General features: G+C 33.6%; 1 long non-coding RNA gene across 1 annotated transcript; it reads right to left on the bottom strand.

Annotated features, from left to right (window-relative positions):
• Positions 1–6343: 6343 nt before the first annotated feature.
• On the bottom strand, positions 6344–9306 carry LOC147410676 (uncharacterized). Its single transcript, XR_015179037.1, has 3 exons — positions 9201–9306; positions 8179–8281; positions 6344–7001 (listed from the first exon to the last, which is right to left on the bottom strand). It is a non-coding gene; the product is annotated as an uncharacterized LOC147410676 (long non-coding RNA).
• Positions 9307–72089: the final 62783 nt, after the last annotated feature.

Raw genomic sequence — 72089 nt, forward strand, 5'->3', positions numbered from 1 at the left:
AAGTGTTTAATGAGGCCAAATAAAGTAGTTATAGTAGGATGAAAGCCGTTAATAGTAAAAACGTGAGTAAGCTAGAATATCACAGATAAAATCCCTTAAAGGTATTAAAGTAAACAACCATACCTCTCACAATTCCAGATAGGATGCTTAGTTTCGAGTTAGAACTTAGGTAGAACCGACCATTCTTCACAGTAAGGAGGTGAAATCTTGTTCCTAAAAAATTGTTGCTTTTAAAAGAAAAATCAGAAAAATTGCACAAACACTTAACTTACTCTTGAAATTTTCTAAACAAAGGAGTGGAAATTAGAGTTTTGCTTAAACATATAGACCTTTAATTGATTTATGAAATATCGTTATGTTTGCCTTACATCCATTGAGTTTGATATTTATAGTTTTGTAAAGTGTTTGAATTTTATGGGTATATTCATTGCAAACCTTCACCAGTTAAACTCGTCCATTAAGGGTAACCTAAGGGTTTAAAGGCTTGCTACATCCGCTAAATGCAGTCATATAACCTACGAAAATAGTTTGTAACTTAGTTTTTATTTTATTTTTGCTCAGGACTAGCAAAATCTAGGTTTGGTGGTGTGATAAGGATCTAGAAAGTCATTTTTAGAACCATAATTACATAGACTTTATCCATAAATTAAATACTAAATCCCCTAATTAGACACAATGCATATTTAGTTCATATTTATCATCATTTTCAATTTAATTATGTAATTCAAAACTAATTACTGTTATTTACGTGTAATAGAAATTATTCGCAAAGTTCCAAGGCGAATAAAAAAATTTCGAAGTTACCACATTGATTCAGGATCTACAATAAAACCGTGGATTAAAATTCATGTGAATTGACCAAAACTTTACAGTGGTGCCATTGTCAATGGCAGTGGCGTGGTCAACGAAGAAAGTCAAGTCTCGAAATTCATATTGAAGCTTGACGGCTAAAAGACATTCGTATTGAAATAAGACTTTGGTATTTTTGTAATCACAAAATGCTTCCGAAATCCTAATTATCTAAGAAATCCTAATCTGGTCTCTTTATAAATAGGAGATTTGACTAAAGGGCATATCATCTAGGAGATCTCCAATTTCCCCTGGAGGTCAACTTCTTTTTCTCTTATTTTAATTTAGGTTTTTATATTTTTTTTTCTTAGTGTTACGAAAATTGTAAGAAGCCTCTACCGGTTTCAAGTCAAGAAGTAATAAAGATAATTTATTTCTCTCATATCTTTTCCTTTTCTTGCTTTCTTTACTCTATTTTTTCTTTATTGTTCTTGAGATGACTATTGGCTAAATCTTTGTTTGATCAATTGAGGAAGCCTAAGCAAGATTTGTTAATGTTTGACTGTTCTCGAAATTGCTTCATAACTTTATTGTGATAATGTTAGGTTTGTATTATTAAGTTAACCATTGAATGTTTCTCAAGAAAAATCATGCTCTACAGATAATAGTTAATGTTTACCTAATAATCTCGGCCTAAACTATTGCATGCTTTTGATCTTGTTTATATTCTAACTGTTTGATTTTTCGATCCTAAAACATTAGCTTTGTTTAGTGGATCAAGATAATTAGAGAACCAAAATTCATTAATAAAGTTTGTGAAGGTGGATCCAATTCATATTTTTATTTTTATTTTATTTTATTTTAGTAGTTTATTTTAGATAAATCATCTCTTACAAATTATTTTTAAATCGGTTATGTAAACTTGAAATGGATTGGAAGTAAAAATAAATTGGATTAACATTGTCTTTGTGGTTTGACCCTTGCTTGCTAAGGTTTTCTTTTGTTATTTATTTTATCATCATTTATAGCTTGAATAGCTAGTACCCTGAAAAGGCACCCTACCAGGAGTAGAACCTGGATCCATTTAACGTCAGTCAGTAACACGAAAATCCAATTAAGGGTCAACCTTCTAATCATGGATGGACAACAACTAGTAATTATGTTGCATGATCGCAAATCAGTTTTGGCTATGATTCCCATGCTTTCCATAACAAGAAATCCAATCACTTAAGATTAAACGTCAAGGCTAGGCTATTGTAAGACAGGGAAAATGTGTGGAAGAAGATTGATATAAAGCTTATGGAAGAAGATAGGTCATGTTTTCTAAGAAAAAACATCTTCCAAATGGAAGTAGTGGAAAATATATTTTCTATGAAAAACTTAGAGGAAAATTAAATTTCTTACAAAGGATGAGTACGAGGGTTGCCTCCCGAAAGTTCTAAGTTTTACTTATTCAGTTAAACTGGGCTATGTTAAACCTATAAGGGCTTGAAAATCTTAGTTTCATGGGTTTCCTTCTAAGAAGCACTAAGTTTTATGTTTTTAATCAGACAAATTCTGAAATAATTGACACTGGGTAAATTGGGTTGATGAGTAAAATTCTTTCTTTATTTGGAATGGGTAATTTGAGGAAAGGCTTTAGGCGTTGACCATTAACTTGAAAGGTGTTGCCACCTTTGAGATTTTAGACTTCAATAGCAACATGATGGTGGACTATTTGAATAAACGTAGAGCCCTTTCCATCGAGACTTAAGCTTCCCAAGAAAGAGGTCAAGCTGAGTGTTGTAGAACAACTTTTTCTGGTCAGGGAAAAACATTTTCCTAGAGATGTGCCCTATCATATAGGGCTTTGGTACATTCCATTTACCTCTTTGTTGTGTTATAAGAATCATTTCTGAGTTCTTCTAACTCGTCCAGTTGTAATTTTCTCTAAATTAACTTGTCAAGATCAAAATTTAAACCTCTAAATTTCCCAATAAACAGAATGTTCTAACTCTACAGGAAGATGAAAAGTCTTCCCAAAAATTAGTCAATAAGACGACATGCCTATTGGAGTTATTGAAAGTTGTTTAGTACGCTCACAGAACATCATTCAAATGGGGCGACCAATCCTTTCTTGATGGATTCACGATTTTTTCCATAATGATTTTAGTTTCTTTCGTGGAAATTTCTACCTGCCCATTGGCTTGTCAGTGGTATGGTGTGGTGTCCTTACATGTTATAAGGAATTTCCTTATTAAAGCATCAAAAAGCCCATTGCAAAGTGGGAGCCTCCATCACTTATAGTGGCACCAGAAGTATTAAATCTTGAAAAGATGGTATTTTTTAGGAAATTGACCACAACTCTATGGTCATTAGAGTTACATGCAGCCCTTCTCTACCCATTTAGTTACATAATCCACAACAACTAGAATGAATTTGTAACCTTGAAAAGCTGGGAATGGTCCCATTAATTGATGTTACAAACGTCGAAGTTTTCAATGGCTAGGATGGGTTGTTGAGGCATCTCATTTTCTTTGAAAATTTTGCCAAGCCTTTAACAGTTGTCACAATCTTTGCAAAAATTACATGAATAACGGACAATGATAGACTAATAAAATTTACTTTACAAATTTTTGCAACAATCTTTTTACCATTGAAGTGATCACCACATGCATGATTGTGGTAAAAGGATATGATACTCGGTTGGTCTGACTCAGGAATGCAATGTTTTATTATCTGATCAACACAGTATTTAAAAAAGTAAGGATCAATGCTAAAAAACGGAGTTTCTTTTGCTTTTTCCAAGAATTGGATACTTGTTCTACGACAAGGTAGTTGACATTGTTAGTATGACGTCAAGTTCTAGAAACTGACACAACCATGAGTTGTTCATCAGGAAATGTTTCAAGAATTAGTAAAGAATTATTAAGAGACTCTACAATTAGCTTAGAAAGATGATCGGCAACCACATTTTCTACCCCCTTCTTGTATCAAATTTTGAGATCAAATTCTTGTCGCAAAAAAATCCATCGGATTAGTCGAGCCATTGCATCCTTCTTTGTGAGAGGGTATTTAAATGCAGCATGATTTGGGAAGACTACAACCTTGAATCCTTTGAGGTAAGGACGAAATTTGTCTAAAGTGTGGACAGTAGCCAACAACTCACTATCTGTGGTAAAGTAATTGAGTTGGGGGAACTTTGAGAGTCTTACTCACATAATGAATAGCATGAGGCAATTTGTTGACTCGTTTTCCTACAACAGTGCCTATACCATAGTTAGATGCATCCTATATGACTTCAAAGGAGACATTCAAATCAGGCAGTCGAATGGTAGGTGTGAAAGTGAGTTCATCCTTAAGCTTTCCAAAAGCATTTACACATTCAAAAGTGCACTTAAAAGAGACATATTTGGCCAAAAGGTTAAAAAGAGGTATCGAGATTTTCCCAAAATCTCTGATGAATTGTCAGTAAAATCCAATGTGTCCCAGGAATGAGAGCACTTCTTTGACGATTGTGGGAGGTGGAAGATTGGCAATTAAGCCAAAACATTTTTCCTGGGAACAAGGCTAATTTGTTCGTCGGTATTTTCGATGATTCTTTTGATAGAATAAATAAATATGTCCTTAATTATTTGGGTAAGTAAAAGGTCGAATTTATATAGAAAATGAGGGTTATCAATTTTTAACAAAAATAAACAAGTTTAAAATTAATTTTTTTCTTTTAAAATATTCACAACTAGGAATTTAATTGTAGAATTTAAAGACAGAATTATAAATAAAGCAATTAAAGGAAGAAAGTAAGTAAGTAGTAAATGAAAGCAAGTAAATAAAAGAAAACATAAAGGGAGTTGAATTCGCCATGAAATGAGTGCAAAGTTAGTGTTAGTAATTAAGTTATGTCCCTTGAATTACTCGGGTTAAGACTCCAGTAATGATTCTAAACCCCAAAGACAGAAATTTAAATTCCAATAGTCCAAGTCCAAAGATTCCTTCCCTTCCCGAGTCATAATTCCTAATGATTTAAAATAAGTTTCGAGCATCGATCATAAAGGGATTTAAATTAAGGATAATCAATAAAGAAAGGTGTTAAAAAAATTACAATTTAGAATTTAATTGTGAAATGAACCATATTATTCTTTAAAACATTTTGGGACATAATTTAAATTGCTAAACTAAGCTTACACTTAATCAAGGATTCATCGCTTTCCTAAATGGGAAGATTTAGCCGATCATCGCAAGTTCAATGTTGCAAATTAAAATATAAGAGAAATAGAAAAGAAAAAAAGAGATAGAGAAAATTGAGGTTTCGATTAATCTTGATCTTTACATTACAACGGCATCGAGATTTTCAATCTTTTTGATGTGTAAGGTGTAAAGTATGTAATTGAGTGGTTTTTATAGGAAATATGAATGAATTATTTAATTAGAGTGGAGAAAGCATGAGTGAGAAATTTGGATTTTTTTATTATTGTTGAAACATAGAGGAGGGAATAAAGAATAATTGAGGAGCTTGGGATGGGTTGATGGGTTTTGGGTGGGGTTGGATGACGAGTTTTGGGTGAATTGGGTTTGATGATGGGTTTGGGCTTTAATGTCCATTGGGTACAATTAAGTGAAAAAGTCCAAGGCTTTATAAATTGAACTGGAGAAACCCAAATTGATGGGTTTGGGCTTTAATGTCTCTTTGACTTCAGTCTGCCTTTTTTGACCATTGTATTTCTTCCGTTATGGTAGTCTCTTCTTCTCCTTAAACAATAAATGCATATCTAATTAATTTTTGAAACGAAATCAAACAAGAACTAACCTTGAAATGGAGTAAGTTTGGGCTTGGCCAATAAAATTATACATTTCCAAAGAAGGCCTAAGTTATGTGGATGTGTAAACATCAATGAGGACTATTGGAATGTTGAGCAAAACAGTTCACTCTACTCTTTTGAAACCAAGGGAGCAATAAATGTATATATATATTTGACAAACTCGAAAAGTGAAAAAGGGTGGGGAATCTAATTCTAACATTTAAACTACAGATCATGCCCCCTGTGTAGCATGCTGAAAACACAATTCATTATAGCGAGATGGTGTTTTCCCATTCTAAATATTAGTTCTTGTCTGGCTTCTTTTCAATAATGAATTAGGCATGCACTATATTGTTTGATGGAAAGAAATGACTTACTTAATAGGGAAGTGTTTGCAGGCCCTGAAGAGAGCCAAACATTGTGCCAAACATTTTTCAAAATAGGGATTAGATGTTTCAGAATGGGCTGATTTTTCGTAAGGATGATCTCTTCCAAAAATCAGCTCATTCCAAAACTTCTATCCCTACTTTGCAAGTTGAAGAATTGTGGACCGTTCGATTTTGTAATCCACTTTTGGTGGTGTTAGATGTAGAGATCATCCTTACCAAAAAACACCCAATCTGAAACTTCTAACCCATACATTGAAATTTTTTTTGGCACAATGTTTGGCTCTCTTCAGGGCGCTTCCGAATGCCACCCTTTTTAATATGTATAATGCTTATTTTTATTTTTTTTTGGTCAAACACTGTTCAACTCTTGTATGTTAAATACCCTAAATGAATGAAATTTTATTGAATGAAATGAAAATATTTACATCATGGTTCATAATTTAATTATATCCATCCAATAGTACACAAAAGAAGAAACAAAAAAAAAAATTGTTTGGTATTTTACAATCAATCCCCTCAATCATTTTGGAGAAAAGCAAAAATTGATCAATTGATCTAATTTTTAAAGAACGGAGAATAACTATCGCATAATCACTACTATCAATACTGCTGCCGTTACCTATTTTGTATGATTTGCCCAAGTTATCTTAAAGATTATAGGTGATAATCTTTTTTCCCTTTTCAGTATGTGGTTTGAACTGAGCTTCGTTTCCTGTAGGTACGGGTTTCTGCATGAAAGGAATCAAATGGGATTCGGAGTTTTTGTATATTTGATCCAACATGAAGAGAAAGTGAATGCTTGACAAAGTCCATGAAAGTTTCCCTTTTCAGTTCCATTCTTGTAAATAGCCCAAATGTATCTCCATCTTTTAGATAAAACACTAGTTACGACAATGTCCTTGTGTGATAGAAAGGAGATAATGTGACCGCATATTTCATCTGGTAAGCAACTAATTCTATCATCATCTCCTAAAATCGGAAAATTTGGACAACATATTCTCTCCAATCGGAAAATCCAATACCACAAGTAAAGAGCCCAAAAACCCTGTTCAAAACAATATTCTAATACATTTAGTTAAGATTTCATGCCATAATTGGTTCTTATAGGCATATTATCAAACAGGTTGTAACAAAATGATAAATCACCAAAAAAAAAAAAAAAATCCAAATGAATAAAATGAAATAAAAGAGATTTGAATTAGCAAAAATATTGAATCAATTATATGCTTTGCTTTAAAAATCTACGCTTGGGCCTTGTTTTAGGGCTTCCAAGTTGATTTTTTTTTTGTCCCAGTTTTGACCAATATAAGTTACTATCTTTTTTTCTTGGGATCCACCTGTATGTGAGTTATTCTCATTTTTCACCATTATGTTTATTATCAAAGAAAATAAAACATGTTTATCATATAGTAAAAAAAATTATTTATCTTATAATACTTATTAAAAAGGGTAAACCTAGAGTAAATGTTGAATACACTTTAAATCAATTTTTCGGAAGATATGTTATAGAGAAATTGAATTTTTGTGAGGATGATTTCTAAGGTATAGAGGATTCATTGTTTAGTTAGATCATCTAATAGGATATCTATATTGGCCCTACCAGAGGGAATAATTACAAGGCGTAAGCATATAAAACCTCAAATATGAGTAGGTTGACTAGAATTCTAGGGCTTGAGAATTACAAGTTGATCTATTGTTACGTTTGGCTTAGATCAAAACCATAGCCCTTGTTTGATGAACTTTGTTAGTTGATCAATCCTCTTGACTCACAACCCTAGTTACCCTAATTAAGATTGTTTATTGATCGGATTGTTTTCTAGATGGTTAGACTATGGCTATGTCTGGTAATACTTCTGAAGTTTTAAGTCTAAAGTTTAGAGAGTAGATAGCAAACTTCAAAAGTTTCATCCAACATCCCCTATCGCTAGTTCAACAACTTCTGAATTTTGATTCTAAAGGCTGAAATCTAAAACGAAACGAACGGAAGTAAAACTTCTAAAGCATGAATTTTAAAGGTGGATCACCTCCATTCAGACGTCAAAAGTGTTACCAAAACACACTATGATAACGATAGAAGGAAAAAAGAAAAATTACAACGTAAAAACTTTCTATGTAAAAATTACAAAAACTGACATAAGGACGGTGTCGTAACTAGTGTTTTCCATTTTTGTCTCTACATCCAAATAAACAGAACTTAAATGAAAGGAACAGTAACAACTGACCTTCAGTTTTCGAATATGGTGGGATCGAACCAGTGACCTCATGGTTGCAATTAACCTCTTTCATCTTGCGAAAATTTTAGGAGATTCTTCAATTGAACTACAACTACAAGCACAAAATTTAATAAAGATAAAACTTTCAACAATGAAAAAGTAAATAAGATGGCAAAATTTTTTTTAATTCTGAAGTAAGTCCAAGGGCACCTCACACCAGCAAAATTGTTTTATCTTATATGAGTTGAATGATTTGGAATGATGGTTAGGAAATCATCCTCCTAAAAAATCAGCCCATTCTGAAACTTCTAATCCCATCGAAACAAGTTGAAGAATTGTAAATCAGCAATTTTTGATGGGGTTTGAAGTTTCAGAATGAGCTGATTTTTAGAAAGCATGATCTCCTCGCCAAATAGATCATCTTGACCAAAAATCAGCCTATTCCAAAACTTCTAATCCAATAATACAAAAAAAAAAAAAAAAAAAAAAAAAAGAACATTGGCTATGGTGTGGGGGTGCCCTTGGTAATTGGGGTGCCTTTAACCCTACCCAAAAACTAGAGAGACTAAGCAATACTAAAAGACGTCTTGGATAGATATTTCCACATATAATTTTTTTTCTTTTAAAAAAAAAATTAAAATTAACAACTATGAATACCATCAAAAGACCATTTAACGAGCTTGCTTTTTTTTTTTTTTTAGTTTTTTGCCAATCACCTAGATTTTCCAATTGAGATCCCCCTAGGTTTCTTAAATAATAGATTTTATTATTAAAGATAGAGGTTATCTGAATAAAAAATATATTTTCTTTTCATAAAAGTATATTTTCACAATCTACAAACTCTACTTTGTTGGATCTAATTTTAACACTTGATAGACTAAATCGAGTTGAGAAATTATGACCTAAATTAAATAAAAGTGAACGAAATACAACCATTTATATATTTAGACTAGAAAAGATCAGTACAAGAAGCTTTCCATAACACAAACCAACAACCAGCAGATTTAGAGCAGAGCGAAACAACATCTCACCATGGATGGAAAAATAACTCGTTCGTTGACCGCGAGCCTTCAAAGGAGAATGAAAAACTTTTGTTTTTTACTAACCAAAGCGATTAAGACAGAAAAAAGAAATGAGATAGGGTTTAGGGTTAAAATAGGAGATATTTATAGGAAATGAGTTAGGGTTTTGATGGATCCCAAAACTTCCTATATTTTGGTAGGGTGAGATTTTGTTCGAGAGAAAATTTACAATAAATGTGACACGTCATATAAAGGAAAGGGCAGATTTCGGTGGTGAAAAAAAAAAAAAAACTTCCTTATATGAGGAGGCCGCATGAGATTTTGGTGGGATTTTGTATAAGTGGCCAAATTATTACTATAACTGCGACACATCAAATCATATAAAAGTAAAAAAAAGGAAGATTTCGGTGGGATTTTGTTTCAACAAACCAAGAATTAAGGGGTATTTTGGGTATTTAACTTTTCAAAGTTTTCTCCAACTTTTCTTCAAATTTTTTGTGTTCTTTTCTTATTTTTTACACAATGATTATAAAATACGACCACTATCTCGTGTCTTGAACATAACTTCATCAATTATATTTTATAAAATAAATTATAATTTTAGGATTATAAATGAATTTATTAATTATTTAATATTAACTTTAAGGATTTATCTCATTTGGGATGACTTGGCCAAGTCAACTCAGTAGTGAGGGACTAGATGTCTTCCATAGTAGAAATACAAGGAGTAGGGAAAATTGAAATGGATTTGGTGAAAGTATAAAATTTTGAATATCCAAGATAACCTTGACTTCTTGTTTAAGGTGAATTGGAAACAAAGTTCCATCAAAATCATCTTTCTTTCCTCTTTACATTGTGTCACATTGTGAGTTATCTTGGTTTTGAACGTTTTTTTAAGCAATTCTTTGTAAGGTGTCAATAGGTACCCATTTAACCGAACTGGAACCTAATAGTTCTATCCAACGAGTAGCTGTGGGGTACTTGGACCCCATTTATTTTGCCATTTCTTTTAAAATAAAGATTTACGGTATTCTTTTAGTTCGAAATTAATGCATGTTATGTAAAGTTCTTCAATTTTCATATAAATTGTTGATTGGAGCTTAAAATGAGTTACAACTTCTATAAAATTATTCCTTTTCAATAGGATAAATTTTTACTTTTTTGAAAAACTCATTAACTTATATATTTAGTATAACTAAAGTTATTAATTTTGGAGATCATATGTTAATTTTTTGAAAGAACAAAAGTTTTATAATGATTCAAAATAATTTTTTACTCATTTGATCTTGAGAATCTGACATGGGTACTTGTGTCTTTTGGTGGTACTGATTCTGATTCCATTAATTTTGGAATCGAACCTGGATCCGAAAAGAACCAGAACGGAATTAAATATAATAATTTTAGTTCTAAGTTTGCTAAGGAAATGTTTGATGGACTAGTTATGCATGCTGCACTGGTTAGATTTGTTCTTAACTTTTTATTTAATTAGAAATTTAGTTCTCTATTTTGGTTAGTTTGTATTTTGTTTCCATGTGAAAGAGAGAAAAACATTTAATTTGCTTTCAAAACTTCATGAGATGCACATTTCATGATCGGTATGTGATGCAATCTTGTGAATTTGTTCATGCTGATATTATATATATCTTCCATGCTAATTTATAAGTATGTTGAAGTTCCACAATCAAGATTGTTTCCTGTTGACATTTTGTCTCTTCTCCAGTTGTCAGAACTATGTAATCTTATCCGGGAGTTAAAGGTTATTATTTATGGCAATAGCGAATTAGAGCCAGTTTTAGAAGCTTTTGCACAATTGACGAATGAATTTTTTTGAGAGAACACACTATGTCTTCCTATTATTTGTCTTCCAAAGCTGAACTTGGAGGTAAGCATAAACCAGTTCATCCTGGGAATGATTGCAAAGGGCCAAGGAGGGGGTTTGGAACTGTGTGTTCGGGTGGAAGTATGTCTAGCAATGAGATTGTGGGTTAGGGGGAAGATATCCGTAACTTGAGTTAGCAATTGGTTCAATAGATGGAAATTGGAGGAAGCACTTGGGAGTCTCTTGAGATATACTAGTGCATGGTTTCATACCGTTGACAACATTTGATACCAATGCTAATACAAATAAGGAATGTGGATACTTGTATGATTTTTTCTATTATGATCTTTCTTATTATTAATATTAAGTTCATCCTACTTTTCAAAGAAATAAGATTTACAAGTAGCATTGTATAAATAGAAACTAAAAATATTAGTTTGCTTTCCATCAAAAGTTACTAAGACCAAGGAAGACTTAAAACTTGGGAGTAGTAAAATGAAGCTAATTTTTTTTTATAGGTGCTCTGTAGTCTGTACACAACTATGGATTTACTGCATTTGGAGAGAGTCCTACTGATCTTTCAGATGATAAATTGAAGTTTTTATTTGTGGCTTTGATGATGGTTGTCTATCTTTGCATAGCCACCATAGTTAACCTGCTACTAGTGCCAAAGTACTTGCTTGCATAGGTATTGCTGGTTGAAAGGTGGTTACTATGGTACATAGGCAATCTTTTTGCACTATAATGTACTCTTACTGCTTTCATGTTTTGGTGACTGTCTATTAGAATATATTTTATATTTTCTTACAGTTTATCTTGGGTGTATTTTTGTTCAATTTGTGCAGCTAACTACTTCATATATGCATTGATATTTTCTTGTCATTGAATTGTATTCTTTGTTCTAAGCGATGATTTAATATTTTTTAACTTTCACATATTTTCCAGATATTAAGAGAGCATTAAAGCACTATATTTTTAATTTTCAAATGTTACTTCAAGCACAAATTATGCTTGCAATCATGCGTGCGGGCTCTACAAGCCTCAATCATGTTAAATAGCTTGTATTTAGGTGAAAGTAAAAAACTTAAGATTTTAAGGTAAATGGTTTAGGATTCTAAGTTGAAGTGGCACTAATAATTGTTTTTTTGCTGGATGTTATTTCTTTTATATGCTTTTATTGTGAAAACTCAAACGTTCGTCTTTTTGAAATAGTGTGGTTATTTAAAATTAGTTAGTGAAATTGGTTTAACAGAATGTGATAATGTTTTGTAATGTGAATGCTATGTTTTATTTTAATTATGGTGTGATAATTAATTGAAGAAATTGAAGTGTAATAAGTAAAATGTGAGGTGCCAATAACATTTCTTAAGATAATTGAAGTGTGATAATTGAAATTTGGGGTGGTGCCAATAGTAGTTCTCTTTCTTTATATATGTGTAGGTTTTATTTTGAAACGAAAATTTAATATAAAAAATTAAAACATTAGAGGCGGTTTTAAACCGCCTAAAATAAGATTTATTTAAAAATAAATAAAATGAGATTAAGGCTAATTTTCAACCGTCGGGTATTCTTTATCTTTTTAATTTTAAAAACACAATTGGAGGCGGCTATAAGCCACATCTAAAAATATTACAATCATCTTGTAAACAATAGTCATTAATGGTAGAAAACCGTCTTTAAATCACATACATTAGAACAGCTTTAAAAAATCTGTTAAATTATTAGAATTAGAGGTGGTTTTGTTACCGTCATTACTTGGTTGCTAAAAGTAATTGGCGACACCACTATAATAGGCATTTGACTAAACCACCCTTGTATTTAATTTTCTTGATTTTGGAGGCAGTTTAAAACTGCCTCTAATAACTTCATATTTTGTAGTGAGAGCTAGGGTTAGGGTTTTGGTGGATCCCAAAGCTTCCTTATATAAAAAGGTAGGATGAAATTTTGGTGGGATTTGTTTCTAGAGGAAATTTATTATAAATGTGACACTTCATATAAAGGAGAGAGAAGATTTCCATGGTGAGACAAAAAAATAAAAATAGAGATTTATCAGGCAGACTAATCTATTGCAATTTTATTAGCAAAAATTTCCTTACTTTATCAATTTTGTTACTTCAATAAACCTTGCTCTATAAAGCATGTTAGCATGACTGACTTAGTGAGCTTTAAAATCTTACTAAGGCTCATTGTGAGCTATATAGATTATTAAATTGGCAATCCAACACCACAGTCTTCTATATTTTGTGAAAAAACTCGAATCCAATATAAAAATATTCCAGAAAAATTATTTTTTTTTGGAAGTTGATCCAAGGTGTTGAAAATGGATGACTACCGAAATCCCAAATTTAAAACTAACATTCAATGGTAAAAGTCAACTTTTTTTTTTTCTATTTTTTTCCAAAGTTCATAGAATTCTTATACATTGTATTAGTCTTCAATAATTTCTCATTTATTTTGCCATTTATTTTTATAATATAGATTTAAGTATTCTTTTAGTTCAAAATTAATGCATGTTATGTAAAGTTCTTCAATTTTCATATAAATTGTTGGTTGGAGTTTAAAATGAGTTATATCTTCTAAAAAATTATTCCTTTTAAATAAGACAAATTTTTACTATTTTGAAGAACTCATTAACTTATATGTTTAGTATAACTAAAGTTATTACTTTTGGAGATCATATGTTAATTTTTTGAATGGAAAAAAGTTTTAGAATGATTCAAAATAATTTTTTACTCATTTGATCTTGAGAATTAGACATGGGTACTTGTGTTTTTTGGTGGTACTAATTCCGATTCCATTAATTTTGGAATCGAACCTGGAACCAAAAAGATCCAGAATTGAATTAAATATAATAATTATGGTTCTAAGTTTCCTAAGGAACTGTTTGATGGACTAGTTATGCATACGGCACTGGTTAGATTGGTTCTTAACTTTTTATTTAATTAGGAATTTAGTTCTCTATTCTGGTTAGTTTGTCTTTTGTTTCCATGTGAAAGAGAGAAAAACATTTAATATCCTTTCAAAAGTTCATGAGATGCACATTTCATGATCGGTACATGGTGCAATCTCATGAATTTGTTCATGCTGATATTATATATATCTTCCATGCTAATTTATAAGTATGTTGAAGTTCCGCAATCAAGATTGTTTCCTGTTGACATTCTGACTCTTCTCCTGTCAAAACTATGTAAACTTATCTAGGAGTTAAAGGTTATTCTTTATGGCAATAGAGAATTCGAGCCTGTTTTAGAAGCTAGTGCACAACTGACGTAGGAATTTTTTTGAGAGAACACACTATGTCTTCTTATTATTTGTCTTCAAAAGCTGAACTTGGAGGTAAGCATGAACCAATTCATCCTGGGAATGATTGCCAAGGGACAAGGAGGGGGTTTGGAACCACGTGTTTGGGTGAAAGTATGTATAGAGTAAAGAATCTTAAGAAAATGAGATTGAGGGTTACGGGGAAGATATCAGTAACTGGAGTTAGCAATGGGTTCAATAGATGGAAATTGGAGGAAGCACTTGGGAGTCTCTTGTGGTATATTAGTACATAGTTTCATACCTCTGACAACACATGATACCAATGCTAATACAAATAAGGAATGTGGATACTTGTATGATTTTTTCTATTATGATCTTTCTTATTAGTAATATTAAGTTCATCCTACTTTTCAAAGAAATAAAATTTACAAGTAGCATTGTATAGACAGAAACTAAAAATATTAGTTTGCTTACCTTCAAAAGTTACTAAGACCAAGGAAGACTTAAAACTTAGGAGTAGTAGAATGAAGCTAAAAATTTTATAGGTGCTCTGTAGTTTGTATACAACTATGGACCTACTGCATTTGGAGAGAGTCCTACTGATGTTTAATATGATATATTGAATTTTTTATTGGCTTGAATGATCTCAGAGCCTTTGTGGCTTTGATGATAGTTGTCTGTCTTTGCATAGCTACCATAGCTAACCTGCTACTAGTGCCAATGTACTCGTTTGCATGGTTATTGATGGTTGAAAGGTGGCTACTATGGTACATAGGCAATCTTTTTGCACTATAATGTATTCTTACTGCTTTCATGATTTGGTGACTGTCTATTAGAGTATATTTTCTATTTTCTTATAGTTTATCTTAGGTGTATTTTTGTTCAATTTGTGTAGCTAGCATTTACTGCTTTGCTTATGTCAAATGAAGCACATGGTGTTCTCTATTTTGAGAGGTTCTAAACTACTTCATATATGCGTTGATATTTTTTTGTCATTCAATTGTATTCTTTGTTCTAAGCGACGATTCAATCTTTTTTAGTTTTCACATATTTTCCTGATGTTAAGAGAGCATTAAAGCACTATTTTTTTAACGAGTAGTTGTGGGGTACTTGGAACCCATTTATTTTATAATATAAATTTCGGAGAATCAGCTACTCGTTAATAATATAACTAAGTAAATAATTTTGGAGATAATATGTTAATTTTTTGAAGGGAAAAAAGTTTTACAATGATTCAAAATAATTTTTGCCCATTTGATCTTTGAGAATCAGAACCGATGGGTACCTATGTTTTTTGGTGGTTCCGATTCCAGTTGCATTAATTTTGGAATCGAACCCGAAACCAAAAAGAACCATAACCAAATTAATTAATTAATGATTATGGCCTAAGTTCCCTAGGAACCAAACCATTGACACCCCTGTTTCTTTTAATTAAAAAAAAAAAAGAATTGAAGAAGAAGAAAGTAAATCCTTATTTTGGAATCACATCTCATTCATGACTTCGGGATTATGAATCAAAATGACTATTACAATATTAATTTAAAAAATTTATGACGAGTAGTGCAACAAAGACAACAATTAAAAACCCTTGGGTATGTTAAGGAACATGAAAAATAATCGTTTTGAGTGTAAAAATATACTTTTCGAGTTTAATGTGAGAGAGGTTTGGGTCTTAACTCTACTCCTAGGGTATATATGATCTAGATTCTTTGGAAAATTCTATTTTAATGCATTTGATTTATCTTCGTCATTAAGTATTATAAGTTTAGAGATATCTTAGAAAGTTATGATATTTTGAATAAGTTTATAATTTTCAATAAGTGCACTTATAGTATGAAGTGGGGCAATAGTTTTGTTTTTTTTTGTTATTTTTAGTGAATCATTTCTCTTATTTTTCTTTTGATAGCAAAAGTTCTAGGTGACTAAAATTAAGAAAAGATGAATGGTGATCGAAGATAATGATAATGATGGTGTGTAGCAAGATTTCATATGGGAAGGATTTATTAAAAGAAACGATAAAGGGGATGATTGATGTTGAAATAGGCATTTTAATATATATTTCAATTTTTCAAACATTTGAGACTGGGATCCCTTGAGAATATTCCTTATCCGAAAAAGCAAAGCCTATGATTAATGACCATGCATGTGTCCAATAAAGTTCTGACAATTAAAACATATCTATATATATAAGAGACACAAAGGTTCGCATCCAAACATGCACTTTTATTAAATGTTTGGATAATTTGTTAACTTTCAAAAGGTTAAATTATTCTTTTCAAGTTTTATATATAACTTTGATATTGGTCACCCAAAAGACCTATCATAGAATGATCAAAATGCCCTTTTCTTCAATCTCAAGCTAGTCAAAACCTCTACTGATCCAGAACCACTAGGGTACGAATTTTGACCTTCAAACCTCAATAATTAATGAGATACGGTTTTCTGGAAGTTGAAATCATAGATTTTTTTATAGAAATTAAATGATCTTCGTTCTACAAATGGTTGAAGAAGATAAATTGAATGAGTTAAAAATAATTTTATCCTTGTGGTTGAACAACTTGAATAGGAGGGAATTTTGGAAGAAAAATCAAATAATTTTGGCTTAAGATTGAAAATGAGGGTTCACACATCAGTTTTGTTCAATCTTCTAGAAAAGATAAATGTTAAGGGGTACATAATCAATTAATTAAGGAACACGGGAGAGATTTTTATATATGGGTCCACTAAAGATTTCACTAATCAAATGTTTTTATACGAGTCCACAAAAGATCTTTCTGTATCGTAAGATTGATGAACTAAGAAAATTTTTCACAAAACATTTTGATGACAAAGAATAAAAGAAAACTCATTCCCTCATGTTCCAAGCCTTAACAAAAAATCTGCCACTCTATTGGTATGCCCCCAATGGAAAAGAAAACAACTATCTTGAAACGATCGTGCCAAAACAACTGTCATACCTTCAAGATGGGATCATCGTCTTCTTAAAACAACTAATGGAGTACATTTTTTTTTCTTTTTAGATTGGTAAACTGAGGATAAAGGGACCTCTCCCTAAAGAAAACACTACTACCGAGTGTAAATACAAAATATATCTTCTTCAACATTTCTTAGAAGATCTTGAGGAACATTAGAACTATCATGGAATATAAAAAAATCATTCGAAACAACTCCCAATTTCGCTAAATAATCTGCTGCTCTGTTTGATTCTCGCCATTGAAATTTGAATTCACACTCATCAAAGAGATGAGCTTGGTCTGTAATCTCCAACAATGTTTCTACATACTTCCATGAAGGTATGAATTCTCCCATAATGCACTTGATCGAGTACAACGAATCTGATGAAATCAGAATTCGTTTGAATTCACTCAGTCTTGCAAAACGCATTGCTTTCAAGATAACTTAGATTTTGATCTTGATAATGTCCTCTTCTTCGCTATTGCAATAGCCAGCAAACTGAATTAATCCATCGTTGTCACTCCCAATAAAACCAAAATCGCACCTTGCATTTATAATGATCCATCCGTATTGACCTTCAACACATTAGTGGCTGGGCGTTCCCACGATAGGCGTTGAATTGCAGCTGGAACCAATGAAAACACACAATTCCAATTCTTCAAAACTTCTACCGTTACCTCTGTTTTCTTGTTCACAACTATCATCCCCTCAAACCGAAGCCTCACTACCTCTTCCTCTTATTTCAAGATTACTTCCTTCTGAACAAACACCTCAGCAAACAACCATTGATTTCTTTCTCTTCAACATAGGTAAATCACTGCACAAAATGTTGTATACGACATCTGATGGAGTTGATTTTCCTGATACAAAACGTTATTTATTACCTGCACTTCCTCCTCAATCGTCTCCCCACCAATTCTGATAATTCCAAACTTCTTCAAACACTGTTTCCAAACCCATCGGTGTACATGCATTGAAAGAAAACATGATCATTTAATTTGTCTCTTGACTGCTATAGCACAAGACAGGATACTCAATGACAATGATATTATTTTCATTCAAAGATGACCAACCTGCAAACAAAATCATTCGTTCATGGTTTCTACCAATGAATCCCTTACCCGCCCCCATAGTCGACATCGAACCTTCCCTGTTAATCTTCACAACAGCTTCTTGTAGACAAGACGAAAACATACTCTTCCAAACATTTTCCATACATTTAGCCAAGCAATTCTAACTCTTCAACAATGGCCAAATCCCTTCATTAGGATCATTTTATTTGCACTCCCCCAAAAACGCCCCTAACATCTTCTCCAATTCTTCGAAGGATATAGAATTTATCCTTTTCTATACCCTAAAAAATACACTTATTTCTCGCTCTCCAAAAGCAATAAACTAGAGCAACAAAAGCTCAAGTTCAACATATTGTGCACCTCCTTGCTTGGAAACCGAACACTTGTCATTACCAAAACTTCTTCTCAAGATGCACTAGTGAAAAAAGCCCATATTTGACGGTCTTAACCCATCAAATATTTTGTTGTAGATTTTTTTTTTCGACGGCCCTAGACTATCAAATTATTGGATAATGAGCTTCAAAAAAAAGAAAAAAAAAATTCCATAAAATATGATCGTCGAATTTAGAGGTTTAACAAACAATAACACTATCCTCTAATTCACCAATCATAATAAAAGAAATAATAAAAAAAAAATCAGAAAAAATAAAAATAAAAATCATAAAACAAACTCCAAATTAAGCTAAACAACTCAAAATTCATATTATATATTGAAATTTCATTACTAAACAAGCTCTAATAGAAGCACTGGGACACTAACAAATGAAATTAAGTCACATAATTGCTTAAAAATAAAACACAGTCAGAAGCAAATGGTCGTGATGCTTTTCATCTCTTCTGGCTCTCTCCGCTTTATCGTGTCCACTTATTTTTCTCAAGGTTTGGATTTCCCCTACATTGCCATTGTTTCTTAGATCAGATACTCCTTATTGGTTTGATTTTGAGATGGTTGAAGACTTCACCACCGTGTCAAAAGTTTCTTTATTTAAAATTACTTTCGAGCATCGATCATAAAGGGATTTAACCCGAGGATAATTGATAAGGAAATGGGATAATTAAATAATAAAACTTTTATTTAGAATTTAGAATTTAGTTGTGAAATGGACAATATTATTCTGTAAAATATTTTAGGACAAAGTTTAAATTACTAAGCTAAGCTTACACTTGCTCAAGGCTTCATTGATTCCCTAAACGAAAAGATTTAGCCTATTATCATAAGTTCAAGATGGAAAATTAAAATTTAAAAGAATAGAAAAAAAAAAAACAAAACAAAATAAAGAGATAGAGAAAATTGAGACTTCAAATAATCTTGAATTTTGTGTTACAAAGGCGTCTAGACCTTCATTTTTCTTAGTTGCAATATCTACAAGAGAGCAATATCTCAAAATAAAAATAAAAAGAGAAGAAGTTGAGGGAGAAGACAAATGAAAATGGATTAAGAAATTTTTTGGTGTATAACGTGTAAGGAGTGTAACTGAGGGGTTTTATAGGAAAAATGAATTGATTATTTAATTATAATAGAGAAAGTATGAGTAAAAAATATGAGTTATTATTATTATTGTTAAAACATAGAGGAGGCAATCAAGGAGTAATTATAGGAAATATATTTGTAGAGAATGATTAATGAGTTTGGGTTGCGTTTGGTGAGTTTTAGATTGGATTGGATGATAAGTTTTGGGTGAATTGGATTTGATGATGGGTTTGAGCTTTAAGTGTCCATTGGATACAATTAAGTGAAAAAGCCCAAGACTTCACAAATTGAATTGGAGAAGCTCAAATACTTAATTTTGGTTTCACAAGCCCTATTGACTTCGATATTGTTTATTTGACCATAGTATTTCTCTTGTCAAATTCATGAATTTCTTTCGTCTTTTTATACCATCTCTCCTCATTTCGATTCCTATTTTTTCAAAAATAATAAATATCACCAAATATATCACAAAAATTATAATTTAACAATATTTATAATAATTATGCACGGGATGATATTTATACGTAATTCTCAGGATTCAATTAGGAAATTTATCAAATACATGATTATTTGGGACCTCGAAAGATACATTTCCCGGCCTTGATCACACTCCCAAATCTAAGTTTTTCTATTCCTGACTTTCAGAAGCCACTCGATTGCATTTAATGTATATAGCAAGCCTTTAAACCCTTAGTAAACAACTTTCACTCGTTAGGGTTTGTAGTGAATATAACCCAAAAATTCAGGTATTATTGAGTATTTTAAATCAAAATCATACATATTAGCAAACACAAAAAATTACTAACTCGGCCACCAGGTTTAGTATCACTATAGAGTCCTAAATATTATTCATTTCTAAGCAAAAATTATTCTTCAATGCACGTGTACTTTTGACTTACAATTTCCAATCTTAATCTCCTAGAGTAAGAAAAAAAAAACTCTCTTTTTAGTATGGTTGGGTTACCTCAAATCTAACTCACAACTAAGCATCTTGTCTGGGTTAGCGAGTTTGTGGATATTCAGTTTAATACCTCTAAAGGGCTTATATGTGATTTTTCAGTTTACTTGCATTTTTACCATTGATGGTTTTCACCCTACTTAAACATTTTTTCTTCTGTGTTAATGCGTCTTTTGGGTTTTTTTTTCAATCTAGTTTTTATGCTATCTCCTCTTTATTTTGAAATTTTTTTCTTTTGTTGAAATTTCTTCCAGGTAGTCTTTTTAAAGGCACCCAGTCTAATTCATAGGCTGTTACTGTTTAAGTTGTAGTTGAAACCCAGATCTATTTTCTTCTAATTAGACAACTATATGAACAACGAGATCAAAGTTCATTAGACCCGACTTTCCTGCTATTCTAAGAACGAAGAAAATTATAAAATAACTCTATTTAATCTAGACTGTATTGCTATGTCAGAAGTGAAGTCAAATTTTACAATGAATATTTTCTGAGAATTTTCTTAGAAAGGAACATCAAACATGGTTGTAGATAAAAATTTATAACCCAATGTCTATTTTGAAAAAGTGGTTAAAAATATAAACATTATTTCGAAATAAAATATGAAAAATGCCAAGTATATTTTTATTTTTTTTAGGGAAGTATTCAACCTATACTACCCACACCCCCAAACCTAAATTGAATTTAGTCCTCAAAATTCATAAAGTATATGCATGTAGGACAGTAAAAAGTAAAAATAATGGATAATACCTTAAATGTATTTTGTATTCCACTAAAATGTGAATTTTTTACTGTAGTGGGGTTAAATACAAAATCACTAACAAAAATAAACAATAAGAAAAGAAACACACAAAATAACTTATACAAAACAAGACAACACTAAATGAGATGGTTTTTTATTTGTGCGGACCTAGTCACTACCCATCTCAATCCATCTAGTGGACTTACTCAGCTGTAGTGTTCACATCTGCATTCGTCTGTTACATTTATTTTAATACTCTTCAAAAGTAGTGTTAAGTGGGAATCGAGACTAGAGAAACTTTTCGCAATAGAACTATCAAAACTGAAATGATGAAATCTAACCTAAAAATATAGAAAATGTGTCTCCCTTATCTATTGGAAGAATAATTAGGTAGTTTCCGTCACGATATACCTAGGTTGGTAAATGCAGAACATTAGAAAACAACTAATGGAGTACATTTTTTTCTTTAAGCTAATTTGCACATGAAGGTGACTCGTATTCAGCTGCTGCACAAACTTTTCGATACTATTTCTCTCATGAACAATAATAAACTCTAAAATGTGTGCAACTATGTTCGACTAGTCCAAGGAAGCTTTCCTTTTCATATGTAACACACATAACTTCAAAGGAGATATTATAATCAACAATCGAATAATAGATATGAAAATGAATTCAACCTTAAACTTCTTAAAAGCATTAAAACACTTAGAAGTGAGCTGAAAAGAGAAATTTGTGGCCAAAAGGTTACAAAAAGGTTTTAATATTTTCCCCAAAACTTTGATGAGTCGATAGTAAAGTCCAATGTATCCTAGGAATGAGCACACTTCTTTCATAGTTTTGGGAGGTGGAAGATTGGAAATTAAGTTGACTTTGGCTTTATTGACTTCTATTCCTTTTTCAGAAATGATGTGACATAGAACTATATCGCGCTTCACCATAAGGTGGGATTTTTCCCAATTAAGCATGATATTTTTTCCTTTCAACAAACTAGTAATAAGTATAAGTGCTGAAAATATTTATCGAAACTAGACCCAAAAGCTGAGAAATCATACATAAAGATTTTTAGGAAAAACACTTCCATATTAGTGAAGAAACTTAACATATACATTTGAAAGATAACAGGTGCATTGCATAGCCCAAAGGGCATGTGATGGTAGGCAAAGGTTTCATAGGAACATTTACATCTTGTCTTTTCGTGATTTTCATGGACTATTAGAATCTGATTTTATCCCAAATATCCTTCAAGAAATTGATAACATGTGTGACCTAATAATCGCTTGATCATTTGATCAATGAAATGCAAAGGAAAATGGTCATTTCAAGTCATTGTATTCAACTTCTGATAGTCGATATAAACACGTCGCCCAATTTGGATGTGCGTGAGGACTAGTTCGTTATCCTTGTTGGTTAGAGCTGTGATACCAGATTTGTTTGGAACTACTTAGACTTGACTGAGCCATTGATTGTCGGATATGGGGTATATGATACCTGCATCAAGCAATTTGATGAATTATGTTTGATCTACCTCTTTGATTGCTGGGTTAAGCCTCTTTTGTGGTTCTTTTGATGGTTTTGTATTTTATTTAAAGTGGATTTGACGCATTACCACACATAGCTTCTCGATGTTCTCTTAAGACTTCTAAGAGTTGTTCTTCTTGGAATGAGTGTAACTTGGATGAGATGATAACTAGTAAGATTTCCTCCTCACCAATGAAAGTGAACTTGAGAGTACTTGGTAGAGGTTTGAGATCCAACTTGGTTGGCTCAATGACAGATGAAATAGGACTAGTTGAGGTATTCATGAGACTTTCAATTTTAACATTCCAAAGTGTAGTGTCCATTGGAAGGGCAATGTAAAAATGCATTGACTTCTCTCATTGTCTTATTGACTTCAAAATCCCAATCAAAATTTGTCAGACTTCTTTCAAGAGGATCAAGGTAACTTGATTCATGATACACTTGGTTAACCAAAGTGTCAATCATGTTAATTTTGTTGACATCGTTGATTTGTCGGATCTGATATCGATTGTGAAAGGCATTTAATTTGACTTTCATGTCTCCGAATGATAATGTCATCATGTTGTTTAGACAATGAATCATTGCATCTAATGTTGTTAGGAAAAGTCGTTCTAAAATGATTGGAACATGACTCGTGGGATTGATAACGGGCTTTGTATCGAGAACAGTGAAATCTATTGGAAAGTAGAATTATTTTATCCTAAGAATAACATCTCCTATAATCCACTTGGAAACTTTGACTGACCTATCAGCTCAACTCAATGTCATGTTTGTGGGTTTTAACTCTCCCAATTACAATTATTTGTAAATAAAAAAAAGCAATAAGTTCACACTGGTTCCTAGATCTAGAAAACAGTTCCTAATTATTTGATATCCTATATTAATAGGAATCGTTGGACAACAAGGATCTTTGAATTTGGGTGCATGTTTTGTTGAATTATCGAAGATACTTAGGCTGCCATTATGGTTTCCCGAGGAAAAAAATTTCCTCTTCTTAGTTTTCAAATGTTTCAGGAATTTGGCATAAAATAGAATATGTTTGATGGCATCTAGAAAATGAAGGTTAATTTGTACATCTTGAAAAATCTCCAGAATGTTTTCATATTGAGTCAACGTATTATTCTCCATAAGATGTTGTGCAAATGGTGCTTTTATAATGAATGAAGTGAATGGGATATTTTTTAATTGAATTTTCTTCCCAAGGAATATCGATTCTAACTTTTTGGCTTGTGAAAACGCCCTCGATCCGCGGGGTGCGCGGATCCGCTTTTGACCCTTGAGGTTTGGGAGTCGCCACCTAGTTATTAAGGTCTAGGAACCAAACTGACTCTAAGAAAGGCAAACATTATTAATCTACGAAAGAGAAAAAAAAAGGTTCGGGGATCAAGTTACGGGGTTGGAAGGTGTTAGGCACCAACCCCGCCCGGCCAAAGCCGGTCTCTACTAACTTCCCAAATAAATTACATTGCTAACAAAACTTAGATAATAAAAAAAAAATAAGAATTTATACCTTTCCGATAGCAAAGACCTTGTTCCCTCAAATTCGACAAAAATTGCTCATTGTACCGTACTCCTTGCTTTGTTCTGTCTCCGGATTTGATTTCTGATCTCCAAGGCAAGGTATCTTTTTTTCTTTATCTGGATTCTTCGAGTTTGTTATGGATTTTGAGGTGTTTTTGAAGGGATTTTAGGTGTTTTTTAGCCTAAAATCGAAGAAGGGATGTTAGGTAAGGAGTTGGGACTCTAAAACTCGGGTTTATGAGAGGCTAGGGGGGCTTTTAGACCTCTTTTTCTTAGGGTTTTTGATTTGATACGAAAATAGGGTGTGAGGACCCCTATTTATAGATTTTTTTAAAGGTTGATTTAGATAGAATTAGTGTTTAATTAGAATTCTTTTAGTTAGAGTTGTATTTTAGTTAGAATTATTTTAGGTAGAATTGTATTTTAATTATAATTGTTTTAGGTAGAGTTGTGTTTTAGTTAGAACTTTATTAAATATAGTTATTATTTAATTAGAACTCTATTAGGATTTTGAATTTTGGTCTTATTTGATTGACTTTAATTTTTTGACTTTAGTCTTAATTGATTGACTTTTAATATCTTGACTTTAGTCTTGCTTAATTGACTTTAATTTTGACTTTAGTCTCACTTGATTGACTTTAATACCTTGACCTTAGTCTTTCTTGATTGACTTTAATTTTTTGGAGAACCCTCCTCTATTATATCTTTAATTCTTTGGACCCCCAAATGGAGGGATCTTTAAAGAAATATCTCACGAACCCTCAACAATTTTACTTGAGAGCCCGATTGATCGATTTTTTTAATTTAAAATTTTAATTTAATTTCATTAATGTTTCACTTTAATTATTGAATATTTTATTTATTAATTTCAAAATTTTTAATTATGAAAATTGTGAAATTACCATTTTACCCCCAAAGAGGACTTTTTGTGTTTTAAGTCGGTTTTTGATGTTTTAGGATGTTTTAGAATCAGTTTTTCGTAAGGAATTCAATGTGAATGTTGGTTTGTGTCATTTATGAAAATTTTTGTGTGAAATGATTGTGAACTTTATGAGGGGCATTTTCGTAATTTTATCAAATTCTGTGAAAATTGGCGAAATGATTTATTTAGTTCCGATTTGTTATTTTATGTGTTTGAAAGGATTTTTCTAAGCGTAATGTAGGCTCTAGGGTTGTTTTGATGTTAAGGGTATTTTGATAATTTGATCAATTTTTAGTGATTTTTATCGTAAAGCTTCTTTTTTGTTTGCAAGATGATGATTTCTATGTTTCTTGGATCGTTTTTTCCTAGCGTAACGTGATTTCTAATGTTTTTTTTTTCGAGATACCTCATCCGAATTTCTGAAACATATCTGGTAACAAAATAAAGCATTGGAATAAACATACATCATTGGGAATCGTTGCGATCGGGTTGACGAGTTGATTAATTAGGCGAGTGCAAAAATGAGATGTCGACAGGTGCCCCTCTTTGGTAGAGGGTTGAAGTAAACTAGATAGCAAATCTATTTTGATAGATAGTGCGATATCCGAATGCCAAAGCTAATGACAGTTCATTTTGCAGCCTAATTTAGCAATTCATCAGAATGTTCGAATCCTTGAGCATAAAACTCTCCCCGAATTAAAAAGTTGTCAGGTCCTTGAGCGTGAGCTCTCACTGACAGTGTCAGATCCTTGAATTTTAGAGAATTCTCCCTGACTAAAAAGTGCAAGTGTGAGTGTATGTACTGTGTGAAACTGAGCAAAGATTGAGAAAAAAAAACTAAGCATAATCTGAGCATAAACTGAGCATAATCTGAGCAAAGTGAGCATAATCTGAGCAAAATTTGAATGTCTTCCAGTACCTACCCTAGGTGAACGAATAATAAACTAATTTTTTTGAAAGTCCTACTCTACCTGTCCAGGGTGAAAGAGTAATGAACTAATTTTTTTGGGAGTCCTACTCTACCTACCTAGGGTGAAAGAGTAATGAACTAATATATTTTTAGAAAAGTTCTACTCTACCTACTCTGAGTGAAAGAGTAATGAACTAAGCTTTTTGAGAGTCCTACTCTACCTGCCCAGGGTGAAAGAGTAATGAACTAATTTTTTTGGGAAGTTCTACTCTACCTACTCAGAGTGTAAGAGTATGAACTAATTTTTTAGGAGTCTTACTTTACCTGCCCAAGATGAAAGAGTAATGAACTAATTTTTTTTTTGGGAAAGTTCTACTCTACCTACTCGGAGTGAAAGAGTAATGAACTAAGCTTTTTGAGAGTCCTACTCTACCTACCCAGGGTGAAAGAGTAATGAACTAATTATTTTGAGAAGTTCTATTCTACCTACTCGGAGTGAAAGAGTAATGAACTAATTGTTTTGGGAGTCCTACTCTACCTGCCCAGGGTGAAAGAGTGAACTAATTATTTTGGGAAGTTCTACTCTACCTACTCGGAGTGAAAGAGTAGTGAACTAATTTTTTTGGGAGTCCTACTCTACCTGCCCAGGGTGAAAGAGTAATGAACTAATTTTTTTTTGGAAGTTCTACTCTACCTACCCGGAGTGAAAGAGTAATGAACTAATTTTTTTTTGGAAATTCTACTCTACCTACTCGGAGTGAAAGAGTAATGAACTAAGTTTTTTGAGAAGTTCTACTCTACCTACTCGAAGTGAAAGAGTAATGAACTAATTTGTTTTTTGGAAGTTCTACTCTACCTACTCGGAGTGAAAGAGTAATGAACTAATTTTTTTGGGAAGTTCTACTCTACTTATTTGGAGTGAAAGAGTAATGAACTAATTTTTTTTTGGAAGTTCTACTCTACCTACTCGGAGTGAAAGAGTAATGAACTAATTTTTTTGGGAAGTTCTACTCTATCTACTCGGAGTGAAAGAGTAATGAATTAATTTTTTTCTTTTTTAGGAAGTTTTATTCTACCTGCCCAAGGTGCAAGAATAATGAACTAAGCTTTGAGGGAACAAACGGGGGATTAACCTCGCATTTGATTTTTTTTTTTTAATAAAAAGTTGGATTTTATGAAGGTCCGATAAACATTTTAACTCTTTTTAAATCTGAGGAGTTTTCAAAATTGTTATCAAGAGGGTAACCTTTAATTCAAAGTTAACCTTATCTTTTGGGGTTGAAATTGACTAGGCATCAGAACAAAAATGCCCCTAGTTTGACAAAGAACATTGCACTGGGGATAATTGAACATAATTTGAAAATAAATGCCCCTAGAGTAAGGGGGGAAACTCTACTCTTTAGAAAAATGAAGTGCCTTTGTTATGAAAGTTTGAAATCCTTGATTACCGCAAGCACAATAAAGGTTTAACTTTTAATTTTGACTTTTTATATTGAAGATTTTGAGTCAGGCTCAAAGAAATTGGAACAAAATATTTCTTTCTGAAATTCATCATAGAATTTGTTCTTTCTCCCCATCGGTTCACTTAGGGACATGAAACTCTTCAGATCAATCATAGACGAGATACTTGTATCTGCTGAGTCTATATTTGGTTCAAACTGGGTATTGAAACTTGATCATTCGGACTTCTGATATTTCGGCTTGGACTACCTTTTCAGCTTCTCAACTCAACGGAGATTTTTTTTTATTTTTTGATAGCTCTAAGTTTTGCCTAGATTGCCTATTCAGGTTTTCAATCTAGCGAGCATGCTCTAGTTTTTGCCTAGATCGTCTTTTTAGGTTTTCAATCTAGCAAGCTTACAATTTTTTCTTTTTTCCTTGCTTTGATTGTTACCAAGGTCATCCTTTCAAAATTTTAACCTCGCGAGCTTGCCTTAATTTTTTCCTAAGTTGCCATTTTGGGTTTTCAACCTAGCAGACTTTTTTTTCTTCCTGTTTGAACTTCTGGAGTTGCTGTCTGATCATGCTTTGCTATCTTCTTTGACTTTTCGCACGGTACTTAGGAGGACTTTCATGGGTAAGTTTAGGACTGGGTATAAAAAGAAAGGAATTTTGAGGCTCAAAAATCCAAATGCCCCTTGTGTGGTATTTCTTTTACTTTGCCTTAAATTTTCTTTCCCATTTTGGATTTCTTTTTCTTTTGAATTTTTTTCTTCATTTTTATTGTGTAGGGAAATATATTTTTTTATTTTGATGTGGTCGGGCCTGAAGTAACTTCTTAGGTTGCCTACGTACCTCAGATTTTTGTGATCAGACCAAAACGTAGTTCAAATCTTCCCTCCCCTAGGTTAGGTGATCGGGCTAAGAAAGAAAAAGGTATAATTTTTCTTTTTGAAAAGGCTGCAAAGGGGTTGAGAAATGATATATTGAACTGGGTAACAGGAGAATTGATTCGGTCAAAGATGGTCTCCTTAAATGTAGTATCGTTTGATTTGGTCAAGGTTGGTTGGTTCTAGTAATTATATTCCATCATGATCTTGAAGTCTAACAGTTCTTCCAGATAATATTTCCTTAATGATTGAATCTCTCCAATTGGGTTCAAACTTTCTAGGATCGAGGAGGAGTACTCAAAATTTTTTTCTTGGGTAGTCTGATGCTTTAAATCCTTGACTCATAAGTGATGAACTTTGACTTTCTTGTTAAACATGCGAGTGACTCCTCTCCATTGACAGACCCAATCTGTTTTTAAAAATTAACTTCCATCAAGACCTTGAGATACAGGATTTTCCCTTTTAACCGGTAAGATTGCTTTCATATCATACTAGAGTGACTCTAGTAGAAGACTGTATTGACGTGTAATATGTCCATAATGCAAATGGTAACTTCTCTGGCCAGTCCCGGTGTGATGTGTAATTGACACATTTTCACGATGATTGTCTTGAGATTTTTATTGGCTGCTTCAACTATTCCATCGATTTTAAAATTCCAGCACTGATACATTTTATAATCCCTCCTCTGGCTATGTCAGTCTATTCTGGTTGGTGTTCTCACAGGATGGGTATATATTTCATGTTGAACAACACTCCAAATTTAACCGACATATCCTCATAGGACCATGTAAGCAAGTCTTTTGAATTTTCTGAATAAATTCATCATCTCTTTGTGCTCCTCTGGGGATAAGTTAGTTCCAATCTGAATTTCTTGAGAATTATTTTTGTTCCGAGGTCAATGACCTTTAGTTCCTCGAGCAAGGCATTTATCTTCTCATTCAAGAGGGGGTTCCTCATTAGAGGAATTTCTCTTTGAAGCCAGTTATTAGTTAACTCGTTAATGCACTCAAGGTATTCAAAAATTTTCTTTATTCAATTAAATTTAGATAGGGCAACTGACACCATTGCAGACTAGACAAACTAATTTGACTAGAGCAAAATAAGAAAAAAGACAGACTTAATTACTGAATTGATAGAAAGAACTAGTCTCAAGACTCATAAACAACTAAAGACAATTACCCACAACGAGCTTGATTACAGACTGAGAACTCGAGAAACTATTTCCAAGCGGTTAGATTGAGTTTTCTTCTTCAGATTCTTTGCATTCTTCAGACTTACTTCTTCTCTATTGGTCAAGACTGCATTTGATGGTGAAAAGCTCATTAGGGATTGTTACTTTAGTAAGAGGAGGGCTAGGAGGTTTATGATTGACTGATCGGATGAGAAGGATTGGGTCAAACGAAAGTTGAGTATTGGATACCATGTTCAGAGTCTAAGGAGGTTGGTAACTGGGTAGAGGGTTGGTAGTAACATTTGGTTGCTCAGGGGCAGGGACAGTAACTTTTTTGGTGTCAATGAGGTCTTGAACTGTATGATGAAGAGCAACGCAACGATCAGTAAGATGACCAAAATTTTGGTGAAACTCACAAAATAGGTTGGGATTGTGAGAAGTGGGGAGTGGATTTGGTAAAGGTCGAGGTTGGAGAGGTGCAATAAGCCCTTTATTTAATAGTTTCTGAAAGACAATGCTCAAAGACATACCAAGATTGGTGAATTTCCTACGTGGTCGAGGTTGATTAGGGTTAACTTGGTTACTAGGCAAGATAGTAGATTGGACGGGTGTAGTAGACGTATTGGCTACATAGGCGTGATCAGCGCTAGACTTGAAATTGGTGAAAGGCTTTTTGAACTTATTGTCAGAAGGATTGGAAAAGATTTCGGAAGTAGAAGCATCTTCCAATTGGCTACCAGCTTGCAATAGAGACTCGAATGTAGGAAGGTATTGGGAGACTATATGTCGGGCATACCCTTGCGAGAGGTTTTTTAAGATAATAGCCACTTGTTATTTCTTTGAAGGTCTATCCCATATTTGTGCAGCCTTGGCCCTCCAACAACCGATGAAGTCAGTAAATGTTTCCCCATTCTTCTGTTTAGTTGACTCCAAGTCCCTTATTGAAGTTTCAATTTCGGTACTGTATTTGTATTGATGCCAGAAAGCTTTTGACATATTCTCCCATGTACCTACTGTAGTTGGATCTTGAGACATCAGCCATCGTAGAGCTGATCCTGATAGAGTTCGTTGAAACAGTAATGTCATATGTTCGTCGCTAAGCCCCATAGTGCGCATGTTAGTAACATACACTTTAAGATGAGTTTTTTGCACACCCTATACCACTAAACTTGTCCATTTCCGGCATCACAAACTTCTCAGGCAAATGAATTCTAGGGATGCGGTTCAGAGCTTCAATACCTACTGCAATTTTATCGATACCTTTTATACTTTTCATAGCCGACTCTAATTGAGACATTCTGTTAGCTAACATAGGATTTTTATCAACATATTCTTCATCTCCATCGATTTCGAAGACTTCACGTGGATGTCTCTCTTCTACCTTCTTTCCTTTTCGATCATTTAGGGGATTGCACGTTGATTCCGAGGTCTGTTCTAACACTTCCACTTTGCCTTTTATACTGTTGATATCATTGGCAAAGGCTGCCAAGATCTTACGGATCTCTGTAAGTTTAGATTCTAAAGCCATCTCTATTTGTTGACTTGGTACTGTAGCTCGTTCTAACCGACTGGACTTCCGACTCCAACTAGGAGGTTGACGCTTGAGTTTGGGCGCAATGATAATCTTGAAAACCCCATCAAAGGTGGATTACTAGTTACGGACCAATAAATAGAGGTTTCTCTTGATAACATGAGTTAAGTTAACCCCTAGATTCAAAATCTCTAACCAATGAAATATTTCGATTAAGAAATATTATATGAATATGATTTATTGATCTTATTAAGTATGAAATATTCAGTCCATTGAATTAAACTGGCAGATGCAAAGTGATTGGGACTATGTACCTATTTGAGTTTGGGTCGGTTCGATTCAATGAATCTGAATATTCCACTTGCATCATTTCATCCAATATTTTTAAGCCAATTAGTTCAACCGGTCCATATGTTGACCCATAAAATCCATTTACCAATGGGGCTAATTGGTTTAACTTGATATTGGCCATATGTCTCATCAATTAAGTTTATTGGGTTGGACCGATATTGCGAGTTTGATTGGAGCGGTGTGGACCAGTCCACCCACTTACCTTTTGGTTGGATTAAATAGAGTAACCCGGGAACACCCACGATAAATTTGAGTCGTGGCTACAAGGGAGGTTTATAGACTCTAAGCTTACTATATGCAATGCATTTTTATTTGGCCACCCTTGCTCAAGCACACTTATATACCTTTCGATACGTGGTGACTTGGTTTGATATACCGTATAAGTAATAATCTAAAACCTCAACTCACTTCTCTGAAGTCAAAAATAGCCAGTTTGATCTCCAGTTGAGAGGTGGCGCACAATGCTAAGCAAGGGCCACTTAAATACCTCTCGTCTAGAATAGACGTAGTCTATCCCCCTCGTACAGTAAGGTACAGCGGGGCAAGATCTCGCTTAGACACCGATTTTGACAAAAAAGTGTAATTGATATACTTGGATTATCTTTTATATACCTATGGGTACGAGTCAAGAGTTGTAGCTTTCATAAATGGTTTGGCATCCCACGAGGGGACCGACTACGTACTAGTACTATGTTGGCAATCGGGACATGTGACTATATGGTTCACAATAGGTCAAAGGCTCAGGTTTCTCCAGCCTGGGTGTATCAATATACCTCTCAGAATCACCTGATCAGACGGTATTGATGTCCCAGTTTGATATACCCTAAGGTACGTAACTGAAGTTGTGGTTTTCATGAATGACGTCGCATCTCCGAAGAGACCGAGCCACGCACTAGTGCCACGTTGGCTATATGGGATGTGTAAGTGTGCAAAGCAGTAAACGTGCGTGTGGTGTGTGTAAAACAGGGTGGGTGTGCCCAGGGCCTTTTTCAAATAAATGGGCCTCTAAGCCAGATCAGATCATTAATGGGCCACAATCATAATGAATACAAGTATATTAAGATCAAACTCATAGCATGCAAATCAAAAGAAATTCAAAATCAATTGATCAAGACCAATCAATTAACTAAGATCGAGTAATTAACACGAGAGACTTAAGATTCAATTAATCAAGGTATCTAAGGGGTATGATCATATGAACCGGGTAAAAGGAAACCATGCACCCTAATCTAGCACCTCATTCCCAACATTCAACATCGTAAAACATGGACAAATATCACATAGAAACATTGGCATAAAGCTTAAAGTGAATGCAAAGGGAATTGCATGAGGTCTTTAATCCAAACGAGTCAACTCGACTTACGACAACCAAAATCGGGATTTCATGACAACACATTATGGAAAAATTAAAACAATTAGCATGTAATTAATTCCTTATGTGGTTCAAGACAAGTTAACTGAATTAACTCACCTACAATTCACCCCTATGGTTGATTTTCGAAGTCCAACACCCCGTTTTGTTTTATTTTTTTTTTGAAAAACATGCATGGCCAATCTTTTAAGAACATAGGCTAGCATGACCAACTCATAAGGTTTCAAAGTTTACTAAGGGTCATTAGGTCATGTGGTTCATCATGTCGCCGATCCAATGTCGCAACCTTCTAGATTTAATGGAAGAGATTGGATCCAAAAGTGAAATTCACATCTCTTTTTTACTTTGATCCAATGTTTTTTAAAGATGAGCGGCGATTTAAATCAAAATTCAAAATGAAAATTAATTTTTAAGAATTTTCTTTTTTTTGAAATATTTGTTTTTTGTTTTTTTAATTCTCAGAATTTCATCTGCCATAAACATGTGGCATTGGATCACCTTTTGGGTGCCCCGTAGCAAGGTCAATGACCCTTAGTAAGAAAGAAGCCTTACTAAGTTAGTAATACTAGTTCGTTCAAAATCCTTTTTTTTTTTCTATGTTGCTGTCAGCAACACTCACAACTCATAACTCACACAAATTTATAAAAAAAAAAAAAAAAAAAAAACTAAGAATTTCGTCCCATGTAGCATTGAAACGTGGTTTGGGGTGTCCAGTCTTGCTGTTATTTAACAGCACCCACTCTTGCTATTTTTTTTTTATTTTTTATATTTGGCTGCTGCAGCAACACACAACACACAACTCTTCTTACGTTGGCTGCCACCAAAATGCGCACTCAACACCCTTATTTTTTGTATGTTTTGTACACTACTGCCAGCAAGATACACAACGCCCAACTCAACTCACAACTTCTTTTTATTATTATTATGTGGCTGCCAGCAACACACACTCATAACACTTGTGTTTTTTTTTCAAATCCCATTACAAGTTACCAAATTAAAAAATCTCAAGACATTCAATGGCTGTGCTAGTCATCTAAGTGCGTGGGGGTTAATGGAGGATGTTGGGGCGGTTATTACAGCGAAGAAGATGAAAAAAAAAAAAGCTGTTGCTTCATTATTGGTGGTGAAGACAGAGAGAGGGAGAGAGGTGGTGAAGAGAGAGAGAGAGAGAGAGAGAGAGAGAGAGAGACGTCTCTCTGCTCTTTTTTGAGAAAGAGATGAGAGAGATACGTCTCTCTGCTGTTTTTTTTTTCTCTTCTTATTGAAGAAGAAGATAAGAAATAAAAAAAACGTTTTTCTTTAATGGCACACCAGCCTTTTTTAAAAAACGTTGCTGTCCCCTAAACAAATTTTTTTTAGCAGCTCCTTATTTTGTTAATCGTTGCTGCCCCTGCCCCTTAACAGCACAAAAAACAATTTTTTTTTTAAAATGTTGCTGCCACTTTGCAGCACAAAAGAGGTTTTTTTTTTTTTTAAAACGTGGCTGCCCTGTGGCGGCACAAAATTTTTCTTTATATAAAAACATTGCTGCCCTTTGGCAGCACAAATTTAAAAAAAAAAAAAAAAAACGTGGCTGCCCGTTGGCAGCACATAATTTTTTTTTTAAAACGTGGCTGCCCCCTTGGTAGCACATTAAAAATTTTTGATTTTTAAAAACATGGCTGCCCCTTAGCAGCACAAAATATATATATTTTTTAAACGCAACTGCTCCTTAGCAGCACAAAAATAAATAAAAATTTACATACACTAGCCCCCCTTTTTAAAAAAAAACGTAACGCCAAAGGGCAGATTGACTCAAAAATAAAATAAAAAATGTCAAAAGATAGATCGATTCCTAAAATAATAGATAAAAAACTAAATAAAAAAAACCTATATGGTGTAACAACTATCACTCCGTCCTTAATGAAATCATCTTTTTGAAATCCCAAATTATTTAGGATTGTTCTTGATTGGCCTTCAATTGAATCACAAAAGTAATGCTTGATTGATCCATAAAAATAATATGCCGAGATCTCTAATATCCAAAAACACATGCTCAATAATCGAATAAAAAAGACGGAGATGCAAATATAATCATGAATAAACAAATAAACAAAAACAAACTAAATAAATAAACAAATAAAAACATTCTAGGTTATTTTAGCGATGCTCCCATACTTGGGGTTTTTCAAATTTGATCCTCAATGTTCCCAGTGGAGTCGCCACTGAAAGCGCCCTCGATCCGCGGGGTGCGCGGATTCACTTTTGACCCTTGAGGTTTGGGAGTCGCCACCTAGTTATTAAGGTCTAGGAACCAAACTGACTCTAAGAAAGGCAAACATTATTAATCTACGAAAAAGAAAAAAAAGGTTCGGTGATCAAGTTACGAGGTTGGAAAGTGTTAGGCACCAACCCTGCCTGGCCAAAGCCGGTCTCTACTAACTTCCCAAATAAATTACATTGCTAACTAAACCTAGATAAAAAAAAAAAGAATTTATACCTTTCCGATAGCAAAGACCTTGTTCCCTCAGATCCAACAAAAATTGCTCCTTGTACCGTACTCCTTGCTTCGTTCTGTCTCCGGATTTGATTTATGATCTCCGAGGCAAGGTATCTTTTTTTTTTTTTGATCTAGATTCTTCGAGTTTGTTATGGATTTTGGGGTGTTTTTGAAGGGTTTTTAGGTGTTTTTTAGCCTAAAATCGAAGAAGGGATGTTAAGTAAGGAGTTGGGACTCCAAAACTAGGGTTTATGAGAGGCTAGGGGGGCTTTTAGACCTCTTTCTCTTAGGATTTTTGATTTGATACGAAAATAGGGTGTGAGGACTCCTATTTATAGATTTTTTTAAAGGTTGATTTAGATAGAATTAGTGTTTAATTAGAATTTTTTTAGTTAGAGTTGTATTTTAGTTAGAATTATTTTAGGTAGAATTGTATTTTAATTAGAATTGTTTTAGGTAGAGTTGTGTTTTAGTTAGAACTCTATTAAATAGAGTTATTATTTAATTAGAACTCTATTAGGGTTTTGACTTTTGGTCTTATTTGATTGACTTTAATTTTTTGACTTTAGTCTTAATTGATTGACTTTTAATATCTTGACTTTAGTCTTGCTTAATTGATTTTAATTTTGAATTTAGTCTCACTTGATTGACTTTAATACCTTGACCTTAGTCTTGCTTGATTGACTTTAATTTTTTGGAGAACCCTCCTCTATTATATCTTTAATTCTTTGGACCCCCAAATGGAGGGGTCTTTAAAGAAATATCTCACGAACCCTCAACAATTTTACTTGAGAGCCCGATTGATCGATTTTTTTAATTTAAAATTTTAATTTAATTTCATTAATGTTTCACTTTAATTATTTAATATTTTATTTATTAATTTCGAAATTTTTAATTATGAAAATTGTGAAATTATCATTTTGCCCCCGGAGAGGACTTTTTGTGTTTTAAGTCAGTTTTTGATGTTCTAGGATGTTTTAGAATCAGTTTTTCGTAAGGAATTCAATGTGAATGTTGGTTTGTGTCATTTATGAAAATTTTTGTGTGAAATGATTGTGAACTTTATGAGGGGCATTTTCGTAATTTTGTCAAATTTTGTGAAAATTGGCGAAATGATTTATTTGGTTCCGATTTGTTGTTTTATGTGTTCGAAAGGATTTTTCTAAGCGTAATGTAGGCTCTAGGGTTGTTTTGATGTTAGGGGTATTTTGGTAATTTGATCAATTTTTAGTGATTTTTATCGTAAAGCTTCTTTTTTGTTTGCAAGATGATGATTTCTATGTTTCTGGGATCGTATTTTCCTAGCGTAGCGTGGTTTCTAATGTTTTGTCAGTTCGAGATACCTCATCCGGATTTCTGAAACATATCTGATAACAAAATAAAGCATTGGAATAAACATCCATCATTGGGAATCGTTGCGATCGGGTTGACGAGTTGATTAATTAGGCGAGTGCAAAAATGAGATGTCTACAGCCTTCAATATTGTTTCATCCCTCTGTGGGAGAACTTCTTTTCCTTTTGAAATCTAAACTTGACTGTCAACTTTCTTTCCTGACCTAAGGATATGGATAGCTTGGACAAAATCCTTGGAGCCTTCAGAACTACTTTTAATTTCATACTAGTTTTTTAGACCAACTCGACCCATAGGTTGATTCCTTGGGTGGGAAACTATTTGACTCAAAAATTGTCCCTTTTCTCTTCCTTTTAGGGACAAGGCCAACTATCCCATTTGGACTTTTACTTTGTTTTTGTCTAAGTAGTGGTTTGATCGATATGGGTCTAGGACTGATTGGATTGCATTTGAGGACATGGGATCGAGAACTAATGCCCTACTTTTTACAAGTTGTTGAGAATGAAACTGGGTGGATGCTGAGATGGATACGAATTTTGGGAAATCATAGTTTGGTTCGTTTGGAGAACAGGTTACCAATGGAAATTCCTTTGGAAACCTAGTAGGTTATCTAGTGGAAGTGGTTCACTCTACTTATTAGAAAAATTGGAGTTATACTTATTATTTGGATGAAAGGTTTGGCTGAATGAGTTGGGTGTGGGTTTTCAAAAGGTACTATGACTTAGTTGCCCTACTCAACCTTGATCATTTGCAAACTCAGGCAACTTTATATTTGATGGTTAAGGCCATCTCATTGGCGATTGTCATACCACAAATCAGATTATATGTTGACCCGACTACATGAATGGGGGATACTCGCCCTGCCCCAAACTTGAAACTTGAGCATAGACCTCAATACAATGTGAAGGAGAGATCTGCTAACAACTAAAGTTTATTGGTCTAGATACCATGTCCTAGGACTCTTGTGATTCCCTCGGTATGGGTCGAGAGTTGAGGTAACATAAAGACCTTTCTACCCAAAGAAATTTCAAATTACTTAGCAATATATACAATTAACTATTCTACAAGCTAATAATTTGTAACACAAGAATTTTTATCTAAAACATATGTGATACTATCATATAAAGATGTTCAGTGACATAACATGTCATAGCAATAACAAAAGAGGAATACATAGGATATAACAAAAGTAAAAAAACAAAGCACATCCCAAAGGACAATATACATAAATAAATAAAAGACATCCCAATATATAATAAAAGACCTACTATTGGGAAAAGCAAATCATAGCTGCAACATAAGGATGGCTCCTCAAGGCATGACCTCTAAATTTGGGTCTGGCTCGTTGTACGATTCTGGCTCTTACTCCCAATACAACTCCTATTCAATGTACTCCATCAAGAAGGTTTCCTCAATAGAAAAACTTGAAAGCTGAGAAAATGGTATAAATCACAAAGTCGCGGAACATCTACCGACTAACCCCTATTTCAGTTTGTTAAAAAGAAAATCAAAACATGAAAATATAACATTACAACTCGTTTCATGGATACCCAGAAATAGTCCGTCAATTTGAATGACATGTTTTATCTCGATGTACCTATTGAATAACCCATCTATAATCATAAACAATGTATTACCCATATCCAAGATTGATCGTCTACCATATCACTGCTAAACTACACTACTGGGTATCTATGGGATGAGTACAAATAACAGTCATCTATAAATACTTAGTAAATGCACATTCTCGTATCATACACAAATTTTGAAATAGAAGAGATTTTTTTGTTTCCAAAATAAAAATATTTGATAAGAAAATGAGATATTTTTAAGTTACTAAGCATGATATCTCATAATAAACGTAATAGCTTTTTAGCTTATAAATTATAAATTTATTATGGTAATAGGAAACATTACTAAGATTTACAAAACAAAACCTTTCATGGGTGAGATGAATAGTTCTAGATTATAAATCAATGTTACAAAATAAAATTTTTTTGAATAAAAATGAGGTATTTGTATGATGTAAAACAGAAATATTGGACAGCTTTATAGGTAATAAAGTATAAGCATTTCATGGTAAAATGACATATATTTATATAACAAAATAGAAATATTGATAACTTTGTATATAATAAAACAAACAGACTTCATACTAACATTTCATGGTAACAATGATGTATTTCCATATTATAAAACAAAAATATTACATGAATGACCTAAGAGTTTTTCTATGTTATAAAACATAAATATTACCTAATAATTAGGAGTGGAAGGTTTTAAGATTTCTAGTGATTCATATCAAATATTAACTAAAACATAAAGAATGAAAATTTATTTTCAAGTGATTCATATCAAATAACCAAGTCATGTATAATTAAGCCAAAAAAATTATTCTATATATGGCAAGTGAAATATAAAACACATTATTTTTCCTTTCTATGTCAAACAAGTTGAACGAAGTAGGTTTGAAAACTATTAGTTTTAAAATCTGTAATACAAGTATTTTAGAAAACATATTGGGTGGCCTACCTAGGGTGAGAAGGTACATATCTTTTCAAGCTGCAAGTATATCTCACAAAAATCTCATTCATCGATCTCAGTTCCATGCTCTGATTCCGCTACCTTGAGGTTTTTTTGGCCAAAATATAAAAAGACTTCATTAAGTATGAATGTCTATAATTGATATTTTGGCTATTTTTTTTTTATACTAATAGATCTTACCTACGGTTGTATGTGTTCCTTTTTAAAAATTCTTAAAGGTGGACTTTCCTAGAAGAGTTGATAATATAGTTTTTAACTGAAGGGAGAACCTAATAAGCAAGAATGGTGTATGAATAAGAATTGGCTAAAAGAAATGAAAAACACAAAAGAATATGTAGTATCTTAATAATTAAAAAAATGAATGATTCTTCTCAAATACCAAATTAGGTGACATAAAAAGGTTGCTGATTTTTCTTCATAATTCCTTTAGGACTTCTTAATGGTGTTGAGAGAAGAGCTTTAGAAGAGTCATATATACTAGAATTGAGTTATGAAGATTTGTGGAGGTAATTGATGGGGATGAGAGGTCTCTAGAGATGTTTAGGTAATAGAGAATGCATAAAAGTGTAAAGACATAGATTTATGTAACTTTCATATGGAGCCATATGAACTAAGTAGAGGGGGTCAAGTTGTAATAAGTTCTTGCATAGGATCATATGGATTGGGCTGATATTTAATAATGAGTAGAGATAAATTAAATAGGGTCAAGTGAGTTAGTTAAGATTAGTTACAATTTTATTTTAGTTAATGGGTGGTTGGTTAAAGTTTAAAGTAATCATGGTCAAGTTAAATTCTAACAAGGAGTTATGTATGTAGGTTAAATAGACACTTGTCTCTTAGCTAAAAACATAGTGTTTTTGAGTGAAAATCTGATGTGGTACGATGGTTAAGTGGATAGTAATGAGAGAGTCAAATTTTTTAAGTGACAAATGTGATTGGATGCATGGTAGGTGGGTTGAACACATGGCAACTAAGTGTTAAATACATGACCATATGTAATAATTTGCAACAATGATGTTGTTGATGTAAGCAATCAGTTTTAGGTGACTAGGGAAATTTTTTTCTATTGTATACTACATGTAGTAACTTACAAAGTTATCCTTGATTGAAAAGATTTTGGATCGTTCTTCAAGATTCGTTTTGAATCTAATCTTGACGATCCAATAATTGATTCTCATCTATTCGACGAGATTCATACAATGGTATAATTCAATTTCATTGGTGATGTTCAAATTAATGATTGTCTTATAAGTAATTATGTGAATCTCGAGGCAATGCCTCGAGGTCCGATTCATACCATCTAATAGTCTATTTTGCTTGATTTCTTTATATCTTTTTATTGGTCCACCTGATCAAATCTATTTTGAACGTATCTCGAGGTGATTCCTTGAGATTCGTTTCAACTTCGATCTAGGTGATCTTATGATCTATCCTAAGTAGTTTTATTTGTTTATTCTTTATTTTTCAGGGACAATCATTGGTGACGTTTGTTTGCTTGATTAATTCCTTTGTTAATCTTTAATCCTTATCTAATCCTAGTATGTATCTCGAGAGATTATTGAAAGACATTGTTATGATTGTATATCATTCCTTTTGAGACTAGTAGTTATATAACCAACAAGGTAACACGAAATAGTTAAATCACAAGTTTTTTCTTCGCTCGTCTCGATCGACAGGTCTTGACAAGTGTTTCATGAAAATTCTTGATAACAAAAATTAAGAATCTAAAAGTAACCCGGCCTATTTAGACGCATGTTGTTTGGGGTTATCACATCGACAGACTTTGGAAAGCTTAGTTTCCACTTCTATCATTGGGCAAAACTCGTTGTAATTGTTATTGACTATTGTTAATATGAAAGTGTCAATCTTTTGATTGAGATTGTTCACACCACTAACTAAATTTGACATTACGTTCTTAAGGCTGGGAACGGTTTTGACCTTGTACATTCCTGGTTTCCTAACTCCTACATCCAATCTATCAAATTCTTTCGAGGTACTACTAGAATTTTGGACTTTCTCAATTAATTCAAGTAAAAAGTCGTAAGCTTGAGTTAGAGTTTGGTTTATAAATTTTTCCATAAACATTGACTCTAATAAATTTCATTGGGCTGTAGGTAGACCTCGATAAAATAAGTTTACAAGTTGTGCTTTGTCAATCCCATGGTGGGGATATTTGACAAACAAATTATGAAATTTTTCCCAGGTTTCGGAGAATTTTTTATAGGGCCTTGCTTTGAACTTTCTAACCGTAGCTTTGAATTGTTCAGTTTTCAAAGTAGGGAAGAATTTCATCATGAAGTTTTGACAACTCATCCCAAGTGGAAATGGTATTTGGAGTTAATGAGTTTAACCACATAGCTACGTGATCTTCTAGTGATAATAGAAATATTGATTCCCTCATCATTTAGATTGAGGTAACGAGTAGTTTGACAGATTGTCACTGTAGACACCCCATTTTTGCACTCGCCTGATTAATCAACTCGTCAACCCGATCGCAATGATTCCCAATGATGGATGTGTATTCCATTGCTTTATTTTGTTACTAAATGTGTTTCAGAAATCCGGATGAGGTATCTCAAACTGACAAAATCTTAGAAATAACGCTACGCTAGGAAAATACGACTCCAGAAACATAGAAATCATCATCTTGCAAATCAAAAAGAAACTTCACGATAAAAATCACTAAAATTGATCAAATTACCAAAATACCCCTCACATCAAAACAACCCTAGAGCCTACATTACGCTTAGGAAAACCCATTCAAACACATAAAACAATAAATCAGAACCAAATAAATCATTTCACCAATTTTAACAGAATTCGACAAAATTACGAAAATACCCCTCATAAAGATCATGACCATTTCATACAAAAAAACTTCATAAATGACAAAAACCAACATTCCCATTGAATTCCTTACGAAAAATTGATTCCAAAACATCCTGAAACATGGAAAAACGACTTAAAACGTAAAAAATCCTCTCCGAGGGCAAAATGGTAATTTCACAATTTTAAAAATTAAAGATTTCGAAATTAATAAATAAATCATTAAATAATGTAAAGTGAAACATTAATAAAATTAATTTTAAAATGTGAACAAAAAAAATCGATCAATTAGGCTTTCAGGCAAAATTGTTGAGGGTTCGCAAGATATTTCTTTAAGGACCCCTCCATTTGGGGGTCCAAAGAATTAAAGATATAATAGAGAGGGGTTCTCCAAAAATTTAAAGTCAATCAAGCAAAACTAAAGTCAAGATATTAAAGTCAATCAAATAAAACTAAAGTCAAAATTAAAGTCAATTAAGTAAGACTAAAGTCAAGTATTAAAGTCAATCTCATAAGACTAAAGTCAAAATCCTAAATCAAAACCCTAATCTAAACAAATCAAGTCAATCTCATAAGACTAAAGTCAAAACCCTAAATCAAAACCCTAATCTAAACTAATCAAGTCAATCTCCTAAGACTAAAGTCAAAATCCTAAGTCAAAACCCTAAAGACTAAGTCCATCTCATGAGACCAAAGTCTAAACCCTAATTGAAACCCTAAAAAGAAACCCTAATCAAACCCTAATACTTCTAAAAACTTTATAAATAGGAGCCTCCACACTCTATTTTCGTATCAAAGAAAAAACCCTAGGAAAAATAGGTAAAGAAGCCTCCATAGCCTCCCCAAAACCCTAATTTTGGAGCCCCAACTCCTTCCCCAACACCTCTACTCCGATTTTAGCCTAAAAAACACCCAAAAACCTCTCAAAACATCCCAAAAATCCACAACAAATTTGAAGCACTCAGATCCAAGAAGGAGATACCTTACCTCGAGGATCAGAAATCAGATCCGGAGATAGAACGAAGTAAGGAACACGGTACAAGAAGCCGTTTTTACCAGATCTTAGGGAATAGCACTTTTGCAGATTGAAGGTAAGCTTTTTTATTATTTTTTAATCTAGGTTTGTCATTAGCGATGTAAATTTATTTGGGATAAGTAGAGACCGGCAATGGCCGGGCGGGATTGGTGCTTAACACCTTCCAACCCCGTAACATGATCCCCGGATTCAAATTTTCTGTAGTAGATTAGTGTTTATCCGTTTTAGAGTCAGTTTGGTTCCTAGACCATAATAACTAGGTGGTGACTCCCAAACCTCAAGGGTCAAAAGCGGATCCGCGCGCCCCACGGATCGAGGGCGCTTTCAGTCACGAATTTGTTAAGATGAGTATATATGGTTGTTTATTCTCAAACCCAGGAAACTTAAGCAACATATTTGATCATTGTTAGCCTAATTTAAAATTGCACGGCATTTATTTTTGATAAAACAACGTAAAAAGGTGGATTCGCAATTATGGGTGTAAATAACTTATTGAGAGTTCTTTGATCAACAATGATGGAATCCTAGGATTTTTCAGATTTCTTTGACTCTTAAAATTTTTTAGATTCTTGAGATTCATATGGTTTTTGGGATTCTTGGGACTCTTGAAGTTCTTGAGGTCCTTCAGATTCTCGAGATTCTTGAGATTCCCCAAAAATAGAAGGTTTAACATGATTCTTTTTAATCCCTTTGAATAGATGGGATTTGTTAATCTCTTGATCAAAAGGTTTGATTGGTTCCGTGAGGGACATCTTACCCGACATATACTAATACAAAAAATGAGTTATTCCCTCTTATTGATTTAGATCCTGTTAATCAATCCAATGTGCATACTAATGATAATTTATTTATCTTAGATCTACGGTATAAGGTGGTAACTTAAATGCAGAGACTTTGTTTGACCTTTTATCAGTCTAGGTATAGCATGACCTTTACAAGGTTAATCAATTTATTCAACCGGTGTCCACTCTTCCTTTAACTACTTAGCAAATTTAGATAATTAATTTTTTTTAATTAAACCTTTTGAATAGTACCTAGAGATCTGATACCAATAAAGGAGGTTACTCTATCAACCCCGAGTTTACCCCTTTAATATTTTTTATTTTTTATTTTTTTTATATAGAATACAACAAGAAACACACAAATCCACATAGTGGTCCTAATAGGATCCTAAATACTAGACAAATCCTAATTGTTTTGAAACAGAATAACGTGCCTTCCGACCCAGTTCTATGAATCAAAAAATTGGCCTGGCTGATACCCAAGGAAAATGTGACGTGCGATGCTTATCAGAGGCACTCTTAAATCACCTATAGAATTGAATTGATGTAGTTTCTCCCCCTCGTACAGTAGGGTACAAATGGGCAGGATCATTTAGACATTGACTATTGTCAAGAAACGCAATTGATACAACTCAAAACGGATTTCACCTATGAACTCGTGAATCGTATGGTCCAAGTCTACTAAATTTTAGTTATTATTGGGGTTATACATGCGAATTGATTTTCCTAGGAGGCATGATATCGGTGATAAAATCTACATCTTATCTTTTATAGGTCATCCTTGTAAGGGTGCCCCCTTTTCTAATGTGCAAATTCAAGCATACATAAATCCTATTTGCAATAAATTTGTGGGCGGGGGGGGGGGGGGGCGGGGGGGGGGGGGGGGGGGGGGGGGGGGGGGGGGGGGGGGGAAATCGAGTCTCACCTGCCGTTTGAGATAGGTAATGATTTGATTGAAGTCGAATCGCACCAGTGATTCCAACTTAGTATACGAACTCGAAGAGCCAAGATAGTTTTGTCTCATTATCGTCCTCCCTTAAAACTATTACAATCTGAGCCTTCTCAGATAATCAAAATTATTAAAAACAAATTGCTCAAATATTGGAAGTGGGATTTGTTAGATTTGAGCACCCAAGAACTCCAAGTAGCCTTCAAAATTAACTTTCTGCAACAAATGTATACTAGAATTGGACTCCGATGAACTTTATTAGGTTTTCGATGTACTTTTTTGCCAAATGCACAACGTACAAAACACAAAAATAATATAGTCAACATCAAAATGTATTTAACAAATTTCAACAATTCATGGACAACTATAAAATAAAATAAAATAAAATTTTACCAATATGAATAGTATTGTGAGTAGTACCATGAATAGTACTTGTGCCACGTTAGTTCGAAGTACATTTTTTATTTTTTGAAGTTAAACATTTTTTTTTAAATACAAACTAAATTTAACTCATATTGAATTTCGTCAAATATTAAGTCAAAACCTGTTCCCTAGTAGTGGCACCAATTTGTTCGTCGGTATTTTTTATGTTTCTTTTGATATAACAAATGAATATGTCCTTAATTTCATAAGTAAGGGGTCCAGTCCACTAGGAAAATGGGATGATCAATATTTAACAAAAATAAGCAAGAATTAAATACAAAATAACTTAAAACTGAAGTTTTTATTTTTGAAAATTTTACAACTATGAATTTAGTTGTAGAATTTAAAGATAGAAATGTACTGATAGCAAATAAGCGGTAAATGAAAACAAGTACATGTAAAAGAAAGCGTTTGGGGATTGAATATACCATGAGATGAGTACGAAGTTAGTGTTAGTAATTAAGTGATGTCCGTTGAATTACTCGGGTTAAGATTGCACCAACAATTTTTGACCTTGAAGGTGGAAATTTAAAGTCCAATATTTCTAGTCCAAGGGTTCCGTCCCTTTTTGAGTCGTGAGTCCCAATGATTTAAAATCACTTTCGAACATCAATCATAAAGGGGTTTAACTCGAGGATGATCGATAAAGAAATGTAATAAGAAAATTAGAAAATTATAATTTTGAATTTGATTATGAAAAGAAACAATTTAGGACATAATTTAAATTACTAAACTAAACTTACACTTTGTCAAGGCTTCATTGATTCCTTAAACGAGATGCTTTAGCTGATGATCACAAGTTCCACATGGATAATTAAAATATAAGAGAAATACAAATGAAAAAGAAGTAGAGAAAATTTAGGCTTCGGTTGATCTTGATCTTTACATTACAACGGCATCAAGATCTTTATTCTTCTTACTTGAAAAATTAAAATTACTCTAACCTATCTTATATCTACAAGAGAGCAAAATCTCAACGAAAAAAGAAAAAAAAGAAAAAAGAAAAGTAAAGAACTTGAGGGAGAAGAGAAATGAAAAGAGATTAAAGAAATTTTCTTTGTGTAAAGTGTAAAGTGTGTAATTAAAGGGGTTTTGTAGGAAAAATAAATGAATTATTTAATTTTAATTATAGTGGAGAAAACATGAGTGAGAAATTTGAGTATTTTTATTATTGTTGAAACATAGAGGCGGGAATGAAGAGTAATTTTAGGATATGTGTTTGTAGAGAATAATCGAGGAATTTGGGATTGGTTGATGGGTTTTGAGTTGGGTTGGATGATGAGCTTTGGGTGAATTGGGTTAAATGAGGGGTTTGGGCTTTAATTTCCATTGGGTACAACTAAGTGAAAAAGTCCAAGGCTTTCCAAATTGAATTGGCGAAACCCAAATGCTTAAAATTTGGATTGCACATGTCTTTTTGACTTTGTTATTCCTTCTTTGACCGTTGTTTCAGTCTTTTCGTATCATCCTTCCTTGCTTCGATTAAACTTTTAAGAAAATTATTAAATGTCATCAAATATATAAAAATTAATAATTAAAAATATATGCAATAATTATGCATATGATGATGCTTATATGTAATTCTCCGGATTTAGTTTGGAAATTTATCAAATACATGATTATTTGGGACATCGAAAGATACATTTCTGGTCCAGATAAGACAACCCTACACACTTATACCATCTTTCCCCTAATACTAGCTTAATTTTACTTTTTTGAAAAACGTTATAAAATATAAAATATTGAAGCAAAAGAAAAACAATTATGGAAGTCTTTTCTTCTCCTCAAACAATAAATGCATATCTAATTAATATTTGAAATGAAATGAAAGAGAAAAGAGAAAATTAAAGTTTCGATTGACCTTGAACTTTATGTTACAATGACGTCAAGGCCTTCTTCCTTCTTACTTATAAAATTAAAATTATCTTAACCTATGTTATAGTTATAAAAGAGCGAGATCTCAACAAAAAGAAAAAAAAAGTTGAAGGGGAAGAGAAATAAAAATGGGTTAAGAAATATTTTAGTTTGTAATTGAGGGGTTTTATCTGAAAAATTGATGGATTATTAATTATAGTAGAGAAAGCATGGGTGAGAAATATGGGTTTTTTTATATTATTGTTGAAACATAGAGGAGGGAATCAATGAGTAAGTTTAGGAGATATGTTTGTAGAGAATTATTAAAGAGTTTGGGTTGGGTTTGATACGTTTTGGATTGGGTTGGATGATGGATTTTGGGTAAATTAGGTGTGACGATGGATTTTGTGGCGCCCCGATGAACACTAACACAAAATCCCATGTCAAAACTCGAGGTAGTAGGTGGCACCTTAAAATTTTGGTATGGTCTCCTCTGTTTATGTTACCATTCCAAGGCGTTCAACCTGCACCTGATAAACGACATACATTCCTACATATATACACTCAAAATATAAAACTAGCGGAAGCCTATATACATCTAATAACGTACGAAAGATCAGAGTGCGGAAGAATAATCAGAATATAGAATTTTACAAATATTTCTCACTCTAATAAAAGTCTTATCGCTCAGAAGAAAATTTATTATACTTCTTGACAAATCGACCCACTAGAGGGTGTAGCCCCAATACTCACTAGGTGACGAACTCTGGTTGTCTATCTGACCCACCAGATGATCCTCACTCGTGCTCTATACCTGGTTCGCCAAACTTTGAATCTGAGACTAAAAAAATAGAGGAGGAAAGGGTGAGTAACAATGGTTACCCAGTAAGGAAACAAACAATTTCAGCCAATAACCCCTCGTAGCATGAACGAATAAGCATACTAAATCATTTTAACAATATAAAATTTTACAGAATAAACTACGATTAACTGGTACATATAGCCAGGGATGAGCAACTAAATATTTTAAAACTCACATTACATCGATCATCATTACTCACTATAACATTATCTTTTTATACAAATATAATTGATCAAATGGAAACATTAAACATGGATTTCATTTTATATATCAAAATAAGCAACAGATACATAATACACAATGGTGGAGTATTGGAATTAGAGAGTTGGGATTCACGACTGGATCGCTCCCAGTCGGGACATGATGTTACAATTCTTCTCTGGCTTTTAGTTCCTGATTTTGTGGCTAGTCGTTGTTTACTACGCTTGGTTGACCATTTATCTGGCTCAGGCTGGCCGTTTGACGTGACCGTAAGCAATGGGTCTCTTTTTGATGTGTCAGAACGTTCGACTACTATAGATTGTTAGTGATCACTGACTAATCATCTTCGTCTATGCCTATTAGGCGTACATGTGATTCCCAAATATACAAACGATTCGTATACGACTACATTTACATTACAAGTTCACTGGTCAAGATAGAGAGGAATAACTTGGATTCCAGTTGTGACTCCACTCTCATACGCGTCACATACCACGTATGAGCTTGGTGGTCCCTACCGTACATCCCAGGATAGTACACCACTCCGGATAATATGACGTACTATCCCTTCAGGCATTTACAGACTCTTTAACAACTCACAAAATAACTACATATATATATATATATATATATATATATATATATATATATATATATATATATATATATATATTTTCATTTGAAAACAAAAGAGAAATTAACAATACAAGGTTGAGAATGGATATGCAGTTTCCTACCATGCAAGTGTAGCCACTCGGCCTAAAATAAATAACATAACGTAAACGTAAACAGCGCCTCGCGCTAGCAGAAAGTAAATAAACATGCAACCAGTAATATTATCCTTGGATATCTATTCACCAACCTACACACAACACAACAACGTAAAATGCAAACATCACCCCTCGGGTGTGAGTCTGACATTTTATCGTTTCATACCATTTTTCCCTTTTTTTCAATTTTTTACAATTTTCAATCTCTTCAATAAAATATCCATTTTTCTGATATTCATCAACTCAATATGAGTTCATTGAATATTAAATCACATTTTCCAACTATAGAATTTATTTTTATCAATAATATTGAAAAATAATATAAATTTTATATCAAAACGGGGTCCGAGCAGTGCACAAGACCCAATTGATGGAACCGTTAAAATATACAATTAAACATATCAAACATGCAATTTCTGACCTGAATTTTGAAATAACAAAAGAATTCTATATTTTGAAAACACATCAAAAAATTTTCAGATAAAATCCTAAATGTAATTTTCACAATCTACGATTACTAATAGAAATTGAGAGTTCCTTACAATCTATAGGCGAAAGGATCGAAGCACGTGCATGGAAATCGAGGCGATCGGCACGAAAATCTATATGGATCGAACTTCGAAGTGGCTGATTTTTGAATCTGGCCTGGTAGTTTTGAAGATCTCGACGCCATCATTCTTTCTCCCTTCTACGACGGAGGACGGTTTGACCCCAAAACTGATGAAATTCGAGGTCAAAGTTTTTGAAATTTTCGTATATAAATATGACTGATTTTTGACGATATCAGGTGAAATAGAAAGTGAAATGAAAAAAGGTTGGATGGATTTTATAGATGTCGAGGCTGCGAACGTTTTTCCCTTCTCCGTTGGAGGACGGTTTGACCTAGAAACGGACGAAATCCAAGGTCAAAGTTTTGAAATTTTCGTATATAAATACGACTGATTTTTGATGATACCAAGTGAAAGAGAAGATGAAAAGAAAAGTGTTCTTGGGTGGTTTTTATAGATGTCTAAGCTGCGGATCTTTTTCCCTTCTGCGACGGTAGTCGATGGCGAGCCGTTTGCCAGAGATCTAAGGTAGAAGATCGAAGAAAAAACAAATTTTTTGTTTATATATGTCGCGGCTATTTGGACAAGTTGGGGAAGACGAATTGAAAAAGAAATTATTAAAATTTTATTTATATAAAATTTGGGACAAAATCGGTATTTTGTCAATTGTTTTGATCGATGATAATTTGATCATCCGGACTCCAAAAATGATAAATGAATACTCTATTTCACCTAATTTTTCGTTTCGGATCTAATGGTATAGTTAATTTCTACAAATTCTATTTCTAACTAAAATTTACATTTTTACCCTGAGGTGACTCCTAAAATTGATGTCATTTTCGTTTTTGACAATAATTCGACTTCCTGATCTTCAAAAATGACAAAAAAATAGTCCATGTTTAATAATTTTTCGTTATGAACCCATGATATGATCGAATTTTAAAAATTTTTACTCTAACAAAAAGTTACCATTTTAGCCTGGTCCGACCCGGTAATCGAGGATTTTGCAACTTTTATATTCGGACTCGTATTTGAGAATACTTACAGACTAAAGTATGTTTTTCGATCATTTTAAATCCAATGGTGAGGTCAGATTCTTTTAAAAATGATCAGAAACATCCTAAAATTTTACCCATAAGTCCCACTTTCAAGATTTTCTTAAAATTTCACTATTTATTTTTTCCTCGAGATACGAATTAAAAATTTGGAATTTTACAATTTCTCTTTCTCTTCTTTTAATTTAGGTTATTATATTTTTCTTTCTTAGTTTTACGAAAGTTGTAAGGAGGTTCTACCGGTTTCAAGTCAAGAAGCAAGAAAGATAATTTATTTCTTTCATCTTTTTTTCTTTCCATATTTTCTTTACTTTATTTTTGTTTTATTGTTCTTACGATGATAATTGGCTAAATCTCTATTCCATCGGTTAAGGAAGCCTGAGCAAGATTTATCAATGTTTGATTGTTCTAGAAATTGCTTCATAACTTATTGTGATGATGTTAGGTTTGTATTATTAAGTTAACCATTGAATGTTTCTCAAAATTCTGATGATTCTTTTTTTTACAAGTTTATGAAAAACTATGCTTTATAGGGAATAGTTAATGTTTACCTAATAATCTCGGCCTAAAGTATTGCATACTTTTGATCTTGTTTATATTTTAACTGCTTTATTTTTTGATTCACAAACATTAGCTTTGTTTAGTGGATTGAGATCATTAAAGAATCAGAATTCACTAATAAAATTTGAGAAAGTGAATCCAATTGATCTACACTTCTCTTTAATATTTTTTTAGTTTTTATTTTAGATAAATCATCTCTTGCAAACTATTTTTAAATCGATTACGTAAACTTGATTTGGATTGAAAATAAAAATACCTTGGATTAATGTTATCTCTGTGGTTTGACTCTTGTTTGCCAAGGTTTTCTTTTGTTCTTTATTTTATCAACATCTATAGCTTAAAAAAATTGGTACTACTGCCGAGGATAACTATGTAAACCAACATTTTTTTATTCGAAAATTCGATTCGATTTTCTGTCGATCAAAATTTTTATTTTAGAAAAATTTGAAAAAAAAATCACTGGATTCTTGAAGTCGGCATAAAGAAAACACTAAAATTTGAGTCAATTTCATCAATAAAATTTCGTGCCACTTGGGTCAACTGTGGCGTCACAGTCAAATCTCAAGATTCGTACTTCAAATTTTTGCATAATATTTCTTCAGATTTCTGCATTTGAATTTACATATAATTTTTTTAGAATGTTAACTTTGATTTGTCCTCTGTTTTCAGTCTAAGGATTCGTCAAGGAGCAACGTGGTTTACAAATTTTGAGAAAAAACTGGGTACCTTGAAAAAGGCTACCTATTTTTTGTAAATAGATCATCGAAAAATGGTGACGTGTGGAAAAGTTAAAAAATAAATTAGAAAAGTGATAAAGTGTAAAAAAGTTGAGAAAAAAATGTAGAAATATGTGAAAAATACCAAATCAAAGAAAGACTACTTGAGCTGAAAAAGTGTAAAAAGAAAAGAGTCAAATGAGGCCAAATAAAGTAGTTTCAGTAGGGTGAAAGTCGTTAATGATAAAAACATGAGTAAGCTCGAATATAATAAATAAAATCCCTTAAAGGTATTAAAGTACACATTCACATCTCTAACAATCCCAGATAGGATGTTTAGTTTCTAGTTAGAAATTAGGTAGAATTGATCATTCTTAGCAGTCACGAGGTGAAATCTTGTTCCTAAAAAGTTGTTGCTTTTAAAAAAAAAAAAAAAAATAGCACAAGCACTCAAGTTATTCTTGAAATTTTCTAAACATCGGAGTGAAAACTAGAATTTTGCTCAAACATATGGACCTTTGACTAATTTATAAAATATCGTTATGTTTGCCTTACATTCATTGAGTTTGATATTTAAATTTTTGTAAAGTGTTTGAATTTTGTGTGTGTATTCACTGCAAACCCTCACGAGTCAAACTCGTCCACTAGGGGTAACCTAGGAGTTTAAGGGCTTGCTGCATCCACTAATTGTAGCCGTGTAACCTACGAAAGTGATTTGTAACTTAATTTTTATTTTATTTTTGCTCGGGACTAGCAAAATCTAGATTTAGTGGTATGATAAGGATCTAGAAAGTCATTTCTAGAGCCATAATTATATAAATTTTCTCAATAAATTGAATACTAACCCCCTCATTAGACATAATACATTGGTAGTTCATATTTATCATCGCTTTCAATTTAATTATGTAATTCATAACTAATTACTGTTATTTACGTGTAGTAAGAATTATTCGCAAAGTTTTAAGGCAAATGAGGAAAATCCAAAGTTACCACCTTGATCTAAGATTCAAAATAAGACCGTATGTCAATTGACCAAAACTTTATCACAACGCCATGGTCAACAGCGGCAACGTGATCAACGAAGAAAGTTAAGCTTCAAAATTTGTACTGAAGCTTGGTGGCTAAAAGACATTCGTATTGAAGTAGAACTTTGGTATTTTTGAAATCACGGAATGCTTCCGAAACCCTAATTACCTAAGAAACCCTAATCTAGTCTCTCTATAAATAGGAGACCAGACTAAAGGGCATATCATTTAAGAGATCTCCAATATCCTTCGGAGGTCAACTTCTCTTTCTTTTCTTTTAGTTTAGGTTTTTATATTTTTCTTTCTTAGTTTTACGAAAATTGTTAGGAAGCTCTACCGGTTTCAAGTCAAGAAGTAATAAAGATAATTTTTTTCTCTCATCTTTTTTCTTTTATATGCTTTCTTTACTTTATTTTTGCTTTATTGTTCTTGCGATGACTATTGGTTGAATCTCCGTTAGATTGATTGAGGAAGCCTGAGCAAAATTTGTCAGTATTTGATTGTTTTCGAAATTACTTCATAGCTTTATTGAGACAATGTTAGGTTTGTATTATTAGGTTAACCCTTGAATGTTTATCAAGAAGAACCATGTTTTACAGAGAATAGTTAATATTTACCTAATAATCTCAACTTAAACTATTGTATACTTCTGATCTTGTTTATATTTTAACTACTTGATTTTTCGATCCACAAACATTAACTTTATTTAGTGGATCGAGATAATTAAAGAATCAGAATTGATTAATAAAGCTTGTAAAGGTGGATCCAATTGATTTACATTTCTCTTTCATATTTTTTTAATTTTTATTTTAGTAGTTTATTTTAGATAGACATTCTTTTGCAAATTGTTTTAAAATCGGTTATGTAAACTTGAATTGGATTGGAAGTAAGAATATCTTGGATTAACGTTGTCTCTGTGATTTGACCATTGCTTGCTAAGGTTTTCTTTTGTTCTTTATTTTGCCATCATCTACAATTTGAACAGCCAGTACCCTAAAAAGGTACTGTAATGACTTGAAAATCCTAAAATGTATCTCAAGGAAAGAATTTTAGATCCGTGCATTAATTTAAAAGTATGGTATCTTAATTTTTAATATTTGAGGAAAATTAACTCCAGCAATAGACTTAGAAGGATCGAGAAACATACTTTAGCTTGTAAGCACGCCGAAATTTGAAGTCGATTGAAAAAGTTATCAAATCCTCGAGTTTCGCATTAGATATTTTTCCAATGAGTAAACAACACCCTAGAGACGTAATTTGAGGAAACCGATTGTAGACACCTCATTTTTGCATCCGCCTGATTAATCAACTCGTCAACCCGATCGCAATGATTCCCAATGATGGATGTGTATTCCATTGCTTTACTTTGTTACCAGATATGTTTCAGAAATCCGGATGAGGTATCTCGAACTGACAAAACATTAGAAACCACGCTACGTTAGGAAAATACGACCCCAGAAACATAGAAATCATCATCTTATAGATCAAAAAGAAACTTCACGATAAAAATCACTAAAAAATTGATCAAATTACTAAAATACCCCTAACATCAAAATAACCCTAGAGCCTACATTACGCTTAGGAAAACTTTCTCAAACACATAAAATAACAAATCGGAACCAAATAAATCATTTCGCCAATTTTAACAGAATCTGACAAAATTACGAAAATGCCCCTCATAAAGTTCATAATCATTTCACATAAAAATTTTCATAAATGACACAAAACAACATTCTCATTGAATTCCTTATGAAAAACCGATTCTAAAACATCCTAGAACATTAAAAACCGACTTAAAACGTGAAAAGTCCTCTCCGGGGGCAAAACGGTAATTTCACGATTTTCATAATTAAAAAATTTGAAATTAATAAATAAAACATTAAATAATTAAAGTGAAACATTAATGAAATTAATTTAAAATTTTGAACCTAAAAAATCGATTAATCGGATTCTCAGACAAAATTGTTGAGGGTTCGTGGGATATTTCTTTAAGGACCCCTCCATTTGGGGGTCCAAAGAATTAAAGAAATAATGGAAGGAGGTTCTCCAAAATTAAAAGTAAATCAAGCAAGACTAAGGTCAATGTATAAAAGTCAATCAAGTGAGACTGAAGTCAAAATTAAAGTCAATTAAGCAAGACTAAAGTCAAGATATTAAAAGTCAATCAATTAAGACTGAAGTCAAAACATTAAAAGTCAATCAAATAAGACCAAAAGTCATAATAGAATTATAATTGATTAATAACTCTATCTAATAGAGTTTTAACTTAAAAACAATTCTACCTAAAATAATTCTAATTAAAACACAATTCTACCTAAAATAATTTTAACTAAAACACAACTCTAATTAAAAGATCTCTAATTAAACACTAACTCTATCCAAATCAACCCCTAAAAAAATTTATAAATAGAGGTGCTCACACCCTATTTTCGTATAAAATAATAAACCCTAAGAGAAGTAGGTATAGAAGCTCCCCTAGCCCCTCATAAACCCTAGTTTTGGAGTCCCAACTCCTTACCTAACATCCCTCCTTCAATTTTAGTCTAGAAAACACCTAAAATCCCTCCAAAAATACTCCTAAATCCGCAACAAACTTGAAAAGTTCAGATCCAAAAATAAGGAGATACCTTGATCTAGGAGATCCGAAGTCAAATCCGGAGATAGAACGAAGCAAGGGAGTACAGTACAAGGAGCTCTTTTTGTCAGATCTGAGGGAACAAAATCCTTGCTATCGGAAAGGTATGTAATTTTTTTATTTTTATCTAGGTTTTTAGCAATGTGATATATTTAGGAAGTTAGTAGAGACCGGCTTTGACCGGGCGGGGTTGGTGCCTAATACCTTCCAACCCCGTAACATGATCCCCGAATTCAGATTTTTTGTGGTAGATTAGTTCTTTTTATCAATGTTAGAGTCAGTTTGGTTCCTAGACCACAATAACTAGGTGGCAACTCCCAAACCTCAAGAATCAAAAGCGGATCCGCGCACCCCGCGGATCGAGGGCACTTTCACCGATCATACCATTAGATTCGTGTTGAAACATCACCCGAAATAGAATATAAGTTTTGTCAAATTCGGCATTCGAGAAAAATAATTTCCAAAATGACAAGTATGGCCCAACTTAAGTTATATAAATATCTAAATTCTCTTAGAAAAAATAGATTTTTCTTATTCTCCTCTCCAAACAAATCTTAACCCTTTTTCCTTCAATATTTGAAACTCAAATCTACGCCAAACAAGAACGATCCGAGCTTAGGCGCAAGAAGGAAAGTTGTTCCTTTTGCCGAGGATTACGAGTGGATGCAAAGAAATCCGATTTTCACCGGAAGAAAATTTTGGAGATTGGCTGGAGGTGATTTTAAAGTCAATTCAACCGTTGAAAATAGCTTGAAGTAGGTTGCCTTCTCTTCTACCTTCTAGGTATGCGATAATTTCATAGAAAATCCATGTAATTGTCGATAAATCGATCATTTCATTAAGTTTATACATATTTGAACGATTTGAATCATGTTTGCATGCTTATTTGTGATTAGTTTTAGTTCATTTGATGTAATATAAGCATTTTATAGTTGATATAATATTTGGATCGATTTTGATCGAGTTTCGACGAAAAATCAGCAATTCGAAAAAGTATCCGAATGTTGAGTTGTTTCTAATTTTTTTTTTTTTACTTCCATATAGTATGTATACTCATTTCTTACCTTTATTTCATTAAAAATAATTAAGTATTACTTTAAGTTCTTTAATAAATAAATAAATAATTCTTTTTCAATTTCGACTTTAAAAAATCATTTTTTTCAACACTTAATTAAATATTCACAGATTTCCAGCTTTTATGTCTTATGATTTTATCTTTTTTTCCGAGTCTCTCGACTCAACCAAAACCATCGAATGGAATTGGTTGATGCTCTATGGATTTTGAATTGCTTTAAAAGTAAAATTACTTTAATAGATATGTAGGAAATTAGATGATAGATTGATCGATTTAATTGATGGATAGATAAAGATAACATATGTTCTCGACTGATTGATAGGACAGTGCCTCCAGTTCTACGTAGTGACCATGCCACGTAAAACGTGATAGATAGATAGAGGGATGAGATGGTTGATGGATGAAAATGACAGATAACTATCACTAGAGGGCACTATCAGACTTTGTTTGTATTTTCGATTAAAAAAATGATATATTATATACAAAATAAACTATTTTGTTTACCAGTAAAAGTTTGTAGAAAACCCATAAAGAGTGACGCATTGCTGTGTATCCGGGAGTGGCAAGTCAATTTAGGATAATACTAGATGTCATATGCTCTTCGATAGTATGGGATACCTTAGAGCATATTACATTTTATGAAATCTGGGAATTTCTCCTACTTATTTCTTAGGGAACGTTGTGTGTAAATGCGGTCTCTGCATAGTGTAGTGCTAGGCGGGGTTCATATGCATTACCTCTTGATAGGCTTCGACACGAGGGGTTTCCTAGGCTAGTTAGTGATCACTTTTTGTCTGTAGTCGTCAAACGGTTGACCTCACCGTTAGTTGAACTCAGTATTGGGTTCTTGATCAACGGCCAGTCTGAGCCGGATAAATGGTCATCCAAACGTGGTATGGTAGACCGGTCACAAAATCAGATCTATAACGATGGGATTTCACATTAGAGGTTAAGTTTGGAATATCGTATTGCCATAACCGAGGCGGTTATATCGACGTGTTCCTCTACTCTCTTATCGATTACACCGCCGTATTCTTATTATGTATCTTTTTCTTATTTTATAATGATTGATAGATGTTTTCATTTAAAAGATGCATATGTTACTTAAAATGATTGAAAATGATAGATTGAAAGTTATTATAACTGTTTACTGAGTATGCTTAAACATTTATTGTATGTTATGTTATGAAAACTTGCATTACTTAAATGTTCTGATGATTACTCGTGTATGTATGACTCGCTATTAGAACGACGTTCATCCTGCTGAGTAACATTCTCCTGTTACTCACCCTATCCTTCTCCTTTCAGATTATTCAGCTATGGAAGAACCGTTCTTTGAGGAGTCTTTTGAGGAGGTCCTCGAGGAAGAACAAGTTGATGTCTTGCCACCGTCGTGTCTTTGAGGATTAGTAGGGAATCCTAGTGGTTTTTGCTTGTAAATAAGAAATATGTTAGTTTAGAAATTTTTATAACCTGATGAATTATGAGATTAAAGATCTTGACTTATATCAGTGTTTGTCGATTTCTTCCACTTACTCTAAACTCTCGTATAGATGTTAGTCAAATATTTATTCCACTGCGTATATTTTCTTTTCATAAGTATTATTATATGTGAATGTTCTATCAAGTTGTGTGATTATTTACCTCACACCTCGAGATTCTAACTGATGAATCGTAGGGATTCGTGTTGGGATTTTGGGGCGTGACAGGTACCCTACCAAGAGGAGAACCTAGATCTATTTAACGCCAGTTAGTAACACGAAAATCCAATTAAGGGTCAACCTTCTTATCGGGTATGGACAATCACTCGTAACTATGTTGCACGATCACAAATCAGTTTTGGTTATGATTCCCATGCTTGCAATAATAAGAAATCCAATCACTTAAGATTAAAGGTAAGAACTAGGCTATTGTAAGACAGGGAATATGTGTGGAAGAAGATTGAGATAAAGCTTATTAAAGAAGATATGTCATGTTTTCTAAGAAAAAACATCTTCCAAATGGAAGTTGTGGAAAATATATTTTTTATGAAAAACTCGTAGGAAAATTAAATTTACTACAAAGGATGAGTACGAGAGTCGCCTCCTAAAAGTTTTAAGTTTTACTTATTCAATCAGGCTGGGCTAAGTTAAACATATAAGGGCTTGAAACTCATAGTTTCATGGGTTTCCTCCTAAGAAGTGCTAAGTTTTACATCTTCAGTCCGACAAATTCTGAAATAACTGATACTGGGTAAATTGGGTCGATGAGGAAAGCTCTTTCTTTATCTAGAATGGGTAATTTGAGGAAAGGCTTTAGGCATTGACAATTAACTTGAAAGGTGTTGACATCTTTGAGATTTTGGATTTCAATCGCAACATGATGGATAGATAAAGATAACATATGTTCTCGACTGATTGATAGGACAGTGCCTCCAGTTCTACGTAGTGACCATGCCACGTAAAACGTGATAGATAGATAGAGGGATGAGATGGTTGATGGATGAAACTGACAGATAACTGTCACTGGAGGGCACTATCAGACTTTGTTTGTATTTTCGATTAAAAAAATGATATATTATATACAAAATAAACTATTTTGTTTACCAGTAAAAGTTTGTAGAAAACCCATAAAGAGTGACGCATTGCTGTGTATCCGGGAGTGGCGAGTAAATCTAGGATAATACTAGATGTCATATGCTCTTCGGTAGTATGGGATACCTTAGAGCATATTACATTTTATGAAATCTGGGAATTTCTCCTACTTATTTCTTTTGGAACGTTGTGTGTAAATGCGATCTCTATATAGTGTAGTGCTAGGCGGGGTTCATATGCATTGCCTCTTGATAGGCTTCGACGCGAGGGGTTTCCTAGGCTAGTTAGTGATCACTTTTAGTCTGTAGTCTTCAAACGGTTGACCTCACCATTAGTTGAACTCAGTATTGGGTTCTTGATCAACGGTCAGTCTGAGCCGGATAAATGGTCATCCAAACGTGGTATGGTAGACCGGTCACAAAATCAGATCTATAACGATGGGATTTCACATTGGAGGTTAAGTTTGGAATATCGTATTGCCATAACCGAGGCGGTTATATCGACGTGTTCCTCTACTCTCTTATCGATTACACCGCCGTATTCTTATTATGTATCTTTTTCTTATTTTGTAAAGATATATAGATGTTTTCATTTAAAAGATGCATATGTTACTTTAAATTATTGAAAATGATAGATTGAAAGTTATTATAACTGTTTACTGAGTATGCTTAAACATTTATTGTATGTTATGTTATGAAAACTTGCATTACTTAATTGTTCTGATGATTACTCGTGTATGTATGACTCGCTATTAGAACGACGTTCATTCTGCTGAGTAACATTCCCCTGTTACTCACCCTATCCTTCTTCTTTCAGATTATTCAGCTATGGAAGAACCGTTCTTTGAGGAGTCTTTTGAGGAGGTCCTCGAGGAAGAACAAGTTGATGTCTTGCCACCGCCGTGTCTTTGAGGATTAGTAGGGAATCCTAGTGGTTTTTGCTTGTAAATAAGAAATATGTTAGTTTAGAAATTTTTATAACCTGATGAATTATGAGATTAAAGATCTTGACTTATATCAGTGTTTGTCGATTTCTTCCACTAACTCTAGACTCTCGTATAGATGTTAGTCAAATATTTATTCCACTGCGTATATTTTCTTTTCAAAAGAATTATTATTTGTGAATGTTCTATCAAGTTGTGTGATTGATTACCTCCCACCTCGAGATTCTAACTGATGAATCGTAGGGATTCGTGTTGGGATTTTGGGGCGTGACAGGTACCCTACCAAGAGGAGAACCTAGATCTATTTAACGCCAGTTAGTAACACGAAAATCCAATTAAGGGTCAACCTTCTTATCGGGTATGGACAATCACTCGTAATTATGTTGCACGATCACAAATCAGTTTTGGTTATGATTCCCATGCTTGCCATAATAAGAAATCCAATCACTTAAGATTAAAGGTCAAGACTAGGCTATTGTAAGACAGGGAATATGTGTGGAAGAAGATTGAGATAAAGCTTATTAAAGAAGATAGGTCATGTTTTCTATGAAAAAACATCTTCCAAATGGAAGTTGTGGAAAATATATTTTTTATGAAAAACTCGTAGGAAAATTAAATTTACTACAAAGGATGAGTACGAGAGTCGCCTCCTAAAAGTTTTAAGTTTTACTTATTCAATCAGGCTGGGCTAAGTTAAACATATAAGGGCTTGAAACTCATAGTTTCATGGGTTTCCTCCTAAGAAGTGCTAAGTTTTACATCTTCAGTCCGACAAATTCTGAAATAACTGATACTGGGTAAATTGGGTCGATGAGGAAAGCTCTTTCTTTATCTAGAATGGGTAATTTGACGAAAGGCTTTAGGCATTGACAATTAACTTGAAAGGTGTTGACATCTTTGAGATTTTGGATTTCAATCGCAACATGATGGATAGATAAAGATAACATATGTTCTCGACTGATTGATAGGACAGTGCCTCCAGTTCTACGTAGTGACCATGCCACGTAAAACGTGATAGATAGATAGAGGGATGAGATGGTTGATGGATGAAAATGACAGATAACTGTCACAGGAGGGCACTATCAGACTTTGTTTGTATTTTCGATTAAAAAAATGATATATTATATACAAAATAAACTATGTTGTTTACCAGTAAAAGTTTGTAAAAAACCCATAAAGAGTGACGCATTGCTGTGTATCCGGGAGTGGCGAGTAAATCTAGGATAATACTAGATGTCATATCCTCTTCGGTAGTATGGGATACCTTAGAGCATATTACATTTTATGAAATCTGGGAATTTCTCCTACTTATTTCTTGGGGAACGTTGTGTGTAAATGCGGTCTCTGTATAGTGTAGTGCTAGGCGGGGTTCATATGCATTGCCTCTTGATAGGCTTCGACGCGAGGGGTTTCCTAGGCTTGTTAGTGATCACTTTTTGTCTGTAGTCGTCAAACGGTTGACCTCACCGTTAGTTGAACTCAGTATTGGGTTCTTGATCAACGGCCAGTCTGAGCCGGATAAATGGTCATCCAAACGTGGTATGGTAGACCGGTCACAAAATCAGATCTATAACGATGGGATTTCACATTGGAGGTTAAGTTTGGAATATCGTATTGCCATAACCGAGGCGGTTATATCGACGTGTTCCTCTACTCTCTTATCGATTACACCGCCGTATTCTTATTATGTATCTTTTTCTTATTTTATAATGATTGATAGATGTTTTCATTTAAAAGATGCATATGTTACTTTAAATGATTGAAAATGATAGATTGAAAGTTATTATAACTGTTTACTGAGTATGCTTAAACATTTATTGTATGTTATGTTATGAAAACTTGCATTACTTAATTGTTCTGATGATTACTCGTGTATGTATGACTCGCTATTAGAACGGCGTTCATCCTGCTGAGTAACATTCCCCTGTTACTCACCCTATCCTTCTCCTTTTAGATTATTCAGCTATTGAAGAGCCGTTCTTTGAGGAGTCTTTTGAGGAGGTCCTCGAGGAAGAACAAGTTGATGTCTTGCCACCGCCGTGTCTTTGAGGATTAGTAGGGAATCCTAGTGGTTTTTGCTTGTAAATAAGAAATATGTTAGTTTAGAAATTTTTATAACCTGATGAATTATGAGATTAAAGATCTTGACTTATATCAGTGTTTGTCGATTTCTTCCACTTACTCTAGACTCTCGTATAGATGTTAGTCAAATATTTATTCCACTGCGTATATTTTCTTTTCATAAGAATTATTATTTGTGAATGTTCTATCAAGTTGTGTGATTGATTACCTCGCACCTCGAGATTCTAACTGATGAATCGTAGGAATTCGTGTTGGGATTTTGGGGCGAGACAGGTACCCTACCAAGAGGAGAACCTAGATCTATTTAACGCCAGTTAGTAACACGAAAATCCAATTAAGGGTCAACCTTCTTATCGGGTATGGACAATCACTCGTAATTATGTTGCACGATCACAAATCAGTTTTGGTTATGATTCCCATGCTTGCCATAATAAGAAATCCAATCACTTAAGATTAAAGGTCAAGACTAGGCTATTGTAAGACAGGGAATATGTGTGGAAGAAGATTGAGATAAAGCTTATTAAAGAAGATAGGTCATGTTTTCTATGAAAAAACATCTTCCAAATGGAAGTTGTGGAAAATATATTTTTTATGAAAAACTCGTAGGAAAATTAAATTTACTACAAAGGATGAGTACGAGAGTCGCCTCCTAAAAGTTTTAAGTTTTACTTATTCAATCAGGCTGGGCTAAGTTAAACATATAAGGGCTTGAAACTCATAGTTTCATGGGTTTCCTCCTAAGAAGTGCTAAGTTTTACATCTTCAGTCCGACAAATTCTGAAATAACTGATACTGGGTAAATTGGGTCGATGAGGAAAGCTCTTTCTTTATCTAGAATGGGTAATTTGACGAAAGGCTTTAGGCATTGACAATTAACTTGAAAGGTGTTGACATCTTTGAGATTTTGGATTTCAATCGCAACATGATGGATAGATAAAGATAACATATGTTCTCGACTGATTGATAGGACAGTGCCTCCAGTTCTACGTAGTGACCATGCCACGTAAAACGTGATAGATAGATAGAGGGATGAGATGGTTGATGGATGAAAATGACAGATAACTGTCACAGGAGGGCACTATCAGACTTTATTTGTATTTTCGATTAAAAAAATGATATATTATATACAAAATAAACTATGTTGTTTACCAGTAAAAGTTTGTAGAAAACCCATAAAGAGTGACGCATTGCTGTGTATCCGGGAGTGGCGAGTAAATCTAGGATAATACTAGATGTCATATCCTCTTCGGTAGTATGGGATACCTTAGAGCATATTACATTTTATGAAATCTGGGAATTTCTCCTACTTATTTCTTGGGGAACGTTGTGTGTAAATGCGGTCTCTGTATAGTGTAGTGCTAGGCGGGGTTCATATGCATTGCCTCTTGATAGGCTTCGACGCGAGGGGTTTCCTAGGCTAGTTAGTGATCACTTTTAGTCTGTAGTCGTCAAACGGTTGACCTCACCGTTAGTTGAACTCAGTATTGGGTTCTTGATCAACGGTCAGTCTGAGCCGGATAAATGGTCATCCAAACATGGTATGGTAGACCGGTCACAAAATCAGATCTATAACGATGGGATTTCACATTGGAGGTTAAGTTTGGAATATCGTATTGCCATAACCGAGGCGGTTATATCGACGTGTTCCTCTACTCTCTTATCGATTACACCGCCGTATTCTTATTATGTATCTTTTTCTTATTTTGTAAAGATATATTGATGTTTTCATTTAAAAGATGCATATGTTACTTTAAATGATTGAAAATGATAGATTGAAAGTTATTATAACTGTTTACTGAGTATGCTTAAACATTTATTGTATGTTATGTTATGAAAACTTGCATTACTTAATTGTTCTGATGATTACTCGTGTATGTATGACTCGCTATTAGAACGGCGTTCATCCTGCTGAGTAACATTCCCCTGTTACTCACCCTATCCTTCTCCTTTCAGATTATTCAGCTATGGAAGAGCCGTTCTTTGAGGAGTCTTTTGAGGAGGTCCTCGAGGAAGAACAAGTTGATGTCTTGCCACCGCCGTGTCTTTGAGGATTAGTAGGGAATCCTAGTGGTTTTTGCTTGTAAATAAGAAATATGTTAGTTTAGAAATTTTTATAACCTGATGAATTATGAGATTAAAGATCTTGACTTATATCAGTGTTTGTCGATTTCTTCCACTTACTCTAGACTCTCGTATAGATGTTAGTCAAATATTTATTCCACTGCGTATATTTTCTTTTCATAAGAATTATTATTTGTGAATGTTCTATCAAGTTGTGTGATTGATTACCTCGCACCTCGAGATTCTAACTGATGAATCGTAGGGATTCGTGTTGGGATTTTGGGGCGTGACAGGTACCCTACCAAGAGGAGAACCTAGATCTATTTAACGCCAGTTAGTAACACGAAAATCCAATTAAGGGTCAACCTTCTTATCGGGTATGGACAATCACTCGTAATTATGTTGCACGATCACAAATCAGTTTTGGTTATGATTCCCATGCTTGCCATAATAAGAAATCCAATCACTTAAGATTAAAGGTCAAGACTAGGCTATTGTAAGACAGGGAATATGTGTGGAAGAAGATTGAGATAAAGCTTATTAAAGAAGATAGGTCATGTTTTCTATGAAAAAACATCTTCCAAATGGAAGTTGTGGAAAATATATTTTTTATGAAAAACTCGTAGGAAAATTAAATTTACTACAAAGGATGAGTACGAGAGTCGCCTCCTAAAAGTTTTAAGTTTTACTTATTCAATCAGGATGGGCTAAGTTAAACATATAAGGGCTTGAAACTCATAGTTTCATGGGTTTCCTCCTAAGAAGTGCTAAGTTTTACATCTTCAGTCCGACAAATTCTGAAATAACTGATACTGGGTAAATTGGGTCGATGAGGAAAGCTCTTTCTTTATCTAGAATGGGTAATTTGAGGAAAGGCTTTAGGCATTGACAATTAACTTGAAAGGTGTTGACATCTTTGAGATTTTGGATTTCAATCGCAACATGATGGATAGATAAAGATAACATATGTTCTCGACTGATTGATAGGACAGTGCCTCCAGTTCTACGTAGTGACCATGCCACGTAAAACGTGATAGATAGATAGAGGGATGAGATGGTTGATGGATGAAAATGACAGATAACTGTCACAGGAGGGCACTATCAGACTTTGTTTGTATTTTCGATTAAAAAAATGATATATTATATACAAAATAAACTATGTTGTTTACCAGTAAAAGTTTGTAGAAAACCCATAAAGAGTGACGCATTGCTGTGTATCCGGGAGTGGCGAGTAAATCTAGGATAATACTAGATGTCATATCCTCTTCGGTAGTATGGGATACCTTAGAGCATATTACATTTTATGAAATCTGGGAATTTCTCCTACTTATTTCTTGGGGAACGTTGTGTGTAAATGCGGTCTCTGTATAGTGTAGTGCTAGGCGGGGTTCATATGCATTGCCTCTTGATAGGCTTCGACGCGAGGGGTTTCCTAGGCTAGTTAGTGATCACTTTTAGTCTGTAGTCGTCAAACGGTTGACCTCACCGTTAGTTGAACTCAGTATTGGGTTCTTGATCAACGGTCAGTCTGAGCCGGATAAATGGTCATCCAAACGTGGTATGGTAGACCGGTCACAAAATCAGATCTATAACGATGGGATTTCACATTGGAGGTTAAGTTTGGAATATCGTATTGCCATAACCGAGGTGGTTATATCGACGTGTTCCTCTACTCTCTTATCGATTACACCGCCGTATTCTTATTATGTATCTTTTTCTTATTTTGTAAAGATATATTGATGTTTTCATTTAAAAGATGCATATGTTACTTTAAATGATTGAAAATGATAGATTGAAAGTTATTATAACTGTTTACTGAGTATGCTTAAACATTTATTGTATGTTATGTTATGAAAACTTGCATTACTTAATTGTTCTGATGATTACTCGTGTATGTATGACTCGCTATTAGAACGGCGTTCATCCTGCTGAGTAACATTCCCCTGTTACTCACCCTAGCCTTCTCCTTTCAGATTATTCAGCTATGGAAGAGCCGTTCTTTGAGGAGTCTTTTGAGGAGGTCCTCGAGGAAGAACAAGTTGATGTCTTGCCACCGCCGTGTCTTTGAGGATTAGTAGGGAATCCTAGTGGTTTTTGCTTGTAAATAAGAAATATGTTAGTTTAGAAATTTTTATAACCTGATGAATTATGAGATTAAAGATCTTGACTTATATCAGTATTTGTCGATTTCTTCCACTTACTCTAGACTCTCGTATAGATGTTAGTCAAATATTTATTCCACTGCGTATATTTTCTTTTCATAAGAATTATTATTTGTGAATGTTCTATCAAGTTGTGTGATTGATTACCTCGCACCTCGAGATTCTAACTGATGAATCGTAGGGATTCGTGTTGGGATTTTGGGGCGTGACAGGTACCCTACCAAGAGGAGAACCTAGATCTATTTAACGCCAGTTAGTAACACGAAAATCCAATTAAGGGTCAACCTTCTTATCGGGTATGGACAATCACTCGTAATTATGTTGCACGATCACAAATCAGTTTTGGTTATGATTCCCATGCTTGCCATAATAAGAAATCCAATCACTTAAGATTAAAGGTCAAGACTAGGCTATTGTAAGATAGGGAATATGTGTGGAAGAAGATTGAGATAAAGCTTATTAAAGAAGATAGGTCATGTTTTCTAAGAAAAAACATCTTCCAAATGGAAGTTGTGGAAAATATATTTTTTATGAAAAACTCGTAGGAAAATTAAATTTACTACAAAGGATGAGTACGAGAGTCGCCTCCTAAAAGTTGTAAGTTTTACTTATTCAATCAGGCTGGGCTAAGTTAAACATATAAGGGCTTGAAACTCATAGTTTCATGGGTTTCCTCCTAAGAAGTGCTAAGTTTTACATCTTCAGTCCGACAAATTCTGAAATAACTGATACTGGGTAAATTGGGTCGATGAGGAAAGCTCTTTCTTTATCTAGAATGGGTAATTTGAGGAAAGGCTTTAGGCATTGACAATTAACTTGAAAGGTGTTGACACCTTTGAGATTTTGGATTTCAATCGCAACATGATGGATAGATAAAGATAACATATGTTCTCGACTGATTGATAGGACAGTGCCTCCAGTTCTACGTAGTGACCATGCCACGTAAAACGTGATAGATAGATAGAGGGATGAGATGGTTGATAGATGAAAATGACAGATAACTGTCACAGGAGGGCACTATCAGACTTTGTTTGTATTTTCGATGAAAAAAATGATATATTATATACAAAATAAACTATTTTGTTTACCAGTAAAAGTTTGTAGAAAACCCATAAAGAGTGACGCATTGCTGTGTATCCGGGAGTGGCGAGTCAATCTAGGATAATACTAGACGTCATATGCTCTTCGGTAGTATGGGATACCTCAGAGCATATTACATTTTATGAAATCTAGGAATTTCTCCTACTTATTTCTTTTGGAACGTTGTGTGTAAATGCGGTCTCTGTATAGTGTAGTGCTAGGCGGGGTTCATATGCATTGCCTCTTGATAGGCTTCGACGCGAGGGGTTTCCTAGGCTAGTTAGTGATCACTTTTTGTTTGTAGTCGTCAAACGGTTGACCTCACCGTTAGTTGAACTCAATATTGGGTTCTTGATCAACGGTCAGTCTGAGCCGGATAAATGGTCATCCAAACGTGGTATGGTAGACCGGTCACAAAATCAGATCTATAACGATGGGATTTCACATTGGAGGTTAAGTTTGGAATATCGTATTGCCATAACCGAGGCGGTTATATCGACGTGTTCCTCTACTCTCTTATCGATTACACCGCCGTATTCTTATTATGTATCTTTTTCTTATTTTGTAAAGATATATAGATGTTTTCATTTAAAAGATGCATATGTTACTTTAAATTATTGAAAATGATAGATTGAAAGTTATTATAACTGTTTACTGAGTATGCTTAAACATTTATTGTATGTTATGTTATGAAAACTTGCATTACTTAATTGTTCTGATGATTACTCGTGTATGTATGACTCGCTATTAGAACGGCGTTCATCCTGCTGAGTAACATTCCCCTGTTACTCACCCTATCCTTCTCCTTTCAGATTATTCAGCTATGGAAGAGCCGTTCTTTGAGGAGTCTTTTGAGGAGGTCCTCGAGGAAGAACAAGTTGATGTCTTGCCACCGCCGTGTCTTTGAGGATTAGTAGGGAATCCTAGTGGTTTTTGCTTGTAAATAAGAAATATGTTAGTTTAGAAATTTTTATAACCTGATGAATTATGAGATTAAAGATCTTGACTTATATCAGTGTTTGTCGATTTCTTCCACTTACTCTAGACTCTCGTATAGATGTTAGTCAAATATTTATTCCACTGCGTATATTTTCTTTTCATAAGTATTATTATATGTGAATGTTCTATCAAGTTGTGTGATTGATTACCTCACACCTCGAGATTCTAACTGATGAATCGTAGGGATTCGTGTTGGGATTTTGGGGAGTGACAGGTACCCTACCAAGAGGAGAACCTAGATCTATTTAACTCCAGTTAGTAACACGAAAATCCAATTAAGGGTCAACCTTCTTATCGGGTATGGACAATCACTCGTAATTATGTTGCACGATCACAAATCAGTTTTGGTTATGATTCCCATGCTTGCCATAATAAGAAATCCAATCACTTAAGATTAAAGGTCAAGACTAGGCTATTGTAAGACAGGGAATATGTGTGGAAGAAGATTGAGATAAAGCTTATTAAAGAAGATAGGTCATGTTTTCTAAGAAAAAACATCTTCCAAATGGAAGTTGTGGAAAATATATTTTTTATGAAAAACTCGTAGGAAAATTAAATTTACTACAAAGGATGAGTACGAGAGTCGCCTCCTAAAGGTTTTAAGTTTTACTTATTCAATCAGGCTGGGCTAAGTTAAACATATAAGGGCTTGAAACTCATAGTTTCATGGGTTTCCTCCTAAGAAGTGCTAAGTTTTACATCTTCAGTCCGACAAATTCTGAAATAACTGATACTGGGTAAATTGGGTCGATGAGGAAAGCTCTTTCTTTATCTAGAATGGATAATTTGAGGAAAGGCTTTAGGCATTGACAATTAACTTGAAAGGTGTTGACATCTTTGAGATTTTGGATTTCAATCGCAACATGATGGATAGATAAAGATAACATATGTTCTCGACTGATTGATAGGACAGTGCCTCCAGTTCTACGTAGTGACCATGCCACGTAAAACGTGATAGATAGATAGAGGGATGAGATGGTTGATAGATGAAAATGACAGATAACTGTCACAGGACGGCACTGTCAGACTTTGTTTGTATTTTCGATTAAAAAAATGATATATTATATACAAAATAAACTATTTTGTTTACCAGTAAAAGTTTGTAGAAAACCCATAAAGAGTGACGCATTGCTGTGTATCCGGGAGTGACGAGTAAATCTAGGATAATACTAGATGTCATATCCTCTTCGGTAGTATGGGATACCTTAGAGCATATTACATTTTATGAAATCTGGGAATTTCTCCTACTTATTTCTTGGGGAACGTTGTGTGTAAATGCGGTCTCTGTATAGTGTAGTGCTAGGCGGGGTTCATATGCATTGCCTCTTGATAGGTTTCGACGCGAGGGGTTTCCTAGGCTAGTTAGTGATCACTTTTTGTCTGTAGTCGTCAAACGGTTGACCTCACCGTTAGTTGAACTCAGTATTGGGTTCTTGATCAACGGCCAGTCTGAGCCGGATAAATGGTCATCCAAACGTGGTATGGTAGACCGGTCACAAAATCAGATCTATAACGATGGGATTTCACATTGGAGGTTAAGTTTGGAATATCGTATTGCCATAACCGAGGCGGTTATATCGACGTGTTCCTCTACTCTCTTATCGATTACACCGCCGTATTCTTATTATGTATCTTTTTCTTATTTTATAATGATTGATAGATGTTTTCATTTAAAAGATGCATATGTTACTTTAAATGATTGAAAATGATAGATTGAAAGTTATTATAACTGTTTACTGAGTATGCTTAAACATTTATTGTATGTTATGTTATGAAAACTTGCATTACTTAATTGTTCTGATGATTACTCGTGTATGTATGACTCGCTATTAGAACGGCGTTCATCCTGCTGAGTAACATTCCCCTGTTACTCACCCTATCCTTCTCCTTTTAGATTATTCAGCTATTGAAGAGCCGTTCTTTGAGGAGTCTTTTGAGGAGGTCCTCGAGAAAGAACAAGTTGATGTCTTGCCACCGCCGTGTCTTTGTGGATTAGTAGGGAATCCTAGTGGTTTTTGCTTGTAAATAAGAAATATGTTAGTTTAGAAATTTTTATAACCTGATGAATTATGAGATTAAAGATCTTGACTTATATCAGTGTTTGTCGATTTCTTCCACTTACTCTAGACTCTCGTATAGATGTTAGTCAAATATTTATTCCACTGCGTATATTTTCTTTTCATAAGTATTATTATTTGTGAATGTTCTATCAAGTTGTGTGATTGATTACCTCGCACCTCGAGATTCTAACTGATGAATCGTAGGGATTCGTGTTGGGATTTTGGGGCGTGACAGGTACCCTACCAAGAGGAGAACCTAGATCTATTTAACGCCAGTTAGTAACACGAAAATCCAATTAAGGGTCAACCTTCTTATCGGGTATGGACAATCACTCGTAATTATGTTGCACGATCACAGATCAGTTTTGGTTATGATTCCCATGCTTGCCATAATAAGAAATCCAATCACTTAAGATTAAAGGTCAAGACTAGGCTATTGTAAGACAGGGAATATGTGTGGAAGAAGATTGAGATAAAGCTTATTAAAGAAGATAGGTCATGTTTTCTAAGAAAAAACATCTTCCAAATGGAAGTTGTGGAAAATATATTTTGGTTGTCCATTCTAGTTCGTTTTCCCTACCCTCCATCAATAACCAGTCGTATAGTGCGAAGGAAACTTTATACCTTCCATCCAAAGGCTCCATCGAGTAGGAGTTAGAGTTACCCTTTATTGTAAAAGCGAAGAAGAGCATCGTTGTCAAATGCTTTGCAAACCCTCGCTTATTTTGCATCCAAGTCAGCCCAACCTCGACTCTCGAGCCATCCAACCTTGGTTTGTAGTGCTAGAGTATATTCTTGGCGTCCACAACGGTAGGGGACTTTCAATTCCTATTGGCAACTTTAGATTTCCTAAATGTGCATTTAGGTTTTGAAACAAAACTTATTGTTTGCATTTAAATCGTAGAAATTTGTGTTTGATTTCAAATTCATGGTGGAAGTTGATGTTTTGATGATGTTTTATAAAATTTTAACTATAAACTCATGGGTGGACCGAATGGTTCGAAGAATGGAAGAAGAAATCGAATCGAAAACTTGAAGGTTCGGGTGAGGTTCAGGCTGTAGGCGGAAAGGGTCGGTGCCACCGGCACCTACCGAAGGCATTCTGTTGGTCCCACCGACAGAATGAGGCTTTTGCCACCAACGAAATCAAGAACCGCGAAAAAGTTTTTTTTGTCGCCAGATGTCGTCGGTCCCACTGACACCTGCCGATGAGTATTCTGTCCGTTCCACCGACAGAACTATGGTTCTGCCACCAACAAAAACAGTTCTCTTTATAACTGTGTTCTGTCTTTTGCGTTGAGCTCCCCGTTGCCTATACTTGACTTCCCACCCTTTATTTCATTA

This window comes from Akebia trifoliata, chromosome 1 (genome assembly GCF_017979445.1).
Source record: "Akebia trifoliata isolate Shusen 1 chromosome 1, ASM1797944v1, whole genome shotgun sequence".
NCBI lineage: Eukaryota > Viridiplantae > Streptophyta > Magnoliopsida > Ranunculales > Lardizabalaceae > Akebia > Akebia trifoliata.